General features: G+C 44.7%; 2 protein-coding genes and 1 non-coding gene across 5 annotated transcripts; all 3 read left to right on the top strand.

Annotated features, from left to right (window-relative positions):
* Positions 1–3,082: 3,082 nt before the first annotated feature.
* KDELR2 (KDEL endoplasmic reticulum protein retention receptor 2) lies at positions 3,083–23,449 on the top strand. 2 transcript variants are annotated; one of them, XM_055340954.1, is made up of 5 exons: positions 3,090–3,336; positions 14,311–14,411; positions 18,339–18,497; positions 19,532–19,784; positions 21,351–23,449. In XM_055340954.1, the coding sequence occupies exons 1-5, from the start codon at positions 3,246–3,248 to the stop codon at positions 21,383–21,385; spliced, it is 639 nt and encodes a 212-aa protein (XP_055196929.1). In that variant the 5' UTR covers positions 3,090–3,245; the 3' UTR covers positions 21,386–23,449. The 2 variants fall into 2 exon arrangements, with proteins under 2 accessions (XP_055196930.1, XP_055196929.1); XM_055340955.1 differs by lacking the exon at positions 19,532–19,784 and having other exon boundaries at positions 3,083–3,336.
* LOC129520358 (small nucleolar RNA U13) lies at positions 20,030–20,133 on the top strand. Its single transcript, XR_008666590.1, has one exon. It is a non-coding gene; the product is annotated as a small nucleolar RNA U13 (small nucleolar RNA).
* Positions 23,450–28,134: 4,685 nt separating the features above from the next.
* On the top strand, positions 28,135–59,638 carry DAGLB (diacylglycerol lipase beta). 2 transcript variants are annotated; one of them, XM_055340804.1, is made up of 15 exons: positions 28,135–28,326; positions 29,780–29,931; positions 37,331–37,502; positions 38,376–38,634; positions 40,404–40,526; positions 41,272–41,399; positions 42,916–43,042; positions 43,400–43,483; positions 45,338–45,415; positions 48,388–48,468; positions 48,562–48,689; positions 57,095–57,163; positions 57,247–57,319; positions 58,450–58,700; positions 58,805–59,638. In XM_055340804.1, the coding sequence occupies exons 1-15, from the start codon at positions 28,232–28,234 to the stop codon at positions 58,998–59,000; spliced, it is 2,016 nt and encodes a 671-aa protein (XP_055196779.1). In that variant the 5' UTR covers positions 28,135–28,231; the 3' UTR covers positions 59,001–59,638. The 2 variants fall into 2 exon arrangements, with proteins under 2 accessions (XP_055196779.1, XP_055196780.1); XM_055340805.1 differs by lacking the exon at positions 37,331–37,502 and having other exon boundaries at positions 38,376–38,602.
* Positions 59,639–62,308: the final 2,670 nt, after the last annotated feature.

A 62,308-nucleotide genomic window follows, 5' to 3' on the forward strand; every position in this document is an offset into this window, starting at 1 on the left:
ACAACCTGAACCGAAGGCAGACGTTCAACCACTGAGCCACCCAGGCATCCTTAAATTGTATTTTTCAATACTGCTAAGAGAGTAGATCTTCAAAGCTCTCATTACAAGAAAATAAATTATAGCTCTGTGTGGTGACAGATGTTAACTAGACTTATTGTAGTGATCATTTCATAGTAACTACAAATATTGAATCATTATGTTATATAACTGAAACCAAAATGATGTTATATATCAATTACATCTTAATACAAATATAGAAAAAAGTACAATGTTCTGCACTATTAAAGTTTTAATCCCAACACACAGTCATACATAAAAATCATTGTCATGGGAGGAAGTGTCCAAAGAATATACACTGAAAAAAAAAAGAGGTAAAAGGATACTATGGAATTGTATGAGGTTGTTAGTTAATAAAAATATAGTGATATTTTCAGGATTTTGTGCTGTTTGCAGTATCTGTCAGCAGGGCTGAGTTCTTGGGTGAGTGATCAATGCAGTTTCACAGGGACAGAATGGCCCCACATTTAAGGCTTAATGCTCTGTGGTCACCATCTTCAAATTCTTAGTAATTTTATCTTTGAATCTGTGTTTTGCAGATGAGGTTCAATGAGACAATGGGACATACAGTGGGGACTTGGAGCATTGGCTTCTGTGTGGTTCCACTCTTGCCTCCTCCTTGCCTCCTCAGAATGGGTTCTGGGCTGCCTGTTCCCCTGTGCCCTGGCATCCAGCTTCCTCCTCTCTGCTCCCGACAATGACTACTGTCACCCTCCACTTAGGTAGGGGCATGGGTGCAGGTATGGGGTGGGTCCAGCTGGGTCAGAGTGGCTCTGGGTTGCCCTGTGGCCTCTCTGAGCAGGACATGGCAGGTAGCTGTCCCACCATTTAGCAGCCATCTCAGCGGGGACAAGCCTCTCACCCTCCCCTGATCCAGATACCTCATGCGTCCTGGCACTGGTTACAATACCCTTGAGGGCTACCTTCTGCCTGTGGGTTGAGCATGGAAAGGGGAGCTGCCTGTCTTGACCTCTCAGCCGCAGAATTACCAGCTGTCTGAAGAAGCATCCAGCAGCCAGCCATCAGATCCATGTGCACACTCCACTGGAGTCCAGAGCAGACCTTGGCTCACATGAGTGATGGCACTGGCTCATCCAGTACCCCCATGCCCAAAGATGTGCTCTCTGAGGGGCTCTGTGCCTGGTGGACCCCCTCTCTATCCTTCCACTCTTCCTGGGTCTGTGCTGTGTCCATCTCTCCTGACCAGCTCCAGGACAAGCCCTAAAATATGAATTGTGTCCGTTTCAGGGACTTAACATTAAACAGTTAAGGGTTCTGGTGTTTGCATTCAAAACTGACATGGACCCATATAAAGACAATCTGTGAAACTCTTGATCATAATTTAAAGCTTTTTCTTATTCAGGGGTGCCTGGGTGGCTCAGTGGGTTAACCACCTGCCTTGGTCTCAGGTCATGATCTCAGGGTCCTGGGACCCAGTGTCTGGCAGGGCTCCTTGCTCCCTGGGGAGTCTGCTTCTCCTTCTCCTCCCACCTCCTGCTTTCTCTCACTATCTCTCTCTCAAATAAGTAAATAAAATCTTTTTAAAAATGTTTAAGGGACACCTGGATGGCTCAGTGATGCAGAGTGTCTGCCTTGGCGCAGGTCACAATCCCCGGGTCTTGGGATCAAGTCCCATAGGCTCCGCCTGTCTGGGGAGCCTGCTTCTCCCTCTGCCTATGTCTCTGCTTCTCTTTCTGTGTCTCTCATGAATAAATAAAATCTTTTTAAAAAAGTTTTTAAAAAAGACTTTTCTTATTAAGAGCATTAAGTAGCAAATAGGAAACACCCCAAAAGAGACTGCAAAAGATAAAAGGAAGCAGGGATCCCTGGGTGGCTCTGCGGCTTAGCACCTGCCTTTGGCCCAGGGCCTGATTCTTGCGATCCTGGAGTCCCTGGATCGAGTCCCGCGTCAGGCTCCCGGCGTGGAGCCTGCTTCTACCTCTCTCTCTCTGTGTCTATCATAAATAAATAAATCTTAAAAAAAAAAAAAAGATAAAGGAAAGCTTTGTATTTTGGCCAGAGCTATTATTGCCTACTTTTGAACCCGAGACCCCAAGTTTTCAATTAGCACTAGGCTCCGCAAATTATGCAGCGGATTGTCAGCTTTTTTCTATTTTGTAATTCCTTGCGATTTATTTTCTCATCCTACAGAAATGTTCAGATTTTTTTTTTAAAGATTGATTGATTGATTGATGATAGACAGAGAGAGAGGCAGAGACACAGGCAGAGGGGGAAGCAGGCTCCATGCAGGGAGCCCAATGTGAGACTTGATCCTGGGACCCCAGGACCACGCCCTGGGCTGAAGGATTTATTTATTTATTTATTTATTTATTTATTTATTTATTTATTTATTTATTTATTTATTTATTTATTTATTTATTTATTTATTTATTTATTTATTATAGACAGAGAGAGAGAGAGAGGCAGAGACACAGGCAGAGGGAGGGAGAAGCAGGCTCCATGCTGGGAGCCCGACGTGGGACTCGATCCAGGGACTCCAGGATCGCGCCCTGGGCCAAAGGAAGGCGCCAAACCGCTGAGCCACCCAGGGATCCCCAAAATGTTCACTTTTTCTCCTAATTCTGCACTCTCTTTCTCAAAGAGAGTCCCCAGAATGGTAAAAACTTCAACTGCCCGGCCGAAGCAGCATGCTTCCGTTCACCCCCAATAACGACCTCATATCTGAAGCGAACCCATCGCTCATTAATGTTTTATTTTCCCCTTCACTTTTTCATCCAGCAAGCTTGCAAGGGCTCTTAAGAACAGTAGGAAGGTAGGGAAAAATCCCTCACAAGGAAGTATCATTTCAAAAATTAAAGGAAATCGCTGGCACCCGAGGGGAAGACGGAAACCAGTAGGGTGAAGTTGGCCGGGGGTCGGGATCCAGGGAAGGGAGCCCCCCGGCCCCCGCCGCCCCCCCCCCGCCCCCTAAGCCGGCGCTTCGGACCGCGCCTGCGCTGGGCGCGTCCCCTTTAAGGGGCGGGGCTGGGGCGGGGCCAGGCGGCGTCCCACTCTCCCAGACTCCCCCGCGCGCGCCGGCTGTTCGGCCACGTCCCTGGCCACGTCGCGCCGGCTCTCGCCATCTTCGCCGCTTCCTTTCAGGGGCCGTCGCCGCCGACGCCGACGCCGCCGCCGCCGCCGCCGCCTGAGCCGCAGAGCCCCGGGCCGCCGCGCCGACCCCCGCCGCCATGAACATCTTCCGGCTGACTGGGGACTTGTCCCACCTGGCGGCCATCGTCATCCTGCTGCTGAAGATCTGGAAGACGCGCTCCTGCGCGGGTGAGCGGCGGGCCAGGTCCCGGAGAGGCTCGGACGCCAGGCCGGGTCGCCCCGAGGAGCCGCCGACCTCGGCCGCCCCTCTGCCCGCGGGCCTGCGGCGCCCGACACACCCCCTCGGCCAGCCCGGCGAGCTGCCAGCCTGGCGTGGGTGTGTGTGTGGGGGGAACCCTGCGGCCGCTCCGGGGTGGGCGCCCAGGCCGGGCGGGGTGTCGCGGCGCTGGGCCCAGCTCGGCGCTGGGTCGGCCCCCGAACTTGAGCGGTCGGGGCGGGGCGGGGGAGAGGGCGCCAGCCGGAATGCGCGGGCCTCTTTCTGTCTGAAAAGTTTGGATGGGGCGGGGGCCGGGGGAGTCCGGCAGGCTCGCCCCCGGCCTTCGGCTCTGATGGGCGCTGCTCCGCCCGCCTGGGCGCCTGGGCGCCTGGGCGGCGGGTCCGGAGGTGCTGGGAGCCCGCGAATCAATGGGACGGGAGGGAGGAGGATGGGCAGGCCTGCGGCCCGCTCGGCCTGACGTGGCAGCCAGGCCGGCCCGGGAGGTGGAGCGGGTGCGGGGAGGTCACCCCGCTCCCCACCCTGCCCCTTCGAGCACTGGCCGCTAGGTTAGGGTGTCGGGCCAGGCCTGACTAGAGTGGTGTGGGCTTCACCCCAGCGCTGGGGTCCAGGGGCACGCCCGCCGTGGGAGGGGGTGTGAGGAGGTACCTAAGTAAAATTTTGGGGGGACCATCAGTGCTGCTTTGAGAAACGAACTAGTTTGTGGAACTCGGGTGCCTCCGTCTAATAACGGGTTCTCTTCAACCTGCGGCGCCGGGGTACCGCCGAGGTCTCATGCGGTCTCCTGTAATTCCTCACTCCACGTCACCAGCGAGTTGGCGACTCCCTCCTCTGGAGTACACATTTCATGCATGCATTGCTGGAAGGCAATGGGGCAGATCTTCCCCAGATAATAGCAGTGAAGTTTTAACATTTCATTACCCCTAAAAGCTTCAGAGTGGCGACTTTTTAGATGATTTCTTAAAATGCAGTGTCTTTAAACGTCTTTTTGATGCCATGGCGTCAGTGAAATAACTTTTGAATTCAAGAGCTTAATTTTCTCAGAGGCAGTAAAAGATGGACCTGGGTGGCAGAGATCCCATTTCCCTGATCAGTTTCTAAAGATTTCCACATCTAGAGTAACACTCCACATCACTGACTGTTGTTGTCTTCAGGACTCCCCTGTCTCCCCAGAATATACCTGAGATGGAGGAAGTACGCAAAAACAAAAGAGACCTTTGAGCAATCAAAATGGATGTTACAAAGTCCATGTACTGAAACCAGTGTTGTGTGGCTTGGAGGTGATCTCTCATTTTTGCACATTTTCTGAGAGATTAAGTTGTAAGATTTCCAGTTATAGCAAGGTGATTGCAGCAATTGTGATAGCTGGCATTTACTAAGTACACTTACTGTGTATTAGTTAGAGCAGTAAATGGTTTGTATTGCTTATTCCACGTAGTCTTTAAACTGGTCTTAAGAGCCAGGTGCTATCCTCCCCATTCCATGGATCAGGGAACTGAGTTTTAAGGGAGGTGAGGAAATTAGTGGTAGAGCCAGGATTGAAACAAGGAAGCTAACTCACAGTTAAGGATTTTGAATCAGTATCTATTTTGGCCTAAGTACTTTTAGTTTAAACTTTGATACCAGATCGGTAGTTTAGGTCATCTTTTTTGTTGCACTCAGGCAAGGTGTGGTAGTGTCGTGTCCTGTCTCCCCCCCACATACCCCATTTTATTATGATATAATTGACATATAACCTTGTATTAGTTTTAGGTGTGTAATGTGATTTGATATGTATATATATTGTGAAATGACCACCACAATAAGTTTAGTTAACATCCATCACTGCACACAGTTAACCATTTTTTTTCTGGTGATGAGAACTTTTAAGATCTACTCTCTTATTAACTTTCAAATATGCAGTATAGTGTTATTGACTGTAGTCATCGTGCTGTACGTTGCATCCCCAGGACTTATTGATTTTATAACTGGAAGTGTATACCTTTTGACTACCCATGCTTACCCACACCTCACTCAGAAAGTGTTACTTTTAATATTGGTTTTTGCTGCAAAATTTTTCTATGAGTCTCTTCATCTCCTTCATGTGTTTCTCAGAAGCCTGTTTCTGTCAAGTCCTTAAGTGTTGAAGCATACTGTCTCTTAAACACGTATCTAGGGATGCCTGGGTGGCTCAGCAGTTTAGCGCCTACCTTTGGCCCAGGGCGTGATCCTGGAGTACCTGGATCGAGTCCCACATGGGTCTCCCTGCAGGGAACCTGCTTCTCCTTCTGCCCATGTCTCTGCCTCTCTCTGTGTGTGTCTCTCATAAATAAATAAATAAAATCTTTAAAAATAAATAAATAAACATATCTAAGATACAGGGGAGAAGCCAGTGCACCAGGTATAGAGTTCTTTTTTTTTTTTTTTTTTTAAGATGTTGTTTATTTATTCATAGAGACACAGAGAGGAGAGAAAGAGGCAGAGACACAGGCAGAGGGAGAAGCAGGCTCCATGCAGGGAACCTGACATGGGACTCGATCCCGGGTATCCAGGATCACACCCCAGGCTGCAGGCCCTGCTAAACCGCTGCGCCACCGGGGCTGCCCCAGGTATAGAATTCTTAAGGGAACCCTTGAGTCATATGGAGAAAGTGAGACAGTTTGCTGTTTAGTTTGCTTAATATTCACTATCTGCATATGGGAGATTTAGGAAAATAGAAAATACTTCAGCCAAAATAATAAGGAAGATAAGTAGTTAAGTTCATGTGTATTTGTCTGGTGTTCCTACAGTTAACCTGTACTTATAGGGAATTATTGAACTCTAGTATCTTTATTAGAGTTAGGATCATTTTAGTTCTTAAACATGAGATTTCCTGGTCTTTTAAAAATCAAAACCACTGAGATCATTTATTCAGACTTAAGTGCTAAATTTGATTGGCTGCTTTGTTTTTCCATTCTAAATTATGAAAGTTGTTTAGAGGCCTTTGAAAGAGTAAGAATTTGATATGAGTTTCTCAAATAACTGGAATAAGAGACTTGTACATTCAGGTTGTGTTTCTCACTCTGACAATACTGGTATTGGGATTCATTTTAGGATTTTGGCACCTGTTTTAAACTTGCCTGCAGCTAGAACCAGGGGACTTTGTTCCCTTAGGGTAAGGGAGGTGACCGATTAGTGAGGAAGCTGGAGATTCTGTTTTCCTGACCATCTAATTTGAGAATGGCTACCTTAAAGGGCCTGGTTTTTTTTTTTTTTTTTTTTTTATTTATGATAGTCACACACAGAGAGAGAGAGAGAGAGGCAGAGACACAGGCAGAGGGAGAAGCAGGCTCCATGCACCGGGAGCCCGACGTGGGACTCGATCCCGGGTCTCCAGGATCGCGCCCTGGGCCAAAGGCAGGCGCCAAACCGCTGCGCCACCCAGGGATCCCAAAGGGCCTGTTTTTTTTTTTTTTTTTTATAAATTAATTTTTATTGGTGTTCAATTTACCAACATACAGAATAACACCCAGTGCCCATCCCGTCAAGTGTCCCCCTCCGTGCCCGTCACCCATTCACCCCCACCCCCCGCCCTCCTCCCCTTCCACCACCCCTAGTTCATTTCCCAGAGTTAGAAGTCTTTATGTTCTGTGTCCCTTTCTGATATCTCCCACACATTTCTTCTCCCTTCCCTTATATTCCCCTTCACTATTATTCATATTCCCCAAATGAATGAGAACATACACTGTTTGTCCTTCTCCGATTGACTTACTTCACTCAGCATAATACCCTCCAGTTCCATCCACGTTGAAGCAAATGGTGGGTATTTGTCGTTTCTAATGGCTGAGTAATATTCCATTGTATACATAAACCACATCTTCTTTATCCATTCATCTTTCGATGGGCACCGAGGCTCCTTCCACAGTTTGGCTATTGTGGACATGGCTGCTAGAAACATCGGGGTGCAGGTGTCCCGGCGTTTCATTGCATCTGAATCTTTGGGGTAAATCCCTAACAGTGCAATTGCTGGGTCGTAGGGCAGGTCTATTTTTAATTCTTTGAGGAACCTCCACACAGTTTTCCAGAGTGGCTGCACCAGTTCACATTCCCACCAACAGTGTAAGAGCGTTCCCTTTTCTCCGCATCCTCTCCAACATTTGTTGTTTCCTGCCTTGTTAATTTTCCCCATTCTCACTGGTGTGAGGTGGTATCTCATTGTGGTTTTGATTTGTATTTCCCTGATGGCAAGTGATGCAGAGCATTTTCTCATGTGCATGTTGGCCATGTCTATGTCTTCCTCTGTGAGATTTCTCTTCATGTCTTTTGCCCATTTCATGATTGGATTGTTTGTTTCTTTGGTGTTGAGTTTAATAAGTTCTTTATAGATTTTGGAAACTAGCCCCCAAAGGGCCTGTTTTTAAAGTGAGGGCAGAAGAGCTGATCTTGGTGTAGCTGTCTGTGTCTTTCTCTGCCATTGTCGCTACAAAGGGGTGCGCCCACATGAAGTGTGACTTTCGCATATCCCTAAACTGTCACTGCAGCTGGATCCACAGTATGCTCAAGATATGCACTTTATCCTTGTTCTAAACACTGACCTGGATAGCCTTGGGAGAAAAGCCTTGGTTTGTAGATGAAGAACTTCCCAGCAACATTTTTTTCTGTAGGCTGGCTGATAGTTATTAATAGTGCTGGATCTATTGTGCTTAAATTACTAGTGGAGTCCTTCTGAGATCCATGACTCCCAGCCACCGTCTCCTAGTCTCTCCTCCTCCTCCATCTATTGCTTTGATTGTTGCTAGCTGTTGTTATATGGGTTGTGTTGACTTTTTGTCCTTCCAAACAAGACAGGAACATATAGTGTCCCCTGCATTCCTCATAATTGGACAACTTATAATTTTGAAGTATAGAATCTCATCTTTTATTATGATCATTGAGAATTCAAGAAGCTTCTGTATCACAGCTCCCTCTTGGTAGCAGCTGTCACCTCTATTCTTTTGAGCGCCAGTCTGTTGACTAATTATTGCTCTCAAACATCTACTGACCATGCATTGTGTGCAAGGCCCTGAGGACACAATTAAGAGCAGCACCTTGTAGCTATCAAAGTCTCTGTTTCAAGAAAGTTGCAATTTATTTGAAATAATAAGAAATACATAAAAAATTAAAAAAATAAAAGGTATTAAATATTAAACCATGTAGGCAGTAAATCTTGTGGATGTGAAGTGGCTTGGAGGATCCCAGGGAAGGCTCCCTTGACTTCCCAGCAAGGTGTATATAAGACCTCTGTAAGAAAAGTCTGAAACTTTGTTGATTGACACAGAAGATGACCTGACCTAATGTATCTTCATAACCATGGTCCTGCATAGGACCAGGTAGGCTGGTAAGGAAGCAAGATGATTCATCTCCCGAAATGAAGTTACTGATTTAGAATATCATCAAAGTTAAAAGACAATAACCTGAGAGAAATAATCTGTAATATAATCTAAGTGACAAAAAGTTAATATGCATAATTAAATACTCCTATAAATAAATAAAAAAAGGGTAGAAAAATGCGCAAAGTTGGCAGTTCACAGAAGAGTAACAGAAGGCTCATTAAGCATGAAAGCATGCCCAGCCTTACTAATAGTTAGGAACTTGAATAATAAAATGGCAGTGCATACCATTATTTCCTTGCTGGGTGAAAAAAGAGGTTTATAACATCTAACATAGGCAAGGATGTGAAAGGGCATTCTCCTTTGGTGTTAGTATGAAAATTGGCACAGCCTTTCTAGGGGAGATTTCACTGTTTAGCAATTTGATGTTCATATGTTTTATCCTAGCAAAGGATATCCTAGGGATCCCTGGGTGGCGCAGCGGTTTGGCGCCTGCCTTTGGCCCAGGGCGCGATCCTGGAGACCCGGGATCGAGTCCCACGTCGGGCTCCCGGTGCATGGAGCCTGCTTCTCCCTCTGCCTGTGTCTCTGCCTCTCTGCCTCTCTCTCTCTGTGACTATCATAAATAAATAAAAAAAAAATATTAAAAAAAAAAAAGGATATCCTAGCAAAGGGCATCAAAACCACAGAAACTGCCACATATGTGAATAAACTGTCTATGGGTATAAAGATATTCTTGTACCTAAATAAGTACAAAACACTGTTTATAGGTAAAAAGATGTTTGTGTAGTATTCATAAAAACAAAAGTTGTAAACAACCCGAATATCTGTTAATAGAGTGGTTGCTCAAATGTGGTATGGTTATACTATAGAACACTATGCAGCCTTTAACAAGAAAGAGCTAGAAGTATTAACAGGAGAAGGTATCTGAGAGGTTGAGTTTAAAAAAAGCAAATTGAAGGGGCTCCTAGGTGGCTCAGCTAGTTAAGCGTCTGCCTTCAGTTCAGGTCATGATCCCAGGGTTCTGGGATTGAGCTTCCTGCCCAGTGGGGAACCTGCTTCTCCCTCTCCCGCTGCTGCTTCCTGTGCTCTCTCTCAAATATGTAAAATCTTTACAAAAAAAAAAAAAAAAAAAGTAAAGCAAAAGATTATATGGCTCCATTTTCAGAGCAAATATATGCAGGTACATATACAAGCATATATACAGAAAGGAGTTTTTTAAAAGCCTGGAAAGTTGCACTTATTTATTTTAAAGATTTTATTTATTCATGAAAGGCACAGAGAGAGGCAGAAACATAGGCAGAAGAAGAAGAGGCTTCCTGCAGGGAGCCCGGTGTGACACTGGGTCTCATGACCCAGGGACCACAACCCTAGCCAAACGCAGACACTCAGCTACCCAGGTGTCCCAGGAAAGTTGCATTTAAAACAGGGGTGGGAGGGTTGTTAAAAAGTCCTTTTGTTTTTATTCCATATATTTTAGCCCAGTTGGAATTTTTAATTAAATAGCATGGATTTCTTTGAAAGCAAGAAGAAATAGCAAATCAGTACATAATAAGAGCTGTCATTTATCAAGCATTTGTAGTGTGGCAGGTATAGTATAAAGCACTTTTTCTCTAATGGTCCCACAAAATTGTCATAATTTGTCCCCATTTGACAGATGCAGAAAGTAAGGTTTGGCAGTCGGGAGAGAGGGCAATGTATGTAATGGACCCAGGCTTACTCTGTTCCTTGGGCTGAGCTTAAACCCAGTTTGCCTCCGGAGCTTCTTTTTCCCTAAGTAACAAAAGTTGTGTTATGAGTTAATTCCTATTAGGCTGCTGGTTCCAGGGAAAGTTAATGGACTTTAGGAGAGTATCCGCAAGACAATGGCTTGGAGCATGGTTCCTGGGGCCCTTGTTGAACGCTGCCTTATTGACAGTGCAGAATGTTTTGGTGGTCTAACCTCGGGGGGCGGGGGGAGGCTTGCAGCTCACCTGTTACCAGAACAAAAATAATTAATGGAAAGCTTTTCTGTTTGATCAAGGGTTCTTTTCTATAAACCACTGGGAATATAAGAAATCCAACTTTTAACCTGCAGTGTAATTTAAAGTAATATATACTGTAGTGTATAGTTGTAGGATTTTATTAAACCTAACTCGGGGATCCCTGGGTGCCTCAGTGGTTTAGTGCTGCCTTTGGCCCAGGGCATGATCCTGGAGTCCCGGAATTGAGTCCCACATCGGGTTCCTTTGGAGCCTGCTTCTCCCTCTGCCTGTGTCTCTGCCCCCCTCTCTCTCTCCCTCTCTCTCTCTGTGTCTCTCATGAATAAATAAATAAATAGTAAAAAACAGAACAAAAAACAAAAAAAAAAAACCTAACTTGGCCCAATGGGGAAAGATAGGAATGGTGTTATGTTTAATGACTGGTTTCTATTTAACATGTTATACTCCTTGGGCAGCCCCGGTGGCGCAGCGGTTAAGTACCGCCTGCAGCCCAGGGTGTGATCCTGGAGACCCGGGATCGAGTCCCACGACGGGATCCTGCATAGAGCCTGCTTCTCCTTCTGCCTGTGTCTCTGCCTCTCTCTCTCTGTGTCTCTCGTGAATCAATAAATAAAATCTTAAAAAAAAAACAAAACAAAGAAACATGTTATACTCCTTAATACAGATATTTGGTGCATTTGGTATCGGGATGGCTCTTTTAGAAACATTCAGGATGAGTATTCTTGAGAGCTTGTTACCTGCTAGCCTTTACATGCTTTGATCTCAAAACAGGGAGAAAGTGACTGTGGGACCCCTCAGGCTTTGCAAGAGGTTCTCCCCCTTTAAGGAGATTCCTGCCTTTGCCTGCTCTGGGATCCCTGCCATCTTGTGAAGACAAGAAAATTTTTCTCTCTTAAGGGAAAAAGCTGCTGCTTGGTAATCAGGATCCTAGACCAGGAAGAATAGGGTAGAACTGAATAAGCACACTTAGATTTCCAGCATGTTCTTTACATGGATTCTGTACCACAAGACAAGCTGCAGGCCACATGCTGCCTGTCTCTCTTTCCCTCTCCTGCTCAGAGGGCTCTTCTACCCTCTGGTTAGCAGTAAATTAGGGCAGAGCCCAAAGAACATTGCCTATTTACGGTCATAGAGGCACAGTATGACTTAGAAACTCTTTGGAAATGTTTTCCCAAAATACCACAAAATGAGAATTTACCCCATGACATGAAAAGAAAATGAATTCTATCTTTTTTTTTTTTTTTTGGACCATTTGTTCATTCATTCGGCAGATATTTTCTTAGCCCTGCTGTGTGTCAGGCCCAGTGCTGAGCACTAAGAATACAAAATGGGTAAGACATGACCCCAACCTTTGGAGATCTCAGTGTCTGTTGGAGAAGAAGGAAGACAGGCAATCAGATAATCGCAGTGTATTTTATAAGACCATAATAGGAGCTAGGGCAGCAGCTGGTGGGGAGTAATTCCCATTATATACTTGCTGAATGAATAAACATCACCAAGGGAGGGTGTCTTCAAAGACGATTTCCCAGAATGAAGTGATATGTGATTTGGGTCTCAAAGGGAGTGGTAAAAGCAATATGATAGTCCTGGGTTTTTAATTTGGGAATGCTGAAAATGAAAAATTACAAATCTGAGTCCCAAAGTTCCATTAGAATAAACCCCTTATAACAAATTTGCCTGCATGTACCCTGTAATTTTTTGTTTAAAATACTGGAAAGAACCAGATGGTAAAGGATCTGGGAATTTCTCTCAAAGCTTCAACAAGTATCGGATGTGAACTGCATGCTCCCTTATCCTTTTCCTCTTCATCTTGTCTTTCTCTTTCTCTCCCGTGTCTCTATGTGAATGGCAGCCTCATTATTTTTCTTTAGAACATTGATCTCTGATAAGAAAAATAACTCCCCATTACTGGGGAAGACTGGAAGGAGCAGACTGTATCTCCACCTTTGACCCTTGAAATTGGTTGCTATTGATAGATCCAGAAGAGAGTCAACTTTTTCTTCAGGTTCTGTTTTGGTGGTTTTGTGAATAGACTAGAACTGCAGTTATTCATACGGAGAAAGTAACATTCTTGTCCAGGCTTTTACAAGCTGCAGAATTGTTTTATAAGATATCATTTAAAAACAATGTGATTTTCGGGGATTCCTGGGTGGCTCAGCGGTTTGGAGCCTGCCTTTGGCCTGGGGCGTGATCCTGGGGTCCCCGGATTGAGTCCCGCGTCAGGCTTCCTGCAGGGGCCTGCTTCTCCTTCTGTCTGTGTCTCTGCCTCTCTCTCTTCTCTCTCTCTCTCTCTCTCTCTCGTGGATAAATGAGTAAAATTTAAAAAAAAATAAAAATAAAATTAAAAATGATTTTCATGTTATGTAGGAGTGTTGCCAGTAATATGGTACAGTGACATTTCTGATAAATACATGGTTGCTTAAATATTTAATGGTGTGAAGTTTGCAACATAGAGGAAGGTGGGTGGGTTCTGATGTGTAGTAAGATTCAGTTTCCTTAATGAATTCACTCAATCTTCTGAAACCCATAGTTCACATCCTTTGTCACATAAATACTTGGCCAAATATAGATGTCAAAAAAGCTGAGTGTACATACTATGTGACCTTCAATACCTACCCCCACCCCCAATGGAGTCTCCACATCCTTAAATGACACTCTGGAGGTAGACTGGTGGTTGGCAGTAGAAGCAGATTAAAAAAAAAAAATTTTTTTTTTTAAGACTGTTTTCTTTTGAGGACTGACTACAGTAGTAGGTTCCCACCCTTTTGTTGCCATAGCATCCATAGCAACATTTTTATGGCTGTGTGAGGAATCTAAGAGATGGAATTTTTAAAAATCTTAACGTGCTGCCCTCACAAAATCAGTCACCTTGGGAGACCGTACCACCACTCCACAGGGTTACCGCTCACTCTTACCTGAAGCAGTGCAGTGTTCCTCACTATGTTCCTCAACTCCTTAATCAGGTTAGACCCCAACACCATGAAGGATTTGTCTTCATGAGATACATTGTTTTAAAGTGGAAAGAAAGATGCTAAAGGTAGCAGACAAGTTATAACACTAAATACCAGCAGAATTGGTGAAATTTATTTTTGTCTAAAGTATATATTTGAAAAATACAATGTTCAGGGGCCCCTGGGTGGCTCAGTTAGTGTCCAACTCTTAATTTTGGCTCAGTTCCTGATCTTGGAGTTGTGAGATTGAGCCCTGTGCTCAGGGCAGAGCCTGCATGGTCCTTCTCCCTCTGCTCCTCCCCCACTAGTGTGTGCACGCGCGCTCTCTCAAAAATAAATAAAATCTTTTTTAAAAAAGAAAAATATAATGTTCATTCGAACAGTACACATCCTGGTATATTGATTGGCACTGGCATAATTAAGGCACTTTCCCATAGTCACCCAGCATGATAAGACTGCAGAGCTGTTAGACCCTCTCCAAAGAAGCATGTTCAGGAATGCTAAGTGAAAAGAAAACTAGAGCTGCTGTCATTTTGGAGGTACCCCAGACATCAGCCTTTGACCCTGGAGCCCACTTGTCCTGTCTCCACTTCCTGCAGTGTTCTCTGCAGGAAGCACTCAGCTCCTCTAAGAGAGGCTTTTCTAATACTTTCCTTTTGTTTCTTTAGGTATTTCTGGAAAAAGCCAGCTTCTCTTTGCACTGGTCTTCACAACTCGTTACCTGGATCTTTTTACTTCATTTATTTCATTATATAATACATCTATGAAGGTATGGTATGGCATCCAATGGAATGCATTTTATCCATAATTCACAGGCCTATGGAAACTATTAAGTTGATGTCAGTTGTACAGTTAAACATTTTCTAGAATAATGTCTAAACATGCTGTTCTAGACCTAAGCACTTTTAGACCACCTTGTACATAGAAGTGGGGATAGCGTTATCATTAAGCACATTTTCTGTTTCAGAGTATCTGTTTAATTAAAGTGCTTTGCAGTTAGAGATTTTTTAATCTTACATTCCTTGAGTATGATAAACTTCTAAAGCTCTTGATAACCCTGTAAGAAAAAGGGATAACTATCATGTTTCAAGCAGGGAAATTACAGACTCACTGGGAAATCCAGCAGGTTGGTTCAGAACAAGGACTGGAAGCTTAGCTAGGCTCCTCGCTGCAATACCTCGTTTTGCTCTTGTGGGAGAGATTATGTATAGACTTCGACTTCTTTTCTTTTTTTTCCTGCTAAATCCACGTTTCTTAAACTTTTTTGTGTGCCATCTTTAGTACTTTTGCTATGCCTAAATAACATCTGTACCATAATTTTCTCAATGTGTTTATAAAACCTTTTAACTTTCTTAAGCATTAGTATCCATGGCTTTGGTGTCCTTCTATTTTTCTAAATCCACATTAAAACAAACTTGTAATTATTAAAATGCAAGATGTTTGTGTACCATCTCACATCTTGTGGACTACTGGGGGTGCATGCTCTCTACTTGCTGAGGCCTCAGTTTCCCAGAGTCATTGAACTTACATTTATTGAACACCTGCAGTGGTGGGTACTTCCCTAGCATTGAAGATAAGGCAGAAAACGAGCAGAAGTCTTATTAAGTTTCTGATTGGGGAGAGTAGACCAATCATTCCAATCGATACTTAGTGAATGATAGCAGTTTGTGATGAGTGCTAAGAAGTATGGGGGGGGAAGAAGTATGGGGCTCTCAGGGTGTGCAGTAGAAGTTTCATTTCTTTCATTCATTCGTTCTACATAGTTTACTGAGCACCTGTGTATGTGGGGGGGGACAGTGTTGTAGGCACTTGATTATTGGCACACCTGATAAAGTCAAGTTTAAGCTGAAGTCTATTTGGTGTGGTAATTAAAAAGCATTTTTCGTAAACACGGATCAAAGTAGACAAAACCATATTTGGGTCTGTGGTCTTTACTAAAAAACTAATTTGAGTTGCCTGTAATCATTTCATTCTTCATTACTAAGTGACCAGGGCCTAGTAATCAGGAAATAATTAGCTTACTTAAAACAGGTAGGTCCCTGCTTCTTGTCCAGGCAAGTCAAAACTGCAGATATTACTAGTGTGTAAGCAGAAATCCTCCTCCATTTTCCTTGGGATACCTAGCTTTCAGAGGAATCCTTCTTGCTTGGTTCTAATTTCCAAGCATGTCCTGAAAATCAGAGGAGTGAGAAGCCAAGTTTTATGTGCTCATTGCTTTTTTTTTTTTTTTTTTTTTTTTTTTTATTCATGAGAGCCAAAGGGAGAGAGGCAGAGACCCAGGCAGGGGGAGAGGCAGGCTCCATGTACAGGGCCTGATATGGGACTCGATCCCGGGTCCCCAGGATCACACCCTGAGCCGAAGACAGACGCCAAACCACTGAGCCACCCAGGTGTCCCTGCTCATTGCTTTGACTTTAAATGTACAGCACTGGTGAGAGGAGAGAAGCAGCTGCTTAACCCAGTGGCCATAAGACCTTTATGAACCAATCTTGGCTGGCTGTAGTTTGGGCGCTGGGGAAGGACCCCCACAAACATGTGCCTTGGCTGGATGTTCTGCTGGAGGAGACTTTGTGTATAAATGTATATATGTTGTGTTGATACCTATAGATTGTATGTTATTTATATATATCTATACACATGTATATGGAGAGAACTCTAACAATATATTAATTTTTTTTTTTAGTAGTTGGTATATGGGTATAAGCAACAATTTTAGTACCTTGTCAACTATGTATTTGCAAATATAATTTCATGATGAGGTACCAGGGATAGTTTAGTTATTTTGTCTTTAGACATATGAGGGCTTGATGATTGCTCTCATTTTCCTAATAAGTTATTTGCCCAAATGTTTTCCTAATTAAGTTTCACGAGGTGGTTTTCCTAAGGAGTGGTATCGGGTAGCCCAACTGATATCCCGTTTCTTTCCATTCAGAGGCTAAAGCTGCCCTTTGATTCTTGTATGTAAAATTCTGCATTCTGAAAATTGCTATAATTTCAGAATAACAGACTTTTCCTTTGGTGTTTGACCTTTTGAATATGAAAGGACATGACTTGATTGTAAGCCTTTAAACGACTGTACTGCTATGTGAGCTCCCTCGTAGGCGTCAGTGTTTCACAAGTTATCCCTTATTTTTGGTTTGCTGTCATATGCTACCAGACAAAATTGCATAGAAATGATCTGAATGTTCTGTGTTAAAGTAACACACTGTAAGTAAAAGTGCTCATTGCAGAGTTAAATGTGAGCTATGTTGTATCTTCTATTTAGAAAAGCCCTAGCTGGGGGCGCCTGGGTGGCTCAGTCATTTAAGCCTCCAACTCCTGGTTTTGGCTCAGGTCCTGATCTCATGGGTCGTGGAATCGAGCCCTGAGTCGGGCTCCCTGCTCGATGGAGAGTCTGTTCAAGATTCTCTCGCTCTGCCCCTCCCCTCACTCTCTTTCTCCCTCTCTCTTACAACTAAATAAATCTTTAAAAAAGGAGGGGTGCCTGGGTGGCTCAGTGGGTTAAACGTCTGCCTTCAGCTCGAGGCATGATCCTGGGGTCCTGGGATTGAGCCCCACGTTGGACTCCCTGCTCAACAGGGAGCCTAGTTCTCCTTTTCCCTTCTGCTCATGTTCTTTCTCTCTCAAATAAATAAAATCTTAAGGAAAAAAAAAAAAAAAGGAAAGCACTAGCTAAGACATAGCATCGTGCTGGAGGGAGGTGCACTGGTTGAACTGCGTTGAACTTTGTGTTCATTTTTTTTTCTTAAGCTGCTGCTAATAGTTTAAACTGAGGTTAATAATATATAATAATTAATAATACATAATACATTATTTAACATATGATCCAGCAATCCCATTCCTAGGTATTTACCCAAGAGAAATGAAAACTTAGGTTCACATGAATGTCTGTACATAAATGCTCATAGCAGCTTTATCTGCCATCCCCCAAGCTAGAAACAACCCACCTGTTCTTAAGCTAGTGCATGGATGAGCAAACTGTGGTATACCCAAACAGTAAACTGTTCAGCAGTAAAAAGGATCTGGTTGTTAATACACACAACAACATGGTTGGATTGAGAATCCATTATGCTGCTTTTAAGGGCTTCTGGGGGGCTCAGTCAGTTAAGTGCCTACTGCTCACGTCATGGTTCTGGGGTCCTGGGATTGAGCCCCACGTTGGGCTGCTTGCTCAGCGGGGAGTCTGCTTCTGCCTCTCCGCTCTGATTTTGCTCTTGCTTGGTTTTTCTCTCTCAAATAAATAAAATCTTAAAAAAAGGGGGGGGGGCATTACGCTGCTTGAAAGAAGCCAGTCTTAGGGGGACGTACGATACGATCTCATTTATTTGGCATTCTGGAAAAGGCAAAAACTGCAGGGACCAAGAATAGATCAGTTATCAAAAAGAGGAAGAATAGATCTGTTTCCACTAGAGGTTGGGCCTAGGGAGAGGGCTTGACTACAGAGGGGCAGGTCTGAGGGAGGTGTTTAGGTGTCACTTGATAAGACTATTCTGTGTCTCAGTTGTGATGGTGGTTATATGACTTACAGAACTCTCTATTCCCCAGAAGCAAACTTTATTGTATTTAAGTTTCAAAACAAAAAAGCTAAGAAAAAAAATCATGCCTTTCTGATGATGATGAAAGATGATGTAGAAAGCCAAGGGAGTTGGAACTGTTGTAAAATATGGATGACCTGGTGCTTTTCTTCTCTCTTTAGCTCATCTACATTGCCTGCTCCTATGCCACGGTGTACCTGATCTACATGAAATTTAAGGCAACCTACGATGGAAATCATGATACCTTCCGAGTGGAGTTTCTGGTGGTCCCTGTGGGAGGCCTCTCCTTTCTAGTCAATCATGATTTCTCTCCTCTGGAGGTTAGTGAAGAGATTATTTAGGGAAATAGACGTGTTTGCAGATAATGTGGGTGGTTCTGTTTTGGTTTTTCGATTTGACAAGCTTCTGGTGCAGCATATACCCTATTAGGTCTAAATAAATCACAGACAGGAGTTAAGCTTCCAGGTATTTGGGTATCTGCTGACAGATTATTGCTGGATTCTCCTCTAGAGAATGAACCAGGCTTCTGTGGTAGCAAACACAGTGCCTTGCCTGTGCAGGTGCTTCAAGAGCACCTAGCTTTGTTTCCTTTTCATCTAGGGGAGTTGCATGTTGATGCTGCGTACAAATCCCCTAAGCAGTGTTGCTACACTGCTGGTATTTAGAAGAGTGGTTTGCATGGTGCCCTGTACTCCACAGAGCAGCAGCCTGCTCCTGGATGCCTAACCCTTCCCTTAGCATCTTGGGGAAGCTGCTGGTCATGGATTCAGAACACTCCCAGAACTACCTGCAAGGCCTGCTGTCATCAGTGTGAATCAAGTGCCATTGTTGGGCAGAATGTTTGCATAATTACAATTCCCATTACTTACCCTTTGATTTAACCACACCAAAAAAAGCCTAAAGAATAAGAAAGATGATGGAAATACTGAGATAGTCCGTGAAGGAGACCAAGTGGTAAGGAAAAGCAGCAGTGGGAGAGCTGTCAGCCTGTCATTCACCCTGGCAGCGAGCAGCGTTCATCCAGGACCCTAGATTCGGAATGGGACAAACTTATCCAGGAGAAACATCTGTGGAGATTCATGGAAAATTGTACCAGGAAGGAGATGTTGGAGAGATGGCTAACGAAAATTCACAGAAGCAGGAGTGTCTGGGTTACCCAGCTTGTCAGTGGAGTGTTGTGCCTCTTCAATGTAGCTCAAGTTTCTGTAATTCATTAAATTGGTGAGCTGCTGTGCTTGATGCTCCGATGCCCAGACTCCTCACTCTTTGTGCTGCTCCACAATAAAGCAAGAATATGTCCTATGAACTCATGGTGGGTACTGGGTGCTAATGAAGCCTGTGGTTACTCTTACAGATTTTGTGGACCTTCTCCATCTACCTGGAATCTGTGGCTATCCTCCCTCAGCTCTTCATGATCAGCAAGACAGGGGAGGCGGAGACCATCACCACCCACTACCTGTTTTTCCTGGGCCTCTACCGTGCTCTGTATCTGGTCAACTGGATCTGGCGCTTCTACTTCGAAGGCTTCTTTGACCTCATTGCTGTGGTGGCTGGTGTTGTCCAAACGATTCTATACTGCGACTTCTTCTACTTGTATATTACAAAAGGTACCTCAGGCTGCCTCCTCCCTGCTTTGTTCCTACAGCCATGTGTTTTTAGGAGCTCTCCAGCCCAACATGCTCCTAATCTGGCACTAGCCCATAAAGCAAAACTGGTTTCAGGAAAACATTTTAATGACTGTCAAATAAAATTCTGGGTGTTTTCCTTTTTTCTCTGTAGCTTCATTGTTTTTCTATAATAGGATGTTTTTATTGTAAGAAATTTAATCAGCTTTTATAACTCTGAATACGTGATCCTTTTGTAGTTGATAAGCGTAATGATTAGGTGTTCACACAGTTGTGTGACAATGTGCCTCCTCAAACCTTGTTATGACCTTGGCATATTATCCATCTGACGTAAAAAATAATAATTCTGAAAATAATAACCTGAAACCCTACCACTCAGAGATGATCGTAATGTTTCAGTTATGTAATTCCAGATATGTCTATACATATACACAGGTAAATGATTTAAGCTGTACATGCTGTTCTATAATCTGGGTTTTTTTTTTCCCCACTCACATTTTTTCAAGTCTGTTGATAGAAATCTACATAGTTCTCAGTGGCCGTAGACTATTTCATTTTGTATACTACCATAATTCACTTACCCCCCTGCTCATGGGTATTCAAACTATGACTGATTTGCTGCTATTAAAATCCAGTGCTTGGGGCATCTGGGTGGTTCAGTTGGCTAGGCATTCCACCCTTGATTTTGGCTCAGGTCATGACCTTAGGGTTGTGAGATTGAGCCCTGCATTAGGCTCTGTGCTAAGGGTGGAGTCTGCTTAAGACTTTCTCTCTCTCTCTCTGTCTCCTCTTCCTCTCCCTCCCCTTCTTTCCCTCCCCCTCACTTGTGTGCATGCTCTCTCTCTCAAAAATTTTTTTGAAAAAAAACAAAAACAGTGGCTAAATCAGTATCCTTGTATGTGTATATTTTCATATTTATATGAATATAGGACATGCGAACATCACAAAGACTTGATGAAAACTGTGGTCCTTGTTAAAAAAAAAGGCATATTTATGCATGTGCACACAAATAAATATAGTTTTAAGGGATTCAGGAACCCTGTAACCCCAACCACAGTCTCAGGCTAAAAACCCTTGCTATACAGTATAATTTCTAATGATGGAATTGGTAGGTACAAGGGCATATATATCTTATCTCTTTTTTAACATCCAAAATTTCGTAGATCTCTGTACATATTAACAGTCATATTTTAATGTATGTTGATTAGGTGAGAAAGTAATGATAAAACACTGCTATGAACTTAGCGACAAGTTCAGTTGAATTTGTGTTTTTTAAATTCAGTTGCTGGGACATGGAGGTACATGAAAGAAATTCCAGTATATGTGTACATGACATATTCATATTTCAGAAGTTTGTTTTTTGACACCAAAATCAAATGACTTTTGGTGCCAAAGACTTATTTCCTTGTACCTTCCTCTGTAGTGTCTTGAGGTGACAGATCTCTAGGAGCAGGAAGAAGGAAACTACAAGCTTGTCAATACCAATAACTTTTTTTTTTTTTAATACCAATAACCTTTTGTTTTCTTTTCCTCTCTTTAAAATTCTAGTACTCAAGGGAAAGAAGCTCAGTCTGCCTGCGTAAGTGCCAAAGACCATCACCAGCATCTGTCCTTCAGGGTGCTCGGACAGAATTCTTACCACAGCAAAGGCACAAGATGCTTGATACGGAAAATCAGAAACTTAACTCTTTTGTTGCAGATAGTCATCAGTGGCTCTGTAAGAACCCAGAGGAAAAGAACCAGAAGGTTTCTGTTAAATGCATCTTGCCTTATCTTTTTTTATTACTATGTACAAAGATTTTTTTACACAAAGAAACTTAATGCTGTATTAATAAATTCAGTGTGTAGCTTCAATTGGAGTAGTTCCAAAAGTGAAGATTTTGTGAGGAATAAGTGCAAACTTTTTTTTAATTCTTTGAAATTGTTGATTCTTTGTGTCTGCAATGAAATTGTACTCCTTGACAGTTGATAGATTATATATTCTTCCATCTATCAAACTTGCATTCCACTATATTTATTTTGCCAAAAGATGAGTTTTATTTGTTTGAAATCTGAGACACTATGTTCAAATTGGTCTATCTTTGTTCAAATTTCTTCACACCTAATGTGGAAATCCTTCCTTGGACATCACACTACATGTAAGGCTGGTAAGGATGACTCACAAGCTTATGGTTTTCATTACCAAAATTTTCAGATTCTGAATGTAGATGGAGTCTCGTTTAAGAGTCACCAAAGGTGCCTGCCCCCCTTTCCTGCTAAGAAGAGTCCCTTTGAGACTGTCCCAAGAGTGTCAGAGAACTCAGTGGGCAGGGGTTCTGGGCTGCTTGCCATCTAGGTGTGGGATGTGAGGGACATTAATGATTATGTTGAATCTAGGCTCTACTCCTCTGAGGAATGGAACACAAGGTAGTCACCTATCACTTTAATTTACAATTCCAAAAGATTACTACAACCATGTCCATGCTCAGATTCAAATGGTTTTTCGTATCACTTTCGTGTAGTAAAATGATTTACATTTTTTTCTTAATTGGCAGCACCAATTGCCATTCCTTACACTCTTTGATTTGTTTTTGTTTTGTTTTGTTTTTACTGAGCTCTTGCATGATTTATCTTGTGTTACCATCCTAAATAAACATTTTATTAAATGTAGAATAAATTGTCTTTTTTTGGGGGGGGGATGAATTAGGCTTTTGGAACATCCTATGGCAGGATGATTTTTTTCATTTTCCGATTGGCAACAAAAGCTCTATATAGGGCCGCAAACATTTATTGTTCATGAATCAGTCTAAAAGTTTCTGTATTTTGAGGAAAAATTGAAATTTTTCCTCCTAATTTTGCCATTTTATTGATTTGCTACATTTTTTTGATTTATGCAAAAGCATATGACTTTGTTTTTCTGTGATGCACCATAAATGTTAAAGTGTTGAATACTAACAGTGCTTACTACAAGAAGGATGTAGTATTTTTGCTTGCTGCATTAAAATATCTTGTGGAAGAAGGGAGCAAGATGGGTTTTATTTTTATCTAATGTGTCTCTTAACATCTTTCTAAATTGGCAGTGTGACTTGCACAGTTGAACCTCTTGTCTTTATCTCTCATTTCCACACACACCCCACCCCCCCATACCTCATGGTTGTCCTTTTGTGTATCTGTCTTTCTAGCATTCTAGTCTTGGTTTAGTTTCTGTTTTCATCCTCCTTGGAAGATTCTGAGAGTGTGGAGGAAGGATGGGAAATCTCAGTATAGGTGGAGCAGCCTGCTGCCCACACTGGGGGTGGGATGGTGGGCTCACACTGTTTCTGTGCATGTAAATCAAACACAAGCTGGGATCATTATGGGAGAGCACAGTGCAGATGACAGGGATCTGGGACCTCAGCAGGCTGCCTGACTGAAGGCATCGATCTGAAGTATCAGTGTCTCCTTTGGTCATCCTGCCCACGTAAAAGTGAAACTGGCTAAGATGTTACCACCATTTTGTAGTCAACCAGGATGACATCATGATAAATAGGGTGGCTGAGTGGGAGTGCAGGACTGGGGCAGTGTCCTCACACATGTATGGGTAAAGGCCTTGTATGATGCGCCTTATGAAGCACTGTTTCAGAGTTCCTTTCATTTCAATAAAGATTATCAGGTAATTAATATTTTTATCCACCTGTTTTATTTGTGTGAATTTTTTTTTAATGAAAGCATGAGGAGAAATAAAGTTAACAAATTTGCCCATTAAGTGGGTTTAAGTTGGCTGCTTACTGACACCAGTGTCAATAACATTTCCTGCTTCCTTCCAGGCTGCTCAGGAAAGGAGTAGGTAGAGAAATAGCTGAGGGGAAGAGAGAAGGTTGCAGGTAGAAGGCCTTGGGAGAAGATCCAGGCCTGCCTTTTCAAAGATGCCACTAGTTTGGACGACTTCCTGGAAAGATTGCATTTCAATAGAAATCATGAATGCTTGGTGGGAATCCTGTGTAAGAAAAGTTCAAGCTGTGGAGTCCGCCTTGTGTTAGGATTCATGGCTCCTCACACCCTACCTCCATGAACCTCCATCTCCGTATTACCTGCAGAGACTTCCACCACAGGACTTTTGCAAGTTGTGAATGGCCCATATTGATGAAGCTCGAAATAGAGCTTGATGCACACACACACATCTAGAGCTCAGCACCTTTGGCCCTCCTCCCCCTCCCCCTGGGCTTAGTTTGGGACAGCTGCCCCGAAAGCTGGCTGGAAAACACTTCGGGCAGGAGTCCTCATGACCTATATGATGACATAGGTCAAATTTGCCCTTGTTGGGAGAGTGATGCAACTATAGACATTCACTGCTAAGTCCCTTCCCAAAACTACCTGAGTGACTAATTGGGTGGGAGCCTCAGGTGCGGTTTCTCTGTGCACTTCGCCCTCTAGTGACTGAATGGGGAATTAGCAAGGAACCCACATGAGCAAGGTTCTCACTCCAACCCCTCTGAGCTAGCCTTTGGAGTGTGTGGAGTCGTGTGGGTGCTGTGGGCCTTAACTCTTCAGGTTCTGAGACCATCCCCTCTCATCCCTGCAATTTAAGAGCAAGTTGCAGCATAATACAGCACTAATGTTTTAAAACAATGACGGATACTTTTTTCTAATACTAGAATGCTCCTAGTCTCTACCTCCAACTTCTAGTTGGTCACTAAAAAGGTAAGAGTCTGGGCAGCCCTGGTGGCCCAGCAGTTTAGCACCGCCTTCGGCCAGGGGTGTGATCCTGGAGACCCGGGATCAAGTCCCACGTCCCAAGTCCTCCCTGCATGGAGCCTGCTTCTCCCTCTGCCTGTGTCTCTGCCTCTCTCTGTGTGTGTCTGTCATGAATAAATGAAATCTTAAAAAACGGTGAGAGTCTTTAGGCAAGTGCTACACTACACTTGACTCTGTTACCAAAACAGAATGGAAATACGGAATGTGTTTATTCCTCTGATAAGGGATCTAACACAGATACATGGCTAGGTAACAGGAGAACTGGTGTGCCCTACAATGAAAAATTCCCTCATTTACTTTGAATTCTGAGGATTGAAGATCCCAGGGCTGTAAAGAAGAGCTTAGAAAAACAACTATGGAACTTCCTGAAAGGTCACCTGGCTGACACTGCCCACCCCCCACCATCTGAGGACTCAATGCAAGGATATTAATTTTACAGGACACAGACATTTACTCGAAGAAAATTAAATGCTAAAGGGAGAAAATGAACCAATTGATTTGGAAAAATGAAAGATTAAAGATCACAGTTTCTCCAAGTTAACAGGAAAGTGAAGAATACTGTACTTTGCAAGTAGTGAAATTAACTCTGCTTCAAAGAACAAGCAGAGAAGGATATCAAAGATTTTTTATTTTCTTCAAAATTCAAGATGGAGCAAATATGGTGGGATGTTATCCCTTGTTACAGCTAGATGGTAGCTCCTTAGGTGTCCGGCATCTCTGTATCTGAAAATTTTTATCATTTCAAAAAAAGTCCTGGGACACCTGGGTGGCTCAGTGGTTGAGCGTCTGCCTTTGGCTTAGGATGTGATCCTGGGGTCCTGGGATTGAGTCCTGCATCAGGCTTCCCATAGGGAGCCTGCTTCTCCCTCTCCCTGTGTCTGCCTCTGTCTCTCATGAATAAATAAATAATATTTTTAAAAAAAGTCATGATGACCCATTTACCTTTTCAAGAGCTGTGCTATGACTTGGATATTTCTTTTCTTTTTTTAAAAGATTTTATTTTTTTTTAAATTTTTATTTATTTATGATAGTCACACACAGAGAGAGAGAGAGGCAGAGACACAGGCAGAGGGAGAAGCAGGCTCCATGCACCGGGAGCCTGACATGGGATTCGATCCCAGGTCTCCAGGATTGCGCCCTGGGCCAAAGGCAAGCGCTAAACCGCTGCGCCACCCAGGGATCCCCAAAAGATTTTATTTATTAATGAGAGAGAGAGAGAGAGAGAGGCACAGACACAGGCAGAGGGAGAAGCAGGCTCCATGCAGGGAGCCCGACGTGGGACTTGATCCCGGGTCTCCAGGATCAGGCCCTGGGCGGAAGGCAGTGCTAAACCGCTGAGCCACCCGGGCTGCCCTGATACTTCATTTTGGAAAGAGGAAATACAGTTGACCCTGAACAACATGGGTTTGTACTGCATGGGGCCACTTACACACAGATTATTTTTGATAAATACAATACAGAACTATAAATGTATTTTCCTTATGGGTTTCTTAATATTTTCTTTTCTCTAGCTTACTTTATTGTAAGAATACAGTATATAATATATGACATAGAAAATATGTGTTAACTTATTGATGAGAGTTCTGGTCACCAGTAAGCTATTGGTTAAATTTCGGGGAAGTCAAAAGTTATACTCAGATTTTCAGTTGTGTGGGATTGGCATCTCTGATCTCTATGATGTTCAAGGAACTATTTATAAAGATAAATCTTTTAAAAAGATTTTTTAAAGATTTTATTTATTCATGAGAGATGGAGAGGCAGAGACCGAGGCAGAGGGAGAAGCAGGCTCCCCACTGGGAGCCCGATGTGGGACTTGATCCCAGGACCCCAGTGTTACACCTGAGCCAAAGGCAGGTGCTCAGCCACAGAGCCACCCAGGTGTCCCAAGGATTTATTTATTTATTTATTTATCTATCTATCTATCTATCTATCTATTTATTTATTCATTCATTCATTTTAAAAAGATTTTATTTATTCTTGAGAGACACACACACAGAGGGGTAGACACATAGGCAGAGAGAAGCAGGCTCCATGCAGGGAGCTGGATGCCGGACTCGATCCCAGGACTCTAGGATCACGCCCTGGGCCAAAGGCAGATGCTCAATCGCTGAGCCACCCAGGTGTCCCAGACCTATTTTTTTAAAAGCTATTTTTAGGGGCAGCCTGGGTGGCTCAGTGGTTTAGCGCAGACTTCAGCCCACGGTGTGTTCCTGGAGACCTGGGATTGAGTCCCACATCAAGCTCTCTGCATGGAGCCTGCTTCTCCCTCTGTCTGTGTCTCTGCCTCTCTCGCCTCTCTCTGTTTCTCATGAATAGATAAAATATTTTTTAAAAGAGCTATTTTTAATAGTAGAAAAACTTGTCTAAGGGTATTCTTTGTATGAGATACCCACATAAAGGAAAAATGTTTTAAAATAGCTTTAACTCAACCAATGGACTAACGTTACATGGAAATGACAGAACATATTTGCAGACGATCAGAACTACATAAAATACAGGGGCGCCTGGCTGGCACCGTCGGTGAAGTGTTCAACTCTTGGTTTCAGCTCAGGGGTGATCTCAGGCCTGTCAGATTAAGCCCCGTGTTGGGCTCTGCACTCAGCACAGAGTCTGCTTGGATTTTCTCTCCCTCTGCCCCTCCCCCCCATAAATAAATAAATCTAAAAAAAAAAAAAAAAGAATTATACAAAACATTTTCTTTTTTTTAATGCATATACTACCTCTTTGAAATTATAGTTTTGTGGGTTGTTATTGTTCATAACATTAAGTCATCAGTATCTTATCTTTACTAACAAAAGCTTATATAGAAGAATTATCTCATTGCTAAGCCTTACAAATCCTGTTTTCAAAAGGGGAACTATTACCACATTTGAGAATATTCGGATCATAGGCACAGCCCTCTAACTTCTAAATCACTCTCTTCCACTGAATTCCTACTCTTCCTCCCAATTTTGTTTTAGTATCTTCTCCAGGGAAGTCTTCCCTGACCTCTCTGATTGGGTCACTTCTGGCCACACCAAGTGCCCCCAAAATATTTATTTTGTAATGAATAGTTCTCTTTTTCTATAGAAACCTTGTAACTTCCCCATTTATAATTCCCTGTATGATTTCATCCAATATCCGGTAGTGTGCTCTATTATGAGCGTAGCAGTAAAACAAGATGGACGAGGTAAATTGCTCATGCAATTTACACCCTAAGGTGGGAGGAAAGAGGCACAAACGCAGTATAATGTCAGGGAGCGATTAAATATTAGGAGGAAAACTGAAGCAGAGTAAGGGAATGGGAACAGGTGGATGTGCTGTTCAGGTAGGGTGGCCAGGAAGGTCTCTTTGAGAGGGGGACACTTGATCTGAGGCCTGGGTGAACTGAGAGCAGCCCCAGTTCCGCCATTAACATCCGTAGATCTCTAGGTGTGCTCATTCCTCCCGGCCCGGAAGAATCCTTATCTACAAAACGCGAATATTATTAGAATGGACTTTGCACACGTGAAAGACAGCTGGCAAGCCCACCCGCGCCTGCCGGGTCAGCGTTTCTGCGCAGGCGCGGAGAGCCCCACGGCGGTGCGGGGACTCAGTGCGCGTGCGCCGGGCCCGACCCTCGCTCGCGCCTGCGCGGAGGCGCAGTCAGTTTGGCATTGGGTTCCGAAGGGAGTGGGGCTCTGGAGGGCCGGGGCGCGCGGCGGGCCGCCCCGAGGCCGGGCAGCGGGGCCTCCGCCATGCCGGGGATGGTGCTGTTCGGTCGGCGCTGGGCCATCGCCAGCGACGACCTGGTCTTCCCGGGGTTCTTCGAGCTGTCCCTGAGAGTGGTGTGGTAAGGGCGGCAGGCTGTGCGGGCTGCCGGGCGGGCGGCTGGGAGCTGGGGGGACGCAGACGGAGCGGGGTGGAGTGGCCGTGTCTCCGGCTCTGCGCGCCCACGCGGTGCCCACGTTCTCTTGTCCGGGCCTCTCCGCCGCGCGAGACCTACGAGGACCGGCGTCCTGCCGCTCTCCCCATTTCTCGGAGGGCACACTGAGGCCGGAGCGGGGAGGCCGGGCCCGGGGTCCCCCGTTTGGGCCCTCGCCGCTCGCGGCACTGAGGGGCCTGGCCCCGGGAGCCTCCAGGACGTGGTCGCCGACCCATGGCCGTGGCCTCGGGATCGGCTTCCCCGAGCCAAGAGCAGGCACTTGCATCATCATTACGGCGCTCGGCATGGAAACACAGGGCATCTGGTGTCCGCCAGAGGAAAGGATGGGAAATAGTAGCCTTCCGTACCGGTGGCGGCTGAATTCCCTGGGGAGCAGCCAGGCCTGGCACAAAGCGTGCAACCGATGGGCAGTGAATTGGGCGCCTCAAGTCTGCTCCCAGAGAGTGTGAGCAGAGAATAATACAGCACCTCTGTTACTGAAGAGTGGATTCTTGAGGGCAAAGGAATATTGGAAGAGACCCCTCCATAATTTCATAGTTTTAAGAGCCACGTCTCTCCGAGATCATTTCCCACTATTGTCTCCAGACCCAGTCTCCTAATAGAGCCCAGATTCCACCCCTGGGCTCGAATCCTTAATATAGTGGTGCTCTGCCCTTTGGTGAAACACCTCCAGTGATCCATCACTGTTACTTTGCATTGCTCTTTCCTTATTCCGCACTGAATTACAAAATAAAGAAGTCAGCAGTATGTGGCCTTGCAAGTTCATCACTGTTCACTATGGAACATCTTGGCATAACTTGATTCCCACCTCCTGGTTTGTTTTTTTGTTTTTGTTTTTGTTTTGTATTACACACAGCAGATTACAATGTGTGTTTGTCAATTTCTTGTTTGTCCCCAGGAGTAAACATTATCTTGTTAATAATTTAGCAAGCATGTATTTTGTTGATTTATGCTCGCATATTTCTGAGTCCTGTGGGGCTGTGCTTTTTTTCAGCAGCTCACATTATATTTGCTTGCTTATGGCATTCAGTGCCTCTTAGGAACTACAGCAGGAATAGAAAAGGAACAATCATGTAAACATAGGAAGTATAAAGTTGAGTTTTTTTTTTTAAGTTCAGTTTTTTAAAAAAAAAGTCATACTCTAATCTTTTATTTTTGTTTTAGTAGATCTTTTTTTTTTTTTTTAGTAGATCTTTTATTGAAGAAAATTGTATTTGAAAGCAAACTTCACCTTGTTTTGGGTAATATTAACTCCTTTAAGATTTTTTTGTTTAAATATTAACTCCTTTTCTTTCTTTTTGTAATGTTTTACGATGTAGTTCCTTGGTTTCCATTTCTGACCCTCCCTTTCTCTTGGCAGGTGGATTGGCATTTTGACTTTGTATCTCATGCACAGAGGGAAGCTGGACTGTGCAGGTGGAGTTCTGCTCAGCAGTTACTTGATCGTTCTTATCATTCTACTGGCAGTTATTATATGTACAGTGTCTGCCATCGTGTGTGTCAGCATGAAAGGTAAAGGATAGGAATTTATTGACATATAATTCAAATACCATACGGTTCACCCATTTAGAGTGTAACAAGTCTGTGAATTTTTAGTATATTCACAGAATTACACAGCCATCACCGCAATTCTAGTACGTTTTCATCACCCCCAAAAGAAATCCTATACCCATGAGGGATCACTCCCCATTACCCCCCAGTTTCCTCAGTCCTAGCCATCCACTAATCTACTTTCTCTCTATAGATCTGCCTATTCTGGCTCATACAGTTGGAATCATCCACTATGTGGCCATTTGGTCTGGCCTCTTAAGCTTATCATGATGTTTTCAAGGTTTATGCACATTTTAGTGTGTGTCAGCTCTTCATTCTTCTTACGACTCAGTAATACATTGAATGGGGGGCTTCTGGGGGCTCAGCTTCTGCCTCCTGCTCAGGTCATGATCCAGGGTCCTGGGATCAAGCCCTGTGTCAGGCTGTGGGGAGTCTGCTTCTCTCTTTCTCTTTCTGTAACCCCCCCCACACCGTTCGTGCTTGCTTGCTCTCAAAGAAATTTTTAAAATTTAAAAATTACGTTGAATGGATTTGCCACATTTTACTTATCCATTTGTCAGTAGGTGAACATTTAGGTTATTACATTTTGGGGCTGTTACAAATAGTGCTACTATGAACTTTCACATAGGTGTTTTAGTATGGACAAGTTTCCACTTCTCTTGGATATATGCCTAGGCGTGGAATTGCTAGATCATTTGGTAACCTTATGTTTAACATTTTGGAGAACTGCCAGACTGGTTTCCAAGCAGCTACAGTGTCTTTCTTTCAGTTTATAGTTTCAGTGTCTCTACACCCTTGGCAATACTTAACATTGTCCGATTTCTGATCTTAGCCATCCTGGTGTGTCTCACTGTGGTTGTGATTTGTATCCTTGATGCGCACCCTCTCATCTGCTTACTGGCCATTCTTATATCATCTTTGGGGATGTGTATACTAAGATCCTTTGGCCTATTTTAAGTTGGGTTATTTGTCCTCTTTATTAACGAGTTGTAACAGTTCCATCTATTCTTAATAACTATTGTCTTCTACATGTTACAGTTTTCTGTAGTGACTTCACTGCAAATGTTGGGGGCCTTCCTTGTATGAGTGCTCAGGTTCATAGGATGAGCTGAGCATGGTAGTGTGTTAGTAACTAAAACCTCCTTGATCAGAGGCAGGGCTGAACACCATGCCGCCCTCCAGCACATTTCACCATTGCTTAAGTGGGGCTGTGGATGGCATGTTTACACACTCCAGGAGATGGTAAAAGTACTGGGAGGGAATAGTTGATATACTGGGTGGCATGATCTTAATGCTTTGGAATGACAATCTGCAACTTAAAAGATGGGGATAGCTCATGGGGAGTGATAGAGAAATGTTAGTGGCCAAGTGTTCCATGGGAAACACCACAGGGTTTTGGAAAACTGGGAAGAGTGGCTTGTGCCTGCTTACAGAGAAATGTATGGAAAAGAGAGCTCTGTGTATTTTAGCATGCCCCTGGAAACATGAATGCATGAACAAATGTCTAGAGCAAGGAAGGCCCCAGTTTTGTGGTGTGCCAGTGCCCGCTTTGTGGCTTTACCACTGTGGAGTTGTGGTTGTAGTGTGGTGGTGTTTTTTAGAGAGTGCGAGTGGTAGTGGGGGGGGGGGCAAAGGGAGAGATAGAATCCCAAGCAGACTCTGCACTGAGCATGGAGCCCGATGCAGGGGCTCAGCCTCCTGACCCTGAGATCATGACCTGAGCTGAAACCAGTAGTCGGACCCTTACTTGACCGAGCCACCCAAGAGCCCTGTTTTGTTTTTTAAAGTAAACTCTAGGGATCCCTGGGTGGCGCAGTGGTTTGGCGCCTGCCTTTGGCCCAGGGCACGATCCTGGAGACCCGGGATCGAATCCCACGTCAGGCTCCCGGTGCATGGAGCCTGCTTCTCCCTCTGCCTGTGTCTCTGCCTCTCTCTCTCTCTCTCTCTCTCTCTCTCTCTCTCTCTCTCTCTCTCACTGTGACTATCATAAATAAATAAAAATTAAAAAAAAAATAAACTCTAGGGCAGCCCAGGTGGCTCAGCAGTTTAGTGCTGCCTTCAGCCCAGGGCCTGATCCTGGAGACCTGGGATTGAGTCCCACGTCAGGCTCCCTGCATGGAGCCTGCTTCTCCCTCCGCCTGTGTCTCTGCCTCTCTCTCTCTCTCTCTCAGTCTCTCTCTCTCTCTATGGGTCTCTCATGAATAAATAAATTTTATTTATTTAAAAATTTATTTATTTAAAAAAATAAATAAATAAGGGATCCCTGGGTGGCTCAGCAGTTTAGCGCCTGCCTTCGGCCCAGGGCATGATCCTGGAGTCCCGGGATCGAGTCCCACGTTGGGCTCCCGGTATGGAGCCTGCTTCTCCCTCTGCCTGTGTCTCTGCCTCTCTCTCTCCTCTAAGTCTATCATGAATAAATAAATAAGAAATCCTTAAAATAAACAAACAAACAAACAAACAAACTGTGACCAACGTGGGACTCATGACCCCGAGATCAAGAGTTGCATGCTCTACTGACTGAGCCAGCCATGTGCCCTCGAACTATGGAGCTTTTTTTTTTTTTTAAAGATTTTATTTATTTATTCATGAGAGACACAGAGAGAGGCAGAGACATAGAGGGAGAAGCAGGTTCCATGCAGGGAGCCCAATGTGGGACTCAATCTTGGGATGGGGATCACGCCCCGAGCCAAAGACAGATGCTCAACCGCTGAGTCACCCAGGCATCCCACTATGGAGCTTTTTAATGAAGTCTGAGTTTCTGAAAGATGAAGTATTTAGGTTGGTGTCCCTTTAGCGGTGGCATCATTTCATTTATTGGTCCTCTGTTTTCATGTCCTGTTCTGGTTAGGAGACCAAGTGTGCCACTGAAATAATGGGTTCAGATTTGAAGCAGGAATATAAGCTTTTTTCCCCGTTAGTGTTTTTCTTTAGATATTTTTGGTGATATCAGGGCACATTCACACCCTGTAATGGCTGGCCATGTTCACTGAGGCTCCTCTCCTAAGCACTTGCCTAATGCCTGCACCATCTCATACTCACAGCCAGAGCTCAGAAAACATCTGACAGTGTGTGTTAGGCATTCTGTGCCAGCTTTGTGTGTTCTGGGTGGGTTGCCTACCCAGTGGCCTCTTCCAGACAGAACCCAGTTTTATTTGGGACATTCCCCCGTCCCTCACATGTGAAGTATGTGTGTCAGAGAAGCCAACTCTCCACCCAGCTCAGGAATGATCCTCATGTGTCAGTGATTGGTTCAGGAATAGTTGTGTGACCCAGTTTGAGCCAGTGAAATTCAGGAGTTTTCCAGAAAGTTCTGGGGGAGTCTTTTCCTTGCTCCTCTAGGAAAGAACCAAAACGAGACACTTTCATTCTGGGTGATTCTGCAGAGGGATGAACTGCTGAATTCCTGGTGTATTTCCCCTCACAGCCAGGATGAGCTGACTGAAGAGGGCAGAGCTGTGAGAGACAAGAGATCTGTGATGCCTGTCTATCCAGTCCCGAAGCCAGTGCAGAAGGTCCCAGGGCCTTCCTCTTTGTACACCTTTTGTTACTTGTGGCTACAGATACTATGACTGAATTAAAAACAGTATTTTATGAATCATATTAGTTTAAATGTCAGTTTGTTATAAATATCATATGCCTTATTAAAAATATTAAGTAAATTTCAATGAAAATACCATAAAGTAAAAAAAAAAAAAAAAGGCATGGGAAAAATTGTAACTAAGAGCCAATCTTTTTCATATATAATGGGGTTCTGTCATAGGTAAGGAAAAGACCAACCATCAGTAGAAAAATGGGCAAAGATCACAAATGGTAAAATAAATATAAATGGCTTTTATAAGTATGAAAAATGTGCAGCCTTAGTCAAAATAGCAAAGATTCACATAATACATTAAGTTGGTGAGGCTGTGGGACACCTGGGTGGCTCAACAGTTGAGTGCCTGCCTTTGGCCCAGGGCGTGATCCTGGAGTCCCAGGATTGAGTCCCACGTCAGGCTCCCTGCATGGAGCCTGCTTCATAAATAAATAAAATCTTAAAAAAAAAAAAAAGTTGGTGAGGCTATGCAGAAACAAGTAGCTCATTTTGTTGGAGAGACTGCACATTGGAAGACCTCTTTGGCTGTATGTACGTGTGTGTGGATCATCCAGTATTTTCACAGATATTTGCATGTGTGCAAAGAAATACTTGTAGGGATGTTCATTGCAGTGAGGGGGGTGTGGTCAGAGGGAGAGAGAGAGGATATTAAGTAGGTTCCACACCCAGCATGGGGCTTGATCTCACAACCCTGAGATCATGACCTGAGCCAAAATCAGGAGTCGAATGTTTAATCAACTGAGCACCCAGGTTGTTAATTTTATTTTTGATACATGGATAACTTCTGTTACTCCTCTTGTTCCATCAGGCGTCTCTGTAATTAACCTGTCACTTGTGCTGAAAGGCCATGTTTACGTAGCTTTTGGCTGATGCTGCTCTCTAAAAGAGACACCACAAGTTGCAGAAGGCACATCTGGGACCCGTGGAGTTCAGTCGTCTTTATCCGAGACACTGATGCTTGTGTATTTACCTCTCCTCTTTTTCTTGGTCGTCAGTGTAGCATAGTTGGGAAGAATCTTTTTTTGTTGTTCTTTAAGATTGTATTTATTTATTTGAGAGAGAGAGAGAGAGCATGAGCAAGGGGAAGGCTGGAGGGAAAGGGAGAAGCAGACCTTCCCTCTGAGCAGGGAGCCCAATGCCGGGCTCAATCCCAGGACCCTTAGATCATGACCTGAGCTGAAGGCAGTGGCTAAACCTCAGGCGCCCTTGGAAAGAATCTTGATATTGGGGCAGCCTGGGTGGCTCAGCGGTTTAGCACTGCCTTCAGCCCAGGGCCTGATCCTGGAGACCCAGGATCGAGTCCCACATTGGGCTCCCTGCATGGAGCCTGCTTCTCCCTCTGCTTGTGTCTCTGTCTCTCTCTGTCCGTCTCTCTGTCTCTCATGAATAAATAAATAAAATCTTTAAAAAAAAAAAAGAATCTTGATATTGTGGTAGTTTCTAGTTTTGATTTGAGAACCTCCCTGGTGAAATCCTACTGTTTCTACCATATGGGAGGTTTAATTAGGGAACGTCCAGCCTCATGACTACCATGTTTTGATGGCAGCAAAAGGCACGCCCTCAACCTCCAGGGTGTGCCGTTCACTGTGTTTGATCCTGACTGTGAGACATTTCCTTGCATCTCCTCTGTATTTGTATTGGGAGCTCATTGTTTATCTCACATTGGAAAAGATTGCTGCAGTGTGTTGAGGTGTTGAACCAAAGAACTGTGACACAGGCCTTCCTTTTGTGATCTTTGTGTGAATGGTTCTGCCTGATGCAGACCAAGGCTATGCTGAAGACCTTGCATTCAGGGAGGAAGTTCTACTCGTTAATTATGGGGCCTCAGTATCACAGCGCCCATGGGAGTCACACTTTGTCTTGGGAGGAAGGTCTCTTCTCTAAATAAAATAACAGTGTTTTCAGAGCTGGGTATGACTATACAAGGGAGAGTTTTTCAGTATCTTGATTCCTTTTTGGAATCCTACCCAGAACTCCATTTTCTGCTTTCTTATTTCCATCTTTATTTCATTCACCGAGTATCAGGCCCAGGTGCTTGTCAGGGCCTCATTTCTTACTTTGGAGCCATCCAGATGCTGTTTCTGTTTTTTTGGGTTAGCCACTATTATTAGCAGCAGACCCCAAACAGAGCGTGTGTTCTTTGCCCCTCAGAGAGTGTGCTGTTTTGGTTGCCTTGAATTTTGACTTTGTGCCCAAACTGAGGCTGGATAGTGTCTTAACATTTTAAAGTGTGGGGCAGCCTGGGTGGCTCAGCGGTTTGGCGCTGCCTTCAGCCTAGGGCGTGATCCTGGAGATCCGGGATCGAGTCCCGCGTCGGACTCCCTGCATGGAGCCTGCTTCTCCCTCCGCCTGTGTCTCTGCCTCTGTCTCTCTGTGTCTCTCATGAATAAATAAATAAAATCTAAAAAAAAAAAAAAAAGTGTGACTCTAAGTAATCCATCCTAATGGAAGGTGATTTTTTGGAACATAAAAGCTGTTTCCTCATCAAATCATTCTTTACATTTTAGATTGTCTTCATTCACTGTTTTGGAGTTTGTTTCCAATATTTTTGTTTTAATTGTGGCATTTTTATATTGCTTAAATTGGTATTTATCACAACTTTTTATTAGAGGGAGAGGGTTGATGTTTTACATCAGGAATTATAGCACATGGACCTCTACTGATACTTGGGTTTGTTTGAGACACAAGGTAAAAAGGTTCCGCCTGCACGTTAGGCTTTAAGCGTTCTCACATGTCAGAATTTTTCATGTCCCAAAAGTGCAGACATTGGTGAGACAGAGAAGCCGGGACCATGCAGACCTGGATTGTGTTTTGTTTTTGTTTTATTTCTTTTTTTTTTTTTAACTTTTTTTTTTTTTTTTAATTTATGATAGGCACACAGTGAGAGAGAGAGAGAGGCAGAGACACAGGCAGAGGGAGAAGCAGGCTCCATGTACCAGGAGCCCGACGTGGGATTCGATCCCGGGTCTCCAGGATCGCGCCCTGGGCCAAAGGCAGGCGCTAAACCGCTGGCGCCACCCAGGGATCCCTGTTTTTGTTTTATTTCTTTTAAGATTTTATTTATTTATCTGAGAGAGAGAATTTGGGGAGAGGGAGAGAGAATCTCAGCAGACTCCCCGCTGAGTGCAGAGCCAGACTCAGGGCTTGGTCTTACGACCCTGAGATCATGACCTGAGCTGAAATCAAGGGTGGAAGGTTTAATTGACTGTGCCACTGAGGCACCCCCTGGGTTATGTTTTAGAAAGTAGTTACTAAGCTCTTAGCCTCAGTTTCCTTATTTGTAAAATGGGATAGTGACTATCTTTAGAGTCGTGAGGATTGCAGAATAATGGGTATAAGTCTTTCAGATGGTGCCTGAACACCATAGGTCTCAGGCAGATGGGGGAGTTATTTTCTAGAACTCAGGTCACCATGTATGTCTGTTGGCCCAGGACAGCTGTGTTGTGTGCCGGTTGTCCCAGCATAATTATTAACACCTCCTTCTTCTCTCAGAAGTGTCCCAGTTTAGACAATGAGTATATCATCATCCTGGCTAGAACCTTGAAATATCTTGAAACCCTTGTCATTTCTAGGAAATGAATCTGAGGCTTTTTGTCCTCTTTCCATCATCACTTGGTCACTTGCTCTTAGCCTTACACATTGATTTCCAATTACAAGTAGAAGCTGCCAGACACGCCTCCAGTACTAACAGATGCTATATGCACTGTTTTGTGGAAGGGAAGTCTCTGAGGGAGCTGGGTGCTAGATTGAGTATCTTCTGTGTTTCAGGAACCATCTGTAATCCTGGGCCACGGAAATCTATGTCCAAACTGCTTTACATCCGCCTAGCGCTCTTTCTGCCGGAAATGGTCTGGGCTTCTCTGGGGGCTGCCTGGATAGCAGACGACGTTCAGTGTGACAAGACGGTGGTGAACGGTATCATTGCCACCGTTGTCATCAGGTGAGGCCTTCCGTCTTCTCTTTCCGTTTCTTGTCTCAGATGCATTTGAGGTATAAGGAAAAAGACCTTTCTGAGTCACTGAAGATAGCCCACATCATTATGCATCTTTTGTCATTTTCTTTCTTGCCGGTTCTTATTCTTCTGCATTCCATCCATTCTATTATAAAAAGGAAGAAAACCCGAAGACCGGATCAAAGGCAAAAACTAAAGGCAGGATGAGAAGAAACATGGTATCAGGCAGGAACTGTGACAGGGACTCATGCACAGGACTCGGGATTAGAACCGATCTAGTTACTTCCCCTTCTGGACACTCGTGCTGACACTGCCCTTCCCGTGCCACACACTCAGGGACAGCAGAGGCCCTTTGCAGAGATGCATCTTCCCGAGGTACACGCATTCATGAACCACAGGGCCTGGCACACTGGGGACAATCTAGAAATACTTACACATGTGCATAAGAGAGCCATCAGAGTAGCCCATAATGTGGCAAAGTTCTTTTGGTTTTACCGAGAAGAACTCCAAGGCCCTGAGGAGTTGAGGGCTTGGGTTGTGGTGAGTGGACCATGGAGAGCAGGTTCCAGCTATACACATGCCCGGGCTACAACTGCCTACCAGGCACCTCCTTTTTTTTGTGGTATTCACTTCTAAGGCTCTGATTTTGGGGGGGCCTGGATCAGCCATGGGCTCATAAAGAACTTTCTAGAAGAAACAAATTGCTCACCTCAGCCTGGTTCTAGGAGATCCACATTTTCCTAGGTATTGAGAGCCACAGCTGTACAGATGAAAAAACTGAACCCTGAAGAGGGAACCATGGCTCCTGAGTCTGCATGTGGGATCCAAGGTCATCACACCCTCTCTCTCTCTGTTTTGCAGCTGGATCATCATCATTTCCACTGTGGTCACCATCATCATTGTGTTTGACCCCCTTGGGGGGAAAATGGCTCCCTATCCCTCTGCTGGCCCCAATCACTTGGACAGTCATGAGTCGAGCCAGCTATTCAGTGGCCTCAAGACAGCAGCTACCAGCGTGTGGGAAACCAGAATCAAGTTCCTGTGCTGTTGCGTTGGGAACGACGACCATACTCGAGTTGCTTTTTCGAGTACGGCAGAGCTTTTCTCAACCTACTTTTCAGTAAGCTGAAGGGGTCTGCTTTCGTCTCTTTCTCCTAAGTAAATGTCATGTTAAGATGAATCGTCTGTTTGGAGCTAATCCCCTGTTCATGTAAAATACCTCTCGCACATGTGTAGTCTGTGGTGTGGCAGAGTTGGGGAGACTCTAGGGGGCATTAGCCCTACTCTTACTGACCCCGTCTCTCTGGGTGGTGCGTCTGGGTGTTGCTACCTGTCCATTACATTGTCCAGATTTTAAGTTGTTTTTAAGGAGTTAAATAATGGAACCCGGATATTTTGGGGATGATTTACCAGTTGTCTGAATTCCGTGTCCTCCATCCAGCTGGTCCTCTGCAGGTGCCAGGCACAGGCAGTGTCCTGCATCCGAGGTAGTATCAGTCAGACCTTGTTTACTAAGTCAGAGCATGATAGAAATGAGAGATTCTTCTGCTGGGTTTTTTTGGGGGGTGGGGGTGGGTTGAGATTATTCCTTTTTTTTTTTTTTAAGATTTATTTATTTATTCATGAGAGACACAAAGAGAGAGGCAGAGACACAGGCAGAGGGAAAAGCAGGCTCCATGCAGGGAGACTGATATGGGACTTGATCCTGGATCCCAGGATCACGACCTAAGCTGAAGGCAGGTGCCCAACCACTGAGCCACCCAGGCATCCCAAGATTATTCTTTTGAAGGGGAGTTTGAATATGTCATTATAGTGCCAGAAGGAGTTTTCGTTCCAGAGCAGTTTCTCCTGTGATTTAAAAATATTCATTTTTCTTTCACATCCAGTGTTTTTATGTAATGTTCTCTGGTAAACTGTTGTGTTCAGTATTGAGATTAGGTAAGGGGGAGCAGTTCTCCTGACATCTTGCACACTGCTGGTCCTTCCTTGCCTCTTTGTGGGGGAGGGTGTGGTGTGTCTGCAGGGCCCTGGGCTGGCCCTGTAGGCTGGCACCAGGCCACCACACATCTCCCTAAACTAACCATAAAGGAGTGCTTCGGTCTGGTCTTAAGATGGAAGAACTGATAGCTCAGGGGCCGAGTGGTCAGTGCCTGGTCCCTCCCTATGAGCTGGAAGTGCCTGGAGGCAGCCAAGGCATCCTCTTGAAGGTGACAGAAACAGTTGGGTGCATGAGACCCTTTCTGTTGTTTCCCTAGTTTGAGGTTCTTTTGGAGGCTTGCTGTGGCCAGTGAGAAGTTGAGCCTCTTAAATCTCTACTGGGGACTCTCTGAACAAAATCACAACATCTTGAGCAAGAGTCTAAATTTGGGCTAAAATTGGCCATTACTACAAAGATGGTGAGCTTACTGATCCGTTAGCTCCCAACTATACAAAAGATGTGAAGTAGTAAGTAGTTAAGTGACTTGAAATGAAATTTGAAAATAAGAGCTCAGCAGTATTTGTTTCTCCGGTGGATTTGTCTGAGGGCAGGACAGTAAAAATCATTAAGCTAACTTGTAGGAGTCTTGAAAATACTTTTAAGGTGCCTCTTTTTTTTTTTTTTAAGATTTTTTTATGTATTTATTCAGAGAAGGGGGGGCATTGGGCAGAGACACAGGCAGAGAGAGAAGCAAGCTCCATGCAGGGAGCCTGACATGGGACTCAATCCCAGGTCTCCAGGATCAAGCCCTAGGCTGCAGGCGGCGCTAAACCGCTGCGCCACTGGGGCTGCCCTAAGGTGCCTCATTACACATAACTGTGTGTGTATGTGTGAACTGTATTAAACTGGGTTTTAAGGAACTAATGGGCAGTATCTGATGAGTTTCCTGACAAGCTGCTGTTTTCATCCAGGACACCGATCTGGTGCCCAGCGACATTGCAGCAGGCCTCACTCTTCTCCATCAGCAACAAGACAATATTAGGAACAGCCAGGAGCCTGATGAGGTGATCAGCCATTCCCCAGGGCCCCCCCAGGTAAGCCCCTTTTTGTTGGGTTGTAAAGTTTTGACATTTATACCTATTTATACATCTTCAAAAAAACAAAACTAGCCAGCAACAATTTCAAAAGCAGTTGACTTGGAATCTGATGTGTGGCTTCTGCTAGTTGTACCTCTCATCAGGTGAGGCATCTCCTCACCTGGAGCTCAGGTTGAAGGAGCCCATTCCTGGCCACTTAATTATTTTAGGAAATTGGCAACTGAAGTCTACATAGCAAAAATTCTTTCTGGGATGGGGCCTGTTTCTCCCTGGGTGTGTTTGCTTTCTTCTCTGCACCAAGGGAGCAGAAACAGTTGAGTTTTGCTTGAGTTGTTTTCCTGTCACAGATGTTCATGCTTCTGAAAGAGAAGGTTGCACCTGGATATATGTATTTCTCTGCATCTCATACAGACGCCCGGGTCTTCCATGCTTACTTGTTGTTACAAGGGCCCGGTGGTCTGCTCTCCCCATGTGCTTCTGGCACAGTCACTGGCTTGTTCCAGAATGAGGCACGAAAGTCATTAGGGATTTTTTTCCACCATACTTGCTGCATTCTTCTAAATGAGGGGTCTGTCTCAGTCTGTGTTTAAGGAGCAGTTTTCCTTGTGAAAGTCTGCCGAGAGGTCTATTCTGTGAGGAAAGGAAGGTCAGGAGTTCAAATCCAGGTTATGATCTAGTTAGTGAATTGATCTTGTCCATAATGGGTTCCCTGAAACAAAAAGCGTTTTTTCTTCCGTTCCAGGAAGCTGATTTGGACGCAGAGTTAGCAAATTGTCACCATTACATGCAGTTTGCAGCAGCGGCCTATGGATGGCCCCTCTACATCTATCGGAACCCCTTCACAGGGCTCTGCAAGATTGGTGGGGACTGGTAGGTGGGCATGCTCGAGGCCCCCGCCTTCTGCTTGTCACTCCTATGGTGCCCACACTTCATCCTAAGAATAATCCTGTTTCTCCTTTCCAAAAACTTTGTTTTGAAATGTTTCAAAACTCCCAGAACAGTGCTGAGAACTCCCATAGATTCTTTATCTGGAGCCACCAATTGTGACTCATTGTAGTCACATATGCTGTGTCACTCTTGCTTCCTCCCAAACCACTGAAGTTTAGTGGCAGAGGCGTGCCCCTTATTTCCAACTGCTTCAGCCTCTGTTTCTTAAGAACAAGGACCTTTTACATAACTATGATATGGTTGTGTGCCAGGAGAGCTAGTATTAAGCAATACCTCATTTACATTTTGTATTCACATTTTTCCAGTTGTCCCAATAGTATCCTTTATGGCAATGCAGGCTTATGCATTGCAGTTGGTTATCATGCATCCCTAGTCTTTAAGCAGGGGGAGGAGCAGATGGAGAGGGAAAAGCAGACTCCTGCTAAGCAGGGAGCCCCTTAAGGGGGGGGCTCAATCATAGGACCCCAGGATCATGACCCAACCCAAAGGCAGATGCTTCACTGAGCCACCCAGGTGCCCCTCATCCCTAGTCTTTTTCCGTTTGGAACATTGGTAGTTTCTTGTCTTGCATAATTTGACATTTTGAAAGGACAATCTAGGTATTTTGTGAATGGCCCTCAATTTGTATTTGCCTGATGGTTTGTTCTGGATTAAAGTTGAGTTTTACCTTTTTTTGGCAGGAATGTGCCAGGAAGAATACCATGCCCTTCTCAGTCCATCATATCAGGAAGCACAAGATGCCAGTTTGTCCCATTCCTGGAGATTTGAGAGTCTCACTTGTTCTTAATAGAATTAGAACAAGTTCTGGAATTAGTTCTGGAATTTTTTTTAAAAGTTTTTTAAAAATTTATTTATTCATGAGAGACACAGAGAAGGAGAGAGAGGCAGAGACACAGGCAGAGGGAGAAGCAGGCTCCATGCAGGGAGCCTGATGTGGGACTCGATCCTAGGACTCCAGGATCAGGCCCTGGGCTGAAGGCGGCACTAAACCGCTGAGCCACCTGGGCTGCCCTAGTTTTTGATTTTTTTTTTTTAAAGATTTTATTTATTTATTCATGATAGACACAGAGAGAAAAAGAGAGAGAGAGAGAGAGAGAGAGAGAGAGAGACAGGCAGAGGAGAAGCAGGCTCCATGCAAGGAGCCCGATGTGGGACTCAATCCCGGGACTGCAGGATCACGCCCCGGGCCAAAGGCAGGTGCTAAACTGCTGAGCCCCCCAGGGATCCCTAGTTTTTTAATTTTAAAACAGTAACATGATTCCAGAAGTCAAAACTTTAGTAAAAACTATGCACAGAAATAAAGCAGTTTTCTAGTAGCCAGAGTAAGTCCTGAAAATTGTGAACTCTGATCCTTGTGTTTGCTGGGGAAACAAGGGAGTGGGGATTGACATTACCTGCTAAGTGGTACAGTAACTAATACCTTTGCCTATTTTTTTAGTTGTAGAAACAGGACAACAGAATATGACTTGATTGGAGGTGATCAGCTCCACTGTCATTTCGGCTCCATCCTGCATACGACAGGACTACAGTACAGGGACTTCATTCACATAAGCTTTCATGACAAGGTCAGAATAACGGTGTTTCATAACTTCTGTGGGGTCCTGGGATCCTTCAAGATAATGATGAAAGTTATAAGTTGTTTCCCCCAAAAAATATGTGTAGACACACACGCATGCACAGGCACACACGCGATTTGCATACCATTCCAGGGGGGCTTCTAGGCCCCACGTGGGCTTAACACTAGCTGGAGCCAGAAGTTTTCGTAGGGATACCATCCTATGTTGTTATGTAGCCCTTCTTCTGTTGAAGAACTGTTTCCAAGCTGTTAGTGATGGCAGACCGGCCTAACACTAACCTAACAGCGGCCCCATAGCTGCATGCTCTCCCTGTCAAGGCCTCACGCTTCTTTCCCTCACCTTCAGGTCTATGAGCTCCCCTTCTTAGTGGCCCTGGACCACAGGAAAGAATCTGTTGTGGTAGCCGTGAGAGGAACCATGTCTCTCCAGGTAAGGAGTCTGATGCTCGGGGGCTGGGGACAAGGGGTGGGGTGAACAGTGAGCTGCAGGTGCCAGGAGGCCCATAGAAAATGAGGATAGAGGACACATCAGTTCGAGCAGCTTCTGCCACCCAGTCTTGTGAAATTCTCCCTTTGGAAAAAAAATGAATAGTCATTTCCTTTTAAGTGAGAAATGCCAGAAACAACCATCAGGGTTAGGTTCCCCACTCAAGGAGCTCCTCCAGAGGCTCCCACTAGACTCCCCTGAGCTGCTCCCCTTGCCCCTCCGCTCCTGGCTCTCCCAGCAGGGGCCTCGGGACCAGCCATGTGTCTGTCCAGAGCCAGCAAGCAGCCTTCAGGCCTGCCCCTCCCCGCTTCTCTGCCCCGTGGAGCTACTGGGTGGCTGCTTCTCTCTGACTTTGTGTCATGCTATCTGGTTTGTTTTTGGCCATTCTTCAGTCTCATTTCCTGGTTCTCACTTCCTTGCTGACCCGGATAGCATACTGAGACACCACAGTGTGAGCCCTCACCCGCTGCAGGGGAGGGCTTGCAGCTTGGGGTGGCAGCCAGGACCCTGCACCTAGAAAGCAGGACGCCTCACATTCTCCAGGTCCTGTTTCTAGTAATTCTGCAGCATCCCCCAGTTGGCCCCTGAAGAAACAGTGGAGTTGTCCTCACTTTGTCTCCTGGCTTCCTCCTCGGGTCTCTCTGCTTGTCTCTAATTCGAGGTGCTACGGCTCTGATTGTGGCCCTGCTCCCCTTCCTGGGCCAGGGAAGCAGTTTTCTATCTTGGTCCCTGTTTCTGGTCTTCCCTCATCAGTCCTCATACTGTCCACAGAGGACCTTTTCTAGAACATGTTTCAGATGTTACCACTGCTTCTTAGAAACCTCCCTTGCCCCCCATTTTTTTTTTTTAAGGATTTAAGAGAAAGAGTATGTGAACTGGAGGAGGGGCAGAGGGAGAGAGAGAAGCAGACTCCCCGCTGAGCAGAAGCCTGATGTGGGGGCTCAATGCCAGGACCCTGGGATCCAGGACCTAAGCCTAAGGCAGACCCTTAACCAACTGAGCTGCCCAGGCACCCCACCCTCATTACTTTTTAATAGAAAATTCATATGTCTTATCACAGTACTGTTGGTGCTTTGTGACCTGACCCCAGCCTGCCTTGCCAGTTCCTACCCTGCACTCAGCTTGCCAGTGGTTCTCCAATGCCCCAAAGGCCCCTTGAGCTTTGCAGGGTGTAGCTATGGAGTCCCGCCCCCAGCAGGTTAACTGCACTGGGTCCTGGGGATACACCCGCCTCTTGGGCTCTGCCCTCAGCCCCTCTTAGCACCCATGTGCCTGGCCATTGCCAGCTTCTTTGCTCAGATGCTCTGCCTTGAGTCCTGCCAGCCCCTTAGTTGAGCGTTGCCCACATCTTTCTGTTTCCTGAGAGCAAGTTTTTCCTTTAGTCTCTGGCTTAGTCTGCCACCTCCTCCAGGAAGCTCCCCACCCGCCACCCCCGTCCTGCAGCACACCTACCCCCTCTGATGCATCTCTTACCCTCCCTTAGGTTTCAGTGATCTGTTGGTAGCCCCTTGAGAACAGGAACCATGCTTTGTTCAAAACCTAGGTACAGGGCTCTCTCCTTCGTGGGTACTTAGAAGAGGTGTGCAGTGAGGGAAGGCAGAAAGTGTGTCTTAGCCACGTGTCCCCCCACCCCCTCCCCTGCTCTTGGTCCCTCAGGAGCTTCCTGGCCACCTGGGTTTCCCTCCCTCAGCAGTGTGACCCAGAATGCTGGCCCTCTCTGCCATCCTTCAGAGGGACCTGCCCCCAACCTCCACGCACAGTCCATCCCAACAGCCTCTTCCCTTGTACTCTTTGTAGGACATCCTCACGGACCTGTCAGCGGAGAGTGAGACCCTCAGCTTAGAATGTGGGGTGCAAGACTGTTCGGCACACAAGGTACAAGCCCTGGGGTGTGTGTTCAGGAATGTTCCATTAAGGAGAAGCTCAAAAGGGTCAGGATTTTTCCAACTCTGAATCTCTCCTGTGAATGCTAACCCTACAATAGATAGCTACCATGTGCCAAGTGCTGTTCAAAGTAAAGGCTTTTTGTTCTTTTAGTAGAAATTCTCATGGCAACCTCTCGAGGCTGCTTTTGTTTTTTAAGAGGAAGGAGCAGATTCAGAGCCATCAAGGGACGGCCAGAGGCCACACAGTTATGAACCCCAGTTGAATGCTCTTCTTCCCTTGATGGGAGTAATATATTGTGAAGAGAAGCTTCACCATGTGGTGAAGAGAGCTACACCATGTGACCTCCTCTCAGCAAGGTACAGGGCAGCATCCAGCACATAAGGCCCTCCCGCCCTGTGACCCCCAGAGGGGCAGCCACCCACAGCACTGCCCTGTCGTCTGGCAGTTTTCCTCTGCCCATGTCACAACACAAGTTCTCGTTTCATTATTACTGTGTTGGTGGGGTGGGGGTCCGGAGGCTCCTCCTCAAGGGACAGAAATAGCCTGCCTAGAGCAGAATTGTGTTTTAAAAGGTTATTTGATTAAGGTTATTTTATGTAACATGATATTTATCATTGTAACCATTTGTAAGTATGCAGTCAGTGGTGGCAGATAGTTCAGAATGCTGTGTATCTGTTACCACCATCTGTACTCAAAATTTTTTAATCATCCTGGACATGAACTCCTTCTCCATTAAGGAATAGCTTTTCCCTCCACTCCTACAGCCCCCAGTCACCTCCATTCTAGTGCCCCCTGCCCACACCCCAATGTGCTTGCTCTAGGGAACTCACAAAAGTGGAATCAGGCAATTGTTTGTCCTTTCATTGAGCATAGTGTCCCCAAGTTCAGTCCAGGCCGTAGCACATGTCAGAGTCCCCTTCCTGGTCTGGCTGACATCCCACTGTGCACAGATGACCTTTGGTTTATCCATTTGTTCACTAATGGACCGCTGTCAGCGCTGTTGCTGGGACCAGGGATGGACAGACTACCGTTTGAGTTCCTCCTATTGGTTCTTTAGGGAATCTCCGAGGAGGTGGGATTGCTGGGTCTTGTGTATCTGCTGTGTTTAACTTTTTGAGGAACCACGAGCTATTTTCCTGCAGAGCTACCCCATGTGACATCCTCCCAGCAGGGCACAAGGTGCATGTTCTCCACATGCTCAAGGACACGTACCTTCTGGTTTTTGATTCTTCTAGCCATCCTAGTAGGTGTGAGGCAGTATCTCACTGTGGTTTGGGTTCGCGTTTCCAAGATGACGGATCAGCTCAGAGCAGAGTGTTGACACATTTGAGGGAATGATTTGGTCCCAGGGGTTACAGCAGCTCCTTCTGGGGAGAGGGATATTGAGGTGCAGGGCAGCAGGTCTGTGCTGTTTTTATATACTCTGAGTGTTTTTGACCCAAAACATGCATTGCTATCATTGTAATCATGTTTTGTCAGTAAAATGTTTAACCTTTATAAAATACATGTCAAAACCAGAGTGTAGCTGATGGAGCGACAGTGTCCTGCCTGGACGGTTTGCAATGTGGAGCCAGACTGGAGGCTCTTCTGCCACCAGTTAGAAGCATGACGGTCCTGGGAATGTGAATTTTCCCCTCTAACCCTTAGGTGTCTTTTTGTGCCTCAAGTCACAGAAAAGTCCGGTTTAACTACTAGGCACATGTGAAGAAACACACAGAAAAATGTTAAACTTTTTACAGAGACACATCAACTAGCAAACCACAAAATACTGGTCAGGATTCAGTGGGCTGGGCCGAGGCTCTGTTCTTAGAATCTGCCCTCTGGCCAAGCTTTTGTGCATCCACCCTGTGCGCTCTAGGCCCCGTTCCTGCCAGGAACAGCTCCTCCCTCGGGCCAGGAAGGCAGCAGCGTGAGGCCTGAGGGCGTGAACTCTTGCTCCCTGCTTCTGGCTTTGCATGTACAAGTTTTGTCTGATACTGGCCAAAATAGCCAGAGTTTAAGGCTATGCAGCTGAACGCAATCTTGACCTTCATGTGTGTGCGACACACACCAGGGCCTGCAGCCATGGCCATTGTGTCCAGGTCACATTTGGCTATACCTGACCTGAACTGGACACATGGACACTGGTCCCTGACGCATGTGGGAGGTGACTGCCCTGCCGGCCACAGGGAAGGCAGGGAAAGTGCTGTTCACAGATGCTAAACCCTGCAAATCTCTTTTTAGCTTCTCTTGTATGCGGCCAGGTTCAGTCTTCTCCCACAGAACTCAGTAATGACCCACTTGGGAATTGGCAGGAACGTTCCAGGCAGTGCCAAGTCTCCCATCTCAATGCAGGATTTCTCCCCCTTGGTCCTGTGAGAAGACAGGCCCATCTTGTCAGTCTGCATGGTGCTCTCTCCATTGAAACTGCTTTGTTTTCAAGAAATCTGTTTCTTAGGACAGCTATATTTGTTAGGAGGTCTTAAATTTTATTTATTTTTTGATATTAAAACCTGACCGCCCCTAGGACTCGGCTTCCAGTGGTCTCAGTTTTGCCTCTGCAGAAACCAGATGCTTAATCAATTATTGTCAGTTCAGAACTTTATGTTTTAATATCACATTACAAGATCAGTCTTTTATAATCTAAATCTAAGTCATTGGGACTTTGCTGAACTAAACCGTGCTAAATGCATGCAGCAAAATGCCATGTAGCTACTGAAAAGCCATAGAAAGATCTGTTGACGTGTAAAGGTGTTGTCGATATCACCCCATCCTTAGTTTATGGAAATATTCATAGAGCATCCACTCTTTGCCAGCCCTGCATCAGGTTCCAGGAACACGGCGGTGGGCGGCAGCTGCGGCCGCTGATCCTGCCTCATGCTCCTCACAAATAAGTGTGCACACAGTAATCCTTGCCATGTCATGATGGAGCCTGTCTCTTCTGATGACCAATGGCCACCTTCTGTTGTCTGCGTTTTTAGGGGATTTCTCAAGCTGCCAGATATGTTTACCAGCGCCTTGTCAACGATGGGATTTTGAGCCAAGCATTTAGCATCGCTCCCGTGAGATTTTAATTTTTCTTTAATTGTTGTCATCCACGGTTTGCTTTTTTAAAAAAAATTGTAACCCTGCCATGTTCTGCTTCTGTCCTGTAGGAGTATCAGCTCGTGGTGGTAGGGCACAGCCTGGGGGCGGGCGCCGCAGCCGTGTTGGCCATCATGCTCCGGAACTCATACCCGCAGGTCCGGTGTTACGCCTTCTCCCCACCCAGGGGGCTACTGAGGTACTTGCTCTGCGTCAAGCCTGGGCCATGGTGCTCCACACTGGGCTTTTCTTTGTGATTTCATTCCGCTTTCTCTTCCTTGGCACCAGTTTGTTTCAGGCCCTGTTCAGTTGAAGACTGAATAGCCTTTCATAGGTCTATGTGAGCGGAGCTCTGCTGCCTAAATGAGACAGCACTAAGGGTTTTTTTTTTTTTTTAAGTTTTTTTTTATTTATTTATTTATGATAGTCACAGAGAGAGAGAGAGAGAGAGAGAGAGAGAGAGAGAGAGGCAGAGACACAGGCAGAGGGAGAAGCAGGCTCCATGCACCGGGAGCCCGACGTGGGATTCGATCCCGGGTCTCCAGGATCGCGCCCTGGGCCAAAGGCAGGCGCCAAACCGCTGCGCCACCCAGGGATCCCTAAGGGTTTGTTTTTTAAATGGAGATGCACCTGACCTGTAGCATTGCTTTCGTATCAGGAGCGCAGCGGTAATGACTTGGTATTTGTATATGTTGTGATATGATAACATGACAGGAAGTCATGTTAACACTTACCACGTTAACATAGTTACAGAATTTTTTTTTCTTGTGGTAAGAACCTGTAAGATTTGTTCTCTTAGCGGCTTTCAGACACGCAGTGCAGTATCATTAACTTGAGTCCCCGTGCTGCGTACTCCACTGCCCGTCAGTTTCCGTGACTTATTTATGACTGGAATTTTGTACCCTTTGGCTCCCCTCACCTACTCCACAAACCCATGTGTCCTAGATCTGTGAGCTTGGTTTTTAGTTTGGGGTTTTTTTTAGATTTACATGAACGGGAGATCATACAGTATTTGTAAAGATAAATGAGTCTGCCTCGCTTATCTCACATAGCATAATGCCTTCGGGTCCATTCATGTTTTCCTTTTACTCTATTTCCTTTTACTCTATTCTGTTTTCATTCTGTTTTCTGGCCACTGTGTATGCATATGCACGCACACTGTTTTGTCCATTCATGTGCTGATGGACACTCATGTTATGGTTTCCATGTCTTGGCTCTTGCAAATAATGCTTCAGTGAACCTGGGGTGTGGACATCTCTTTGAGTTAGTATTTTTTTTTTTTTTTGGATATATACCCAAAAATGGAATTGTTAGATGATAACGGTAGTTTTTTCAGCTCTCTGAGGAACTGCCATAGTGTTTTCCACAGCAACTACGCCAGTTTACATTTCCACCATCAATGCACATGGGTTCCCTGCTCTCCACTTCTTCAGCAACACCTGGGGTTTCTTGGTTTGGGGGGGGGGGGCTTTTTTTTTTTTTTTTGGTAAGATTTATTTATTTATTTATTCATGAGAGACAGGGAAAGAGAGAGAGGCAGAGACACAGGCAGAGGAAGAAGCAGGCTCCATGCAGGGAGCCTGATGTGGGACTCGATCCTGGGACTCCAGGATCATACCCTGGGCTGAAGGCGGCGCTAAACTGCTGAGCCACCCAGGCTGCCCTGTTTGGGGCTTTTTGTTTTTGATACTAGCCATTCTGACAGATGTGAGGTGGGATCTCATTGTGGTTTTGATTTGCATTCCTGATAAGTAGTGATGCTGAGCACCTTTCCGTGTTTACTGTGGGTCATAGGCATGTCTCTTTTTGGGAATCTCTATTAATATCCTCTGCCCATTTTTTTTAATCTTACTGTCTTTTTTGCTGTTGGGTTGTGTGAATTCTTTTTTTTTTTTTTTTTTTTAATTTATGATAGAGAGAGAGGGGCAGAGACACAGGCAGAGGGAGAAGCAGGCTCCATGCACCAGGAGCCCAACATGGGACTCGATCCCGGGTCTCCAGGATCGCGCCCTGGGCCAAAGGCAGGCGCCAAACCGCTGTGCCACCCAGGGATCCCCGGGTTGTGTGAATTCTTTTTTTTTTTTTTAATTTTTATTTATTTATGATAGTCATACAGAGAGAGAGAGAGAGGCAGAGACACAGGCAGAGGGAGAAGCAGGCTCCATGCACCGGGAGCCCGACGTGGGATTAGATCCCGGGTCTCCAGGATCGCACCCTGGGCCAAAGGCAGGCGCTAAACCGCTGCGCCACCCAGGGATCCCCGTGTGAATTCTTTTTTTTTTTTTTTTTAAATTTTTATTTATTTATGATAGGCACACAGTGAGAGAGAGAGAGGCAGAGACACAGGCAGAGGGAGAAGCAGGCTCCATGCACCGGGAGCCCGACGTGGGACTCGATCCCGGGTCTCCAGGATCGCGCCCTGGGCCAAAGGCAGGCGCCAAACCGCTGCGCCACCCAGGGATCCCCGTGTGAATTCTTAATATATTTTGGGTATCAACCCTTTTCAGAGATGAGATTTGCACGTTTTCTCCCATTCCTTAGGTTGCCTGTTCATTTTGTTGGTGGTTCCCTTTGCTGTGCAGAAGCTTTTCTGTTGGATGCAGTCCTTGTTTATTTTGGCTTTTTTTGCCTTTGCTTTTAGTGTCAGGTCAAAAAAATTATCACCAGGACACATGTCAAGGAGTTTATTGCCTATTTTCTTCTAGTTGTTTTATGGTTTTAGGTTCTATATTCAAGTCTTTAATCCATTATGAGTTAACGTGTGTGTGTGTGTGAGTGAGATGTGAGATGGGGTCCAGTTTCATTCTTTTGCAAGTGGCTTCAGTTTTCCCATCACTGTTAATTGAAGACACTGTTCTTTCCCCATCAGTATATTTTTGGCTCTTTTGTTGTAAAGTACCTCTGGGATCTGTATCTGTTTTATGCCAGTACCATACGGTTGTGATTACTGTGGCTTTGTAACAGTCTGGACTCAGGGAGCATGAGGCCTCCAGCCTGGTTCTTCCTTCTCAAGATGGCTTTGGCTGTTTAGGGTTTTTTTGTGGTTCCACATAAATTTTAGGATCAATTGATCTGTTTCTTGAAAAATGCCATTGGAATTTTGATAGGGATTGCACTGACTAGGTTTCTCTGGGTAGTGTGGGCATTTTAACAGTATTGATTCTTCCAGTCCAGGAGCACAGAACATCTTTCTATTTGTGTCTTCAGTTTCTTTCATCAGTGTCTTACTACTTGTGGGGTACACGTCTCCACCTCCTTGGTTGAATTTCTCACTTCATATTTTTTCACTACAATTGTAGGTGGGATTGCTTTGTTATTTTTCTGATAGTTCATTATTACTTTATAAAAAAGAACAGATTTCTGTACATAGGCATACCTTGTTTTGTACTTTGCAGATACTGTTTTTTAAATTTTTTTTTAATAAATTAAAGATTTTGGCAACCTTGCCTTAAAAGCAAGTCTATTGGGGCCATTTTTCCAACAGCATTTGCTCATTTTTTGTCTGTGTCACATTTAGTAGTTCTTGCAATATTTCAGATTTTTTTCATGATTTTATATTTTGTTAAGCTGCTCTGCAATCAATGATGATGACTTCCTGAAAACCCCCAACAGTGGTTGGCATTTTTTAGCAATAAAATATTTTTTAAAGTATGTACATTGGTTTTTTAGACATGTTATTGCATGCTTAATGGACTGCAGTGTAGTGTAAACATACCTTACATGCACTGGGAAATCAAACAGTTCATTTTACAGTATTGCAATATTTGCTTTACTGCAGCAGTCTCTAACTGAACCTGCAAGACTCTCAAGTTATGTCTATATTGATTCTGTATCCTACAACTTTACTGGATTTGTTTACTGATTATTTTTTTAAGTGTGAAAAGTACATTTTTCTTTTCTTAACATACTTAATCCTATATAATCTTTTGCCCTAATTATAAAAGAAATTTGTGCTACAATTAAAAAAGAAGGGCGCCTAGGTGACTCAGTCGGTTAAGCATCTGACTTCGGCTCAGGTCATGATCCTAGGATCCTGGGATCAAGCCCTGCATTGGGCTCCCTCCTCAGCCTTGAGTCTGCTTCTCCCTCTGCTCCTCTTCCCCCTACTTCCTGTTTGTGCTCAAATAAATAAATAAAATCTTTAAAAAAAAATTAAGAATAAGATGGAAAAAAGGGAGGAAAAAATTCATATCCATCATAGAAATTTCAGAAAATATAAAAAAGTGGAAAGATCAAAGATCTACCCAGAAATCACCATTATAACTATTTAGGTTTGTTTACTTCCATCTCTGTGTGTGTATTTTACAAATTAACATGATATTCTATATACACTATATACTTACATTGTTTGAGAACATGTTTTTTATAGAACTCATTAGTATTCTATCATCTGGTTATATCATTTTTATCCTACCACTGTGGGATATTTACATTCATTTTTTCTATTATTACGAGGAATTGTCACTTATATATAAATATTGATGTACCTTTTAAATTTTTAGTTCTTTTTTTAAGATTTTTTTCTTTTTTTTATTTTATTATTTGAGAGAGAGTGTGAGAGCACAAGGAGCAGAGAGAGAGGGAAAAGCAGACTCCTCACTGAGCAGGGAGCCCAACGTGGGGCTCAATCCTAGGGCCCCAGGAGCATGACCAGAGCCCAAGTAGACGCTTCACCGACTGAGCCATCCAGGTTCTTCTTAGATTAAAATATATATACTTGTACATATAAAAAGACATGAGTGATTTTTAAAAATAACAATTTGTAAGTTGTGAAACATTAACATAAAACATTTTTGAGGGACACCTGGGTGGCTCATCTGGTGAGCATCTGCCTTGGCACAGCATGATCCTGGGATCTGGGATCGAGTTCCACATCAAGCTCCTTGTGGGGAGCTTGCTTCTTCCTCTGCCTCTCACTATGTCTCTCATAAATAAATAAAATCTTAAAAAAAAAACAAAAACATATTTTTGAGAATAAGTAAATGTCCATACAGGTTGTATGCATTTTGCTGTGTGGAAAAGCCCTACACAAAAGATCTATTTACTGTATGATCCCATTTATAGGACCTTCTAGAAAAGACAAATATATGATGACAGAAAGTGCCAGTGGTTGCCTGGGGTTGGAGGTGGGATTGATTGCCAAGGGATACAGGGAGCTTTTGGGGGTGATGGAAATGTTCTTTATTTTAATAGTGGTGGTAGTTAAACAGCTACATGGATTTATCAGAACTGGTTGTACACATATGGCAGGTGGTTTTGTGTCTACTTCAGGAAAGTGAGCTGTGTGAAAATACTTTTGCTTGAAAAGTAGCTTTACCACCTATAGACACATAATAGCTTGGATTTGTATGGTTTTGAAATTTAATTTTTTTGAAATGTATTATTTTTAAGATTTTATTTGACAGAGAGTGCACAAGCAGGGGGAGGGGCAGAGGTGGAGGGAGAAGCAGGCTCCCCACTGATCAGGAGCTCCATCCCAGGACTTTGAGATCATGACCTGAACCCAAGGCAGGTGTTTTACCGATGAGCCACTGAGGTGCCCTTATTTTTTTGAAATTTATACAATTAGAATTGTACTTAATTTACCCTGTGACTTCTCTTTTTTGTTCCACATTATGTTTGCTGCCTGTAAGATGTGATCCTGTCAGTTCTGGTTCTGTTTCGTCCTATATCCATCACAAAGGTTTGTTTTGCTGGTGATGGCCATTGGTTGTTTGGACCTTCTCTGGGTGTAGACCGAGGGTGGGGGGGTGTTACTGGATCACGGAGTGTGCGTGTGCGCATGCCCCGCCTCTGCATGTGAATGCCCCTTGCTCTACAAAGGGGCTCTGCCACTGTCCTTTGGCCTGCAGCGGATGGGAGGTCACCTCACTCCACATTCTCACCAACCGTTAATCTCAGATTTAAAACTTTCCCAGTCCGATGGGCACATAGTGATGTTTCATCATGATTTAACTTTTACATATCCATGATTGCTAACCAAGTTGGTTCTCTTTTCATGTCTTTATTGGCTGTTGAGTTTCCACTTTTGTGATGTTCTTTTTGGCCATTTTTCCGTCGGGTCGGCTCTTCCTCTCATTGATTTGTAAACACATATATTCTGTAATCTGTTTTTTGTGGCTGCAAGTTATCTGTCATGAATATACTCTCCTGGTCCTTGGTGTGCTTTTTTCCTTGAGTCCTGTCTTCAGGTCATCACTTCTTAATTGTAACACTAATTTGTCTATCTTCCCGTTTATGATTTTTGGATTTTTGTATCGTAAGGATCTGGACCTTGTGTCCTCTACTCTTTTAGTCTGGCTCTGTGTTTCACTGAGTTTCTGTTTGTGGTGTGAGGCAGGGAACCAGTTTTATTTCCTCTGCACATGGCACATTATCATAACCCCTCCCGTACTGCTGACATCAAGTGTGGGCATCCACTAGTGCAAATTCTTTTACTTTTGAAAAAGCATCTTGGCTATCCTTGGCCCTTGACATCTCCATGTCAGCTTCAGAATCAGTTTGGTAAATTCCGTGAACTAAAAGCTTAGAATTTTTATTTCAACTGCCTCTATTTTGTAGTTCAACTGGGAGGTAACGGACATTGAGCTTTCCCACCTTTGAACATGAAATCACATTTCAAACTTCAGGGAATCTTTAGTGTCTTTCAGTTGAGTTTTATGATATTCTACATCTTTTGTTGTCATAGATCAGTCTTCTGAGAAATTTGCCAAGATTTTGTATCCAACAGCCTCATTAAATCTGTTTATTAATTAGAATTCATTTTCGGATGCCTTCTTTTTTACTCTATAAACTAATTTCATTAATGACAGTTTTATCTTCCTTTTGCCTTTGGGGTTTGATAGGATCACCATTATCGGTCCCCTCCACGCACCCCCGGGTGTACAAGGATCTTTTTGTCACTATGGTTTTGCCTTTTTTGATGCCATATAAATGGAATCCTACAATGTGCAGGATTGTGTTGCATTTCTTCTACTCAGTAAGATGCATCCAGGTTATGTGGACATTTGCTTTATTCTGAGTGTATGATCTTCAGTGTATCTCACTTCAAAGTTGTAGATTTTCCAGTCTGTGAAGGTTTACAGAGTGCCTCTGCTGTGTTCTCACACTCTTTCAGGGCCTCCCAACAGATGGGTGGCACCTCCCTCCACTTGATCTTGTTGGGCATCTCCAACCTCTTGTTCCTACCTCTGTATCTTTACTTTTAGTGCTACAATCTAGATAGTTCTTCAGATCTATTTACTTGGTCACTGGTTCTCTCTTCAGTGCTTATAACGATCTGTTAAATGGAATTGGAATTTTCATACAAAAATTAAAAATTAGGGATCCCTGGGTGGCGCAGCGGTTTGGCGCCTGTCTTTGGCCCAGGGCGCGATCCTGGAGACCCGGGATCGAATCCCACGTCGGGCTCCCGGTGCATGGAGCCTGCTTCTCCCTCTGCCTGTGTCTCTGCCTCTCTCTCTCTCTGTAGGACTATCGTAAATAAATAAAAATTAAAAAAAAATTAAAAATTAAAATTAAGTAGTATAAGCCACCATTTAATCAGCTTCCATAATTTGTTAACATAACCAATCTTCACGTATGCACCCTACTTCCCACACATCCCTGTGGCTAGAGTACCTTGAAACAAATCTGAGACCTATCATTTCATCTGTAAATAGCCTGGGTCCTTAAAGCAGAGAGCACTTGGAGAAAATTTGATTCCAGTAATTGATCATGTTCTCCCAATTATCTCCTAAATGTTTTACAGTTGATTTCTTTAAATTCCAAACAAGGATATAGTGGATTTGCCTTGTAACTATTTTTTTGTTATTGTTTTTAAATCAGATTTAATAGCCTATGTACAGGGAATCCACACAGACATGGAAATAATGTAATTCTCCTTTAACATACAGATATTTCAGTTCCAGGGCCCCTGGGTGCTCAGTCGGTTAAGCATCTGCCTTTGGGTTGGGTCATGATCCCAGAATTCCAAGATGGAGTCCTGCATGGGCTCCGTGCCCAATGGGGAATCATCTCCCTCTGCCCGACTCACTTGTGCTCTCTTGCTTTTTCAAATATATCTTTTAAAAAAAAAAAAAAAGACATTTCAGTTCCCTCTGTATCTGAAACCACGTTACTTGTTCTGGAGAATCCACATTCTGGATTTCTCTTGTATACTCACTATGCCGCTTCCCATGTTCCTCTGCACTACTGGCTGTACGTCCTAGAAAATGGTAATCATAATACATGGTAGCCATGGCATGCTCTGACAAACTTATATAAGAGCTGCAGTGAATAGCCTTTTGCATCTCTTTACTATTTTGCCAGAGCGTCTTTGTTAGATTCCCCCAAGTGGGGTTCCTGGGTCAAAGGATACAAGCATAGGCTTGATTTTGATCTGGTTGATGGATGTTGTGGCTTTACTAGAATCTGGAAATGTGTTGCTTTGGTTGGAGTCTCTCCATTTTATTTCTCTTCCCCTTTAAAGAATAGAGAACAGTTTTATTCTCTGAAAACTTAGCTCACTGACCTTGGCAGAGTTACCTGATTTCTCTTTGTGGAGTTCTTTATGGGCAGTATAATCCTCAGACCTCACTAATTTTTATTTTTCTGAAATTTCAGCAAATCCCTTTATGAATACTCTAAGAATTTCATCGTGTCACTTGTCCTAGGCAAGGATGTCATTCCCAGGTGAGTCCACTGGATGCTTCATCTGGGTTTGGGGCGGCTGAAAGGCCAAGTTCTGAGCCTCAATCTGGTCTTTTGCTAAACAGGTTAAGTGTGACTAACCTGGAAGATTTGAAGAAGAGAATCTTGCGAGTGATTGCTCACTGTAACAAGCCCAAGGTAACTTGGGGTGCCTGTGAGAGGATCTAAGGAGTCTGTGGCTGTATGTGCCAAGGAGAGGATATTTCTAAATTCAGAGCCTCTTAGACCACAGCATTTGATGCTGTTGCCTGAAGCTCTCTACCTTCTGTACAGATCTTTGGCATCCTATAACGATGCTGAAGAAAGCAAACGGCTCAGTCATGAGATGTCACAGTCAGAATACTGACTAGAACCATCCCTGTCCTAGTTAGGTGATTTACCTTCTCATGCTTTCTTAGCCCTGTCTTGTGACCAGCAGTATTTGGATGCTTTTGGTCTCAAAGCTTAGAAAAAAAGGCTGCCAGAGTTTAAGAAGCACTAGCAAATTTATACAGTGGATTATTCTTAGTCACTAGAAATGGTGACATAAGTTTATGTTTACCAATAAAGATATCTATGATGTGTTGAAGTTTTAAAAAGGGCAGATTTAAAAAATTCTTAGGGATGTGATCCAAGGCAGGGGATATAGAGGTTTTTAACCTGTTTTCTAGCATTTCTTTGATGCTACTCAGAAATTTTAATTTAAAATAACTTTCTCCTTACCCCCCCAATCCAGTTTTAAAAATTAATAAATCTCTTTAAGGAAAAGTCAAGCTGGTTGGCAGAACTACCTGAAAAGAATGAAAAATGATAATGATTTTTCCTCAAAATCTGCAGGATTTGGTTTTCACATATTACTTCAAGTCTAATATGGTTTCACTGGCCAAGAGACACAGGAGGTTGGGCCACTGACCTCCACACTCCTAAGACCCAGGATTTATTTTTTTATTTTATTATTTTATTTTATTTTATTTTATTAATTAATTAATTATAGTCACAGAGAGAGAGAGAGAGGCAGAGACACAGGTAGAGGGAGAAGCAGGCTCCATGCACCGGGAGCCTGACGTGGGACTCGATCACGGGTCTCCAAGATCGCGCCCTGGGCCAAAGGCAGGCGCCAAACCGCTGCACCACCCAGGGATCCCCAAGACCCAGGATTTAAAAAGACCACTGGTCTGAGCTCTGAGGATCACGGTCCCTGAGCACAGGTTTCTGGGTCCAGGGTCTGTGTTGACAGTGACAGCCGCACAGTGTAACAAGCCTACTGCCTTCTTGGGTCTCTCCTTCAGTACAAGATCCTGCTGCACGGGTGTTGGTATGAGCTGTTTGGAGGAAGCCCTGATAACTCTCCCACGGAGCTGGATGGAGGCACCCAGGGGGACCTGACACAGCCGCTTTTGGGGGAGCAGAGCCTGCTAACACATGGGTCCCCGACATACAGCTTCTCCAGCGACTCCCCCTTGGAGTCCCCCACCAAGTACCCACCCCTCTACCCTCCCGGCAGGATCATCCACCTGGAGGAAGAAGGCACTTCGGGGAGGTGAGTGTGGGCAGTGTGGGCAGAGGCCACTAAGCAGGTGGAAGATGAGGCCCCGGTGGCGCCCTAAAGGGAGGCTTTGCCAGGTCACCTCTTGTCCTCCTCAGGTTTTGCCGCGCTGCTGCTCAGTACTGTGCGAGGTGGTCCCATGAATCACAGTTCAGCAAAATACTCATCGGCCCAAAGATGTTAACAGACCACATGCCTGACGTCCTGATGAAGGCCTTGGACAGCGTGGTAGCCGACAGGGCTGCATTTCTTCTCTGTCCAGCCGGAGGCAGCTCGAACGTGGATGTGGTGTAACTGGGGCTAATGCCACCTGCTCCGGGATGACAGACTCACTTTTGTTCTTAAATGGACAAAATCAGAGTGATTCCATGATGCCAGTACCTTGGCTGTCCATTGGTAGGAATCTGGTGGGTACTAAATTCGATGGTTTTCTAAATCACTGAATAACTTGGGAAGTGACTTTGATCCAAATATTAGCAGGATCAGTTATCAGGAGAGAGGACTGAGATGATGGGACTCAATCTGAAGCTTCAGGGCAACTCCCTTGGTGATCTGAGAACTGTCCTAGGAAAGGGTGGGAACGCAAGGCCAGGTTTAAGACCCGGATGGATCTGTAGATTCCCACCCCTTAGGCCACCTTTTTGCTGACAGGTTCTTACCATTGTTTAGAGGAGACCTGCGTGCAGATCTGCAGTTTATTTTGCAAACTGGATTTTCCTGGCTGCACAAACTCAGTACTCCATTGTCAGGGCACAGATGGGTTTCTCCTAGGTGGCCTGAAGGGCCAGCCCCGAGGCTGGGCTAGGAATGGGACCACTGCCCCCAAGCACTCCAGTCTCAATTTCAAGGTGTTTCATTTTCACAAAATATTCTGGCTTTTGGAGATCAGCCAGCGGACTCGGAGGGAGTGAATAAAGCACTTACACGTGTCATTACTGTGATGTACTTATCTATTGGATATTTCCAGGAAGGTTTATATTGGGTAGTTTTACCAGCAATCCTGTTCTAAAAGTTTTGTCTATTGTGAACAAAAAATGAAGCCTTAGGCTTTCTTGGAGCTTTGGCCTAAAGGTTGAAGATCACACAGGCATCTGATTTAACCCCACCAAAGTGCTAGAAAATGACAGTAAACAGATCTCTTTAAAAAGCATAAACCCACACGGACGGGGAAAGAAGAGAAGGAACAATTGGTTGGCTAGAGAGAAAATCCTAAGTGGAGGAGGAAAAACCAGAACTACCCTGGTTTAGGATTCTGATCCCCTCTCCCCCGTGCACAGCAGGGAACCAGTGAAAGTGAGGCTGCTTATTTGAAAGCTGGAAGTTTGGCCCTTGGGTTTGTTCTGGGGGGGGGGGGGGGGACGAGCCCTAGACAGCAGTGCAGTGGAGGGCGGGGGGAACGACACACTCCTCAGCTTCTTCTACTTAGGTGTCTAACTGCCACAGGTTTTGTTTCTAAACACAATTCCTGTACGTTCCTAGTGGCAGAAAGCTAAGAGATTTTGGACACCTGTTGCTACCACCTATGGTGACTGGTTTCCAGTCTGCCCCCTTCCCTTTAATATTTTAAAAGATTTTATTTTTATGTATTCATGAGAGACACAGAGAGAGGCAGAGACGTAGGCAGAGGGAGAAGTAGGCTCCATGCAAGGAGCCTGACGTGGGACTCAATCTCAGGACTCCAAGATCACACCCTGAGCCGAAGGCTCAACTGCTGAGCCACCCAGGCGTCCCTTCCCTTTAAGATTTATTTTAGATTGAGTGAGCATGGGGAGGAGGTAGGAGGGGAGAAAGAATCTCAGACCACACTGAGTGTAGGGAGCCCATCGCAGGAGTCAATTCTCAGACCCTGAGATCAGGACCTGAGCCAAAACTGAATCAGACGTTCAACCAGTTGTACCTCCAGGTGCCCCTCCAGTCTGCTTTCATAGCCTCACAACTTCTAAGCATGGGCCCGGGTCTACTGGGCACAGAAAAACAAGGGACCAGGAGCAGCAATCCCAGCTACAGCGTGGGAACAGAGAAAGCATTGCAACCACAAAACAGGTCCCGAGGCTGGAACACAACGGAGGATAACCCCTGAAGGTGAAAAGCATGAGCACTGGACTCCAGGGCAGCTGGGCAACAGCGCCCCAGGCGACAGAACCCACAAGCAAAAAGGCTCAGAGAAGCCCAGGCTGTGCAAGACGGGAAGAAATCTCACAGAGCTTGTCAACATAAGTTCACTCACACAACAGAAATGGCCAAGGAAGACCCGAGGGAGCGGCCTTCAAAACGGAAAGGAAACCATTTCCACTCCAGCACTTCGGACCAGCCAGGAAGGATCAAGGGAGAAGGAAGTTCTTTTCAAAGACACAAAGGCTGAGAAACCCATTTCCCACACACTTCTTTCTCAGGAAACTCTTGGAGGTGTTCAAGATAAAGCAAATTAAAAAGGAGTTGGCGGCGTGTAGCTGGCTCAGTCATTTGCGCGTGGGCTCCTGATGCTGGGATTGGGAGTCTGAGGCCCACAGTGGCCCAGGGGATACGAAGATCAGCACATCAGGGAACAGTGGCCAAAGGATTCTGAGACTTTTAGGAAAATGAAATTCGTGAAACAAAATAAACCTACACGTTTGAGATTTAGATCACAGATAGAAGTTCACTTACTAGATCATTAAGCACATACAAAATTAAGCAAAGTACCAGTTATTCCTAAAAAAAAAAAAAGCAGTTGTGCAGCCAAGTTTTGTTCCTCCACAGCTCAGCAAGGAATATTCACATGGATACTCAATAGTGACCACCAACCAAAATAATTCTGTTTAGGGAAGGGAGTGGGGGGGGGGGGAGTTGCCACTCCAGGAGTATCTGTGGTAGCAGCTGAAACTGAAAATGCAAGCAGCCATAAAGTGACTTAGCCTGACCCCCAGGGCCGGGGGGGGGGGACTGAAGCATACCTATGTAACAAAACCTCTAGAAAAAACCCGTAAGAATGGGGCGTGGGTGTAGCTTACAGGCTCGGGAGCATGTGGAGATTTGGGGAGGCTCCATGCCCCTCCCCCATACCTGGCCCTAGGCATCTAGGCATCTCTTCCATCTGGCTGTTGGGAGTCTATCCATCCTTTCATAACTGGTGATCTAGTAGGTTTAAAAAAAAAAGGGCATCACTTAGACATATGGAGAGAAACAGTTAAAAGAACTCAAATTGCCTTTGGGGACGGTGTGAAGAGAGAAGGCTGCTGTTTTTGTAGCAAACCTTTAGAATTACGTGACCTTTTTTTTTTTTTTTTAATTCATAAGAGACCCAGAGAGAGAGAGGCAGAGACCTAGGTAGAGGGAGAAGCAGGCTCCCCGTGGGGAGCCCGATGTGGGACTTGCTCCCAGGACCCGAGATCATGCCCTGAGCCAAAGGCAAACCTCAACTGCTGAGCCACCCAGGCATCCCTAGAATTATGTGGTTTTTAAGCTCTTTAAAAAATACTCAAAGCGATCTTCAGAGCAATAAAAAGGATTACTTAGAAAACTGATTCTAACATGACCAGTTCATAGTACAGTTTCAGGCTCCAGAAAGAATCTTCAAAGTCATCATTAGCCTCTTCCCTATCAGGCTGCCACCGTTCTGCCTC

Source organism: Nyctereutes procyonoides, unplaced genomic scaffold (genome assembly GCF_905146905.1).
Source record: "Nyctereutes procyonoides isolate TBG_1078 unplaced genomic scaffold, NYPRO_anot_genome, whole genome shotgun sequence".
Taxonomy (NCBI): domain Eukaryota; kingdom Metazoa; phylum Chordata; class Mammalia; order Carnivora; family Canidae; genus Nyctereutes; species Nyctereutes procyonoides.

Excerpts from the sequence above, each read along its gene's own strand:
- KDELR2 (XM_055340954.1), top strand. The coding sequence starts at position 3,246 with ATGAACATCTTCCGGCTGACTGGGGACTTGTCCCACCTGGCGGCCATC. Across the intron at positions 3,337-14,310 it reads GAAGACGCGCTCCTGCGCGG|GTATTTCTGGAAAAAGCCAG; the intron begins GTGAGCGGCGGG and ends TTGTTTCTTTAG. Across the intron at positions 14,412-18,338 it reads TATATAATACATCTATGAAG|CTCATCTACATTGCCTGCTC; the intron begins GTATGGTATGGC and ends TTCTCTCTTTAG.
- DAGLB (XM_055340804.1), top strand. The coding sequence starts at position 28,232 with ATGCCGGGGATGGTGCTGTTCGGTCGGCGCTGGGCCATCGCCAGCGAC. Across the intron at positions 41,400-42,915 it reads TGCAAGATTGGTGGGGACTG|TTGTAGAAACAGGACAACAG; the intron begins GTAGGTGGGCAT and ends CTATTTTTTTAG. Across the intron at positions 48,690-57,094 it reads CCACCCAGGGGGCTACTGAG|CAAATCCCTTTATGAATACT; the intron begins GTACTTGCTCTG and ends CTGAAATTTCAG.